The 72,089-nt window shown below is 34.9% G+C and overlaps 1 protein-coding gene, 1 non-coding gene and 1 pseudogene across 2 annotated transcripts; 1 reads left to right on the forward strand and 2 right to left on the reverse strand.

Moving 5' to 3' along the window:
• Positions 1 to 19,251: 19,251 nt before the first annotated feature.
• On the reverse strand, positions 19,252 to 19,365 carry LOC139856269 (small nucleolar RNA R71; annotated as a pseudogene).
• A 12,809-nt stretch (positions 19,366 to 32,174) lies between these two features.
• LOC139854678 (uncharacterized) lies at positions 32,175 to 33,161 on the forward strand. The gene has a single exon (XM_071843969.1). The coding sequence runs from the start codon at positions 32,175 to 32,177 to the stop codon at positions 33,159 to 33,161; it is 987 nt and encodes a 328-aa protein (XP_071700070.1).
• Positions 33,162 to 58,512: 25,351 nt separating this feature from the next.
• Positions 58,513 to 58,619, reverse strand: LOC139856219 (small nucleolar RNA R71). Its single transcript, XR_011761716.1, has one exon. It is a non-coding gene; the product is annotated as a small nucleolar RNA R71 (small nucleolar RNA).
• Between the last annotated feature and the right edge of the window lie 13,470 nt (positions 58,620 to 72,089).

Here is a 72,089-nt window from a genome sequence, read left to right on the forward strand (position 1 = left end):
TGACGATAAATAAAATTGCGAGAATATAAATTGCGATAATTAAATTGCGATAAATAAAATGTAATCAGTTAGCTAAGAATAGTTAGCTAGGACAGTTAGCGTGGATTCTTAACAAAATTTCTCTCATAGTTAATTTGTTTGTTTCTAACAAATTTTATTTTGTCCAATGTTTTCTTCATTATGCCACTTGTTGAATTCTGATAGGTCAAAATCCAAATATGAAATCGAATGAAAATGGTTATTTTGTGATGAACGGATTCGTACTTCTGTGGTTGTAAGTAGGATAGTAAATGACTATTGAATCAGATTCGAAGAATGTACAGTGTAACTTATTAATGTGAAATCTAAATATTTCTAGGGTATTACCTACCCATTAAAATATTTTCACCATTAACAGTTTGTACAAAAGAATTTTTAATTACAATCTTTATGAAAATATACTTACATATATATTTTCCTCAGATGTAATCATGGATTTAATGAGTCAATATGATATTAGACTCATTTGATTTACCGTTAGAATAAGAATATATAATCTCTAAAACATTAGAGATTATATAATCGCCATGTCGAACGAAGATAAATAATGTAGAATGATTCGTAGAACGATGATTATACTCGAGGTACAGAATGAGATATTGGGGCATGTGATGTTGAAACTTGTGTTGTTGGTGGTACTGTTGATGCCGGTAATGTTGCTGAAGCTGGTACGTTTTGCATCATATTCTCCAAATTGATTACTCGAGCGCGAAGTTCGTTGACTTCTTGTATTACTCCGGGATGATTTTCGGTAATGAGCGGATGAATAAGGTTTAGAATTGTTGATAAAATATAATTGTGTCGAGTTACCCTAGAAATGAGGCTGAAAATGGTGTTTAGGATAGGTTCGCCGGTAAGTGCTTTAGGTTCATTGTCAAGAGGTGAATTAGGTTGGTGGAAAGGATCGCCTTCTTCTTGTCTCCAATGATTTAGTAGACTACGAACCCATCAGATGAATTGAAGATGACTAGTTTAGTTTATCCATTTCATTTACACTGCTTTCGGAGCTTAGGTGAATATCCATGTCGGAATAGCTATCGGAATCTGAGGGACTCGAACTGGTTGAGGGATTCATCTCGTATGATCAGATGAAGGATTTTTGATAAGAAATAGATTATAGGATGTAGATTAGTACCCTGCAATACATAATTTACATATGCATATATAATACTAAAATCCCATAAATTACGGAGGAATCTACGGAAGCTGTCAGGCAAAGGTAACAATAACAGATACGCTAAGATATGAATTTATCTATACAGTGTCTATGCAATAGAGGCAGTAAGATGTGTCTAGACTTTAAGGATGATAAGAAAATAATTTTCGACACTAAACGATAAGCAAAACTTTTAACATGCAGACACGGTCGAAGTCCAGACCCACTAATGCATCTAAATAACTATCAGTTAGACACACTAATGCAAGACCTGGTTCGCTAAGACCACCGCTCTGATACCACATGTAGAGACCCGTCCTAATCCATCTGGACAAATACATTACATTTGGTTACATCGCGAGGTACTTGACCTCTATATGATACATTTTACAAACAGTGCATTCGTTTCTAAAAGACAATCTTTCATTACATCGAAAGTTGACGGCATGCATACCATTTCATAATATATTCAACTATAATTGACTTAATAATATTCTTGATGAACTCAACGACTCGAATGCAACGTCTTTTGAAATATGTCATGAATGACTCCAAGTAATATCTCTAAAATGAGCAAATGCACCGCGAAAGATTTCTTTAATACCTGAGAATAAACATGCTTTAAAGTGTCAACCAAAAGGTTGGTGAGTTCATTAGTTTATCAGAATCGATAATTTTCATCATTTTAATAGACCACAAGATTTTCATTTCCATTTCTCATAAATATACGTCCCATGCATAGAGACAAAATCATTATTGAACACCTGGTAACCGACATTAACAAGATGCATATAAAATATCCCCATCATTCCGGGACACCCATCGGACATGATAAAATCGAAGTACTAAAGCATTCCAAATTCCAGAATGGGGGTTGTTAGTTCCCGTATATCTACCTTTAGGATTCGCGTCAATTAGGGGGTCTGTTCCCTAATTCTTAGGCTACCAAGCTAAAAGGGGCATATTCGGCTTCGATCCATTCAACCATATAAGGTAGTTTCGATTACTTGTGTCTATTTCGTAAAATATTTATAAAAACGCATGTATTCTCAGTCCCAAAAATATATATTGCAAAAGCATTTAAAAAGGGAGCAAATGAAACTCACAATACTGTATTTTGTAGTAAAAATACATATGACAACATTGAACAACTGAACCATGCAGGGTTGGCCTCAGATTTACGAACCTATATCATTTATATATATTAACACATATAATTGTAATCGAACAAATTTATATATTATTAATGATATAATTGTTATGTTAATAATTTATATGTTTCATTAGTAATTAATTTAAATATTTCCATTTTATGTACTTTAAATAATTTATAGATATATTATATGTATTAACTATAGTGTTATATAACTAAAAATTTATTTGATAAAATAATATTAATAATAATAAATAAAAAGTCGTATTATTTTACAATAATAATATTAGTAATTATACTTAATAATGATAATAATTATAATTATAATGCTAAAAATAATAATACTTATAATGATAATAATATTAAAAATTTCAAAAACAATAATAGGTGTTTGTCATAAACTTAATCATACTTTTTCTTAATAATCATAATCATATCATTAACTTATTTTAAATCATAAACTTAATCCTAAATTTTATATTTAAACCTAACCTTAACATATTAATAATAATAATAATAATAATAATAATAATAATAATAATAATAATAATAATAATAATAATAATAATAATAATAATAATAATAATAATAATAATAATGAGTGATAAGTAAACTACCTCAAAGAAGTAGTCCTTAAAAAAATGTCCAAGTCCAGGTTTGAACCCGCGACATCCCGCTAACCCAATAATTCTTTTAACCATTATTCCAATTCTGCTTTTCTGATTTATATCCCGGATTAATTATATTCAACTCGTATATTTAACTGATTTCATCACCTTCTTCTTTTTCTAAAAAAAAATGCCCGAGCCCAGGCTCGAACTCGCGACCTCTCGCTTAACTAGCACACAACCAACCATGGACCTGTATGTTACTTTCTCGAAATAACATGCAGTTTTAATCTTATAACATGTATGAGCCGATTTGTTCTTTCTTAAACTCAAAATCCAAATCATTCTCATATTGGCTCACAATCATCTCCTTCCATCATGTAACCATCATTATCACTATTTATTGTCTTGATCATAATTCATTAACATAATCATAATCCTAAACTTTATCATGATCATAACCATTATCACATCATAATCATGATCATATCTTAACTATATCATAATCATATCCTAACCGTGATCATATCTTAATCACATTATTATCATTATTTTTATCATATCATAACCATTATCACTATCACCCTAATCACGTTTATCATCAAAATCATGAAACTATCATCTAATCTAATCCTCATTCATCATCTTAACAGCATCATGAACTCTTTATCATCATCGTTTTATGTATTCCTTCGTTCATAAAAAAAATAAATATAAGACATTTGCTGCTGCAACACGGATGGGTAGTGATCTGGCCCAACTCATCGGCCCAAAAAAAAAACACAAGCCCAACAGTAGTAAATGAAATCATGGTTCATAATAGAAACTTGTAACCCAACATACAAAAGAAATAACGGCCCATAATAAAGAAGGTCAACGTCTGCAGTATTTCAAAATAAGGCTTGGCTTATTTGTAAGTGATTATTTTTTTTTTAGGATCCAAGGAAAAAAGAGAAAATAAGGTGTATATGTGGTTTGTGGGGTTTCCTATTTTCGTGAAAATAGGAAACAGAAACGATACTGCATATATCCTTTTCATCAATATCATTATCTGGACATCATCACAACATCATTGTCCTATATCACCCAAATAATTTCGATGCCCTGATTGATGATTATGTGGCCGAAAAAAACAAAAAGAGAGAAGAAAAAGCACGAATGATTTTGTATTGTTTCCCTTTTCTTTTCATCTTATTATAATAGAAGTCTATGGTATGTAGTAGCAATAATTCGTGAGGTTGTTTTGGTGTGTGCTCAGTTCGCATCAGTAAGAAAACAGAAGTGTAGCAACAGTCATGTGGGTGTGTTTGATCAGGAAAGAAACAGGAATAAGCGAACAAGTTGTAGCAGAAGTATGTAGCTGCAGTGTTGCAGCTGCAACCATCGAATAGAACAGAAAAACATGGTGGTGATGTAGGTTGTACCTCAAACAGCAACAGGATAGAAGGTGCAACAGATAGATGGCGGTCTTTAATGATCTAGATAGAAAAATTGAGCAGTTAGTGGCTTGGGTGATCGAAGGTTGTTGAATAAAAAAAATATAAATCAGTGGTGATCTAGTGGTAGAGGTTGCAGGTTGCTCGACATAAATGAGATGGTGGTGAACGAGCATAAATATGTTGTATGTCTATGTTTTCTCTAATGATTAATATAAATGGGTGGTGTTCATGGTTGATGAGTGATGAAGATGATCTTATGGTGATGGTGGGTTATATAAAGAGATGGTTGATCATGGGTGTTTGGTTGTTCACAAGAACGGAAAACGATTTTAAGGTTGTGGTGAACTGTGGCGACCGGTTGAATTGTGGATCGTTTGAATTCATTTGAAACAGAAAGAAACAAACGTTTTATTAGTTGTAAGTAGTGATGGTCGATGGGTGTTCGGTTGAGGATGGTGATGATCTTTATAGCTCGATGGTGGTTATGGGTTTTTAGAGTGGCAGGAGGGTTGTGATGATTGCCGGTTGTCAAGATAAATATGAGAAGAAGAAGTGTGTTAATATATGTGTGTGTCCATGCTATATATGTGTATAACATATGTATAGAACAAGTTTGTGAAGAACAAAAGTAATCACATTATTACTTTCAAATATCTTGGTTCACGGATATGTACTCATTATAACTATATAATATAATAATAAATATAATAATATTAATAATTATATCAAGAGTTAAGTGACAGATAATGAAAACAGAATGCACAGTAATTCCATTATAATATAATTTAGAATTTAAACGTGTTAAATTGTTAGCTGTCACCATTTACAAACTAATTTTTGTTCCCCGTTGTTATTTAGTGGTGAATAAAAGTCTTCGAAAAAATCTCAAGTTTTTAAATTAATTATCTTTATTTATTTTAGTCATTATGGTATAAAATTCGGTCATTAACTATTAAATAAAAATTACATTAATTATTCACTCCCAATCCCAAGTAAAATATAAAAAGTTTTTAAATTTTAACAATTAGTTCTTAAATACATTTTTAATAAGCCTATAATTTATAAAACTCATTTTCGAATCACCATTTATTTTTAAATCACATAAGTTCGAATTTAACTTGCTTAATATTGATCGAATGACAATTGAGTTTTCTTGTCGTTTTACGAAATAGATTCGAAATCACAAAATTTTTGAGACTCAATCTAACAGACTTTGCTTATCGTGTTGAAATCATATAAGATTAATTTTAAATTTGATTGGAAATTTCCGGGTCGTCACAGAAAAAGTTAATTATTTTAGCCCGATTTAGAGTTTAGGGTTTAGGGTTTTCGAATTTACTCCGTAAACCCTAAACCCTAAATCCAAAACTCTAAACCGTTTGTATTAAAAACTCGTTCTAAAACTCTAATTTCTAAACCATAAACCCTGATTTCTAAACCTTAATTACTAAACCCTAAACACTGTTTTTTTAATCTAAAGTCATTTTTTTTTGTTTTTTTATTAAGATGCATCTGATGCATGAAAAGCAGTTAATATGCATCAAACAACGGATAACATGCATCAGATGCATCTTAACGATCCAGTTAAAAAAATTATTTTTTTCTGAATCTACACAATGAAAATAGATACCAGCAACTTTTTTTTAAATCGGAGCAGTAGAACTAAAGATATAAAAATCACAAAATCACTTATCCCCTTATCCCACCAAGTACCACTTAGCGCTTGATCTTTGCCCCATATATATATATATATATATATATATATATATATATATATATATATATATATATATATATATATATATATATACATATATACATATATATATATATATATACATATATATATAAAAGGTTTTTGAACCCGTGCGTTGCACGGGTGAGTAAAAAACTGTGAAAAAGTGTAATTTTTTCAACAATTATTCATTTGAGTTTAAGAGCCCGTGGTATTGGTTTTAAAGCCCGTGCGTTGAACGGTGGTAAAATAATCGTGTAAGATTAATTGATTTTTTCGTACATTTATTTTTTGAGTTTAAGAGCCTTTATTGTTGACAAACTTTAAAAGAGATTTTGGAAGATGTTAATCACTTAACGGCTACAATTGTTTTATTTCTCACCATTATAGCTTTTTAATTATATATATATATAATATTTACAAAAAATATGAGTCCATTGATATTTTTTCATGGAACGTGTCACATATAAACATGTTAGTAAAGTCCAAGTTATATTATTTTATAATTATTATATATAATTATTTTTTGAATAAAATTGTAACCCGCGAGTTTAACTCTAAAAAGGTTGTTTGTTTTTTCAGTAAAATAAAGTATTCGGGGGAGTATTTATTTATTATTAATATTATAATAGTTATATTTGCATGTTTATAAATATTTTAAGGACTTAAATGTAAATTCAAATCACTTCCATATTTGTTGCTAAAAAGACATGCTCCTTTTGTAGAGCATCGAAGCTACGTATCAATTTACAATTTATTGCATTTGGTTCATAAATTTATTTCAAGTTGAATGGTGATAGCGGTGAAACCTAATTTGCGATTAACAGAAAAATAAATGCGTTCAAAATTTTTGGTGAATTTGAACTATGTATAAAATATATATTTTATATAAATGAAATTATATTTTATATCTCTGATAAATTTGTTAAAGATTGTTTTAACTTTTTTTTTAACCGATGTTGACTTTCTATATATAGAGGTATAATTTATATTTTCTAATTCATAAGGATTCTTCTACGTATATTTTATTTATTTTATTATTAATATATATATATATATATATATATATATATATATATATATATATATATATATATATATATATATATCCTTAAATAACTTTTAATCACAAGCTCCAAAAACTTTTTGATTTATATATATGTATAGATAGACTAGGTTTTTGAGCCCGTGTGTTGCACGTGGGGTAAAAAACCGTGCAAAAAAAGTTCAATTTTTTAACCAGTTATTATTCTCTTGAATTTAAGAGCCCGTGGTATTAGTTTTAGAGCTCGTGCATTGGACGATGGTAAAAATCGTGCAAAATTGATTGATTTTTTCAAACAATTATTATTTTAAATTTAAGAGTACTTGATGTTGACAGATTTTAAAAATACTTTTGAATGGTGTTAGTAATTTGATATCTACAATTTTTTATATTGTATTAAAATCATATTTATATTGTAACAGTTGTTCATATTGCTCGATTTGATATATTCCATACCATTACAATATATGTTATAAATAATAATAATAGTAAATATAAATTGTGGGTGTAATTGTGTAGCATTTTCGTAAGCTGGAAATGACATGGAGACACACGAAATTTAACTTAACTGCCACCCTTTATTTTCGTTCTATATCTCTATATATAACTTTTAATTAAAAGCAAGATTTAATCAGGAGGTGACACGTAAGCAAAATACTTTTTGATTTTTATATATATATATACTAGGTTTTGAGCCCGTGCGTTGCACGGCTGCTCACAAACTGTCCAAAAATAGGTATATATATATATATATATATATATATATATATATATATATATATATATATATATATATACATAATTTTTTTTCTATGATGAGATGAGCTTCATCATTTAACTAATAATGATTTACCAAGGAAACATTATATACATATCATCAATTTCGTCTCAGACATTTGAAACGATCATAGAAGATGATGTCTATATCTAAATAGAATTCAACAAATGCATTAAGATATCAACAAATCGCCAATTGATCAAGCAAAACCAACAAAGTACCGTAAGGTAACCAATCCGAAGAACTCTCTTCTATTCAACGAACTCTTATTATTTATAACCTTGTTATATAAATGTTCCATTACTATCGAATGCAAAAAAAAAAAAAAAAAAAAATACATATATACATTTATAAATAAACGTGTAATTACATTTTATTAACATACATATATTAACATATGATAAGATCAAAGCATATGATAATTCCTTGTGAGTTTTGGTCACGTCAATTTAGAGGTTGATTGAGGTTAGAAGATTTGTTAGTAATTTGGAAAAGATTGTTGTTGAGAAAAAGAGATGGGTAGATCTGAATTGTTTAAAAAAAAATGTTTTCAATGTATTTACTTTGATTGCAAAATTCTTGCAACAGTTTCATTTTTATTTCATTGTATCTTATTTATTTTTATTTTTATTAAAATCAGCATTTATAGGGATTTGACATCTGTAAATTCCACATGGCCTAATATTCTATAAATAAGGTGCTAATGACATGTATGCTAACTTAATCTCTTGTTTATATATATATATATATATATATATATATATATATATATATATATATATATATATATATATATATATATATATATATATATATATATATATATATATATATATAGAGAGAGATAAAAATTCTAATAAGAACCAATAAAAAATACAGAACTGTGAGAACCAAAATATATGAGGGTACAAAAGTAATTTACATATATAGTCAATTTTCGGTTTTCTATTATTCAAAATTTCAAATCATTCTATGAGCAGTTACATACTAAAATTTAGGAATGTAGTTATGTGAACATCAACATCGCCAAAATCATCACCCATACCAATTCATTAAATTTATCAAGAACATCTCACAAAAAACATAGGATTTGGTTAATTAAGTTCTAAAATGTCTAAACGAATTCCAGATGAGCGTGAATTGCATTTCAAAAATCAACAAAATTCCCCTAAACCAAACAAACGGTTCAGAGTTTATTAATTAACCGGATTCGGAAATAATTAACCTTTTTCTTGAACATTCGAGCCCTAATCGAATTGAAAACAATTATCAAGATATGATAGTCGCTGATTTTGTTTTTGTTTTTTTTTTTTGTTTTTTGTTATCATCTGATGTGTTATGCTTTAAAAATGTTTGTGTTGGATTATATGGCTGGAAAACTAAGTATAGAACATGTTAAAATATGATTACCAGCATATTAGTTTTATTAACTACTCATTAACTGTATCATTTAACATTCGGTGGTTCATGTTAACACAACTTAACATTATATTCGTTATATCAGTTTTTTTCACATAAACAGTATATAATTGTAGTAATGATGTGTAGTAAAAACACATTTATTTTTATAATCTTTTAAACGTGTATATAAGATATATAAGATAACTGTGTACACTTTGTAATTATGTTCTGTGATATTATATTGTTTTAACTAAAATATGTTAACATTTTATCTAATTTTACTATTAACCATTTACACTCTCATGTTTAACATACACATTATATATACAACTTGTTATATATAATGATTAGGTACAACATGGTGTTCGTTCCCTTTACTAGCATTGATCACCACAACAAGTGTGTAACGTTTGGTGGTGCTCTTCTTAAGTACGAGACTATTGAAAGTTATGTGTGGCTGCTGAATGCATTTCTGAAAGCGTATCCGAATAAACCCCAACTTGTTCTTATTGACTAGGAATGTAGCTTCAAATTCATCCTTATTGCTTGAATCACGTGCTTTCTTGATACTATTCGACTTACGTTCATATTGTTCTATTCTTACTTGTCGAACATCAAAATCATCATCTACACAGATAGCCGAACGTTTATTCTTACTTTGTTTATTACTGCCGTTCGATTTCGCACCTGCTATTGAATCAACCACACAATTTTGATTAATGTCTTAAATGATACGTGTAAATTTAATGTGCAATTGTTAATTACTGTCGTAAATGATACCTGTAAATTTTATGTTCAAGTGTTAACATATACTTAAATTTTACATAATTAACATGTTAACTTACTAACATCTAATATTAACATTTACTCCATATGAACATATATAGCCCAAATACACATATAAAACAACATTAATTGACTGGATTTCTTAAAATGTTCATTCTTAACAACTTATCTTATGAACATCTTCATTTTTTTAAATTACAAGAACAGTTGACTTAATTAACATTTTGTAGTTATTAGCATCCAAACATGTTAACCTACTGAATTGAACAAGTTAACCTTTGTTAAGTGTGTTGCCAATGCTAACATTTATGCCTTACTTAGTTTGTATCATTAACATGTTCACCTAATGAACAAATTAACAATTATAATGTTTACCATGCCAATGAACAATTTGTAGTTATTAACATCCAACCATGCTAACATGTTAACCCTTGTTAAATAAATCACAGTTGCCATTGCTAACATTTATGCCTTGCTTAGTTTGTTATCATTAACATGTTCACTTAATGAACATATTAACAACTACAAATGTTCACCTAAAGAACAAGCGACCTAATGAACACTTTGTAGTTATTAACATCCAAACATGTTAACCTATTGAACATGTTAACCTTTGTTAAGTAAATTACTGTGCCTTGCTTAGTTTGTTATCATTAACATGTTCACTTAATGAACAAATTAACAACTATAAATGCTCACCTAACGAACAAGTGACCTAATGAACATTTTGTAGCTATTAACATCCAAACATGTTAACCTACTTAAAGCACTGAAACAAAAAATTGGGTTCAATAATCAGTAATATCCATAAACCATTTTAATGTTAGTCGATTTTTATGAACATATAAAACAGTAAAAATACCTTGATTTTGCACGATTCAATAGAGATTTTATTTGATCTTGTACATGAAGATTGGCGGTGTAGATAAACAAAATAAAAAAAATAACTTGCAGTTATACACATCTCTTCGTTTATCCAAATCGATATTTTTGCTAAAAAGTAGGGATTGTATTTTGAATCCCTTAAGAATCGGAGATCGTATCATCGTTAATTTGTTCATCGAACCGCTGTTCCTGATTTCCCTCAACAGAATCATCGGTTATTTTTTTTTTTTTGGTAAAGGAACAGAATCATCGGTTATGTTTAACAACGGTAGTGTTCAGAACCGTATTAACATTTGGATTCCGTAAATACCCCTAACAGTGTTAACTTAATATTAATTAAATAATAATTATTAATAAATTGTATTAGCCATAGATGTACTTAATCCAACGGTTTATAAGGGTTCTTGCAGTTCTGTATCTTTTTGGGGTTCTTATTTGAACTCTCTTTTATATATATATATATATATATATATATATATATATATATATATATATATATATATATATATATATACATATATATATATATATATATATATATATATATATATATATATATATATATATATATATATATATATATATATATATATATATATATATATATATATATATGGGTTGGTTATGCAACATAAATGATAAAAATACAAAAAGGTACATAGACATATTGTCCGTTGGAATTCGAATGATCTGAAACTTGAATTATTATATATTCTTTTAGTAAGTAATTATCAATCAAGGGCACCATAGTCTTCTTAGAGGGTGTTTGGAGTTGCGTTTTGATAGTGATTTTTTGATTATCACATTTGTAAAGCGTAAATAATTTGTTTTTGGTGTTTGGCAAATACAAATTGAAAATTAATTAATTGCGTGTTAGTGGCTTGAAAACACGATTTTGAAAAAGTAGCATGGAAGGTACTGCAACAAAACGCAATTCTATTCCCTTGTTAAAATTACCGATTAATCCTAAGTATTTGATGAAACTTCGGTGAGATTTCACCAAAATCTATCAAATGCACCTCCATCTCACTATTTAATTTATTTATCGTTTTACGTATTGACAAAACTATAACTATAAATGCTAGTTTTAATTTACCTTTTTTTTTTTTTTTTTTTTTTGAAAGGCAAATATTATTAATAGGAAAAGAAGATACAACCTACATGTGAGGGTATGCAGGACCAAAGAAAACAAAACAAAATTACAAACAAATCTAAAGGAGATAATAGGCTATCTGCATCTATGCTATCTGCTACCTAAGAGCCCGAAAAATACAAAAATCAAAGGAAAAGACGAGAAGCAGAAGGGAGAACAATTCAGCCGTGTTCGTCATACTTCGAGGGGTTAGGTAACCAATCTAACCAATCAATCTTGAACTTGTGAGAACGTTTAGAGATCCATTCAAACGACTTGGATTGGATTTCTTGAAGGACAACAGGCCCTGTACACTTTTTCTTTTGGAATACAGTGAGGTTTCGGTTCCGCCAAATGATGTATGCGCATACCCATTCTATAGCTTGCCAAAGAGTAGATTTGTTGTTCGTATTACAATTAGGCTTGATCCCGAGGAACATGCTGTTGAAACTCGTGTAGGTACCGGTTGATATTTTCCACCATCTAAAAACCCGATGCCATAGATCTTGTGCGTAAGGACAATGGAGCAAGATATGATCAGTAGTTTCGATACTGTTTTCACAAACCGGACAAAGAATCGAATCCAAATCTATTCCTCTCATGCCGAGTTCTGATCTAACCGGTAGCCGTTGCATTCTTGATCTCCAAATGAATAATCCAACCTTTTGAGGAAGCATTGGATTTTTTAAAGTTTGCAAATGGTTTTCCGGTACATGAAGAATTTTTTCTTCAATGAGTTTCGAAAGAGCAGACGTGACGAAGAAACCATTACCACTTAATACCCATTTCCATGAATCTTCAAGCTGATCATCGTAATTAAAACCTGCAATAAACTGAAGCAAAGCCTCGAAATCGTCTCTGGTTCTTCCTGTAGGACTGCGTAGCCAATTCCAGTTTGCAGTCCAAGAATTACCCGATTTGATTAACCGATCCTTGAGCAGTGTGCTTTGGTCAGCATCTAATCTAAATATTCTATTGAACTTTTCTGCGAGAACCTTCGAGCGAGCGGATGACACGAGATGGAGCACGGAATAGGGAGAAGGCATATAATGGTAGACTACTAAGAACTGATTTGACGAGAGTAAGGCGTCCCCCGAACGATAAACTTTTCGCTTTCCAATCTGCAAGCCTGCTTCGAAACTTTTCTACTATCATGTCCTAATCCCGAGAACTTTTCATTTTTTGTCCGATTGGGAGGTCGAGATAAGTGAAAGGAAACACTCCTTCTTTACAACCGAAATTATTAGACATTGTTTCAACATTTGATTTTTCGACACCAATCCCGTATAAACAGCTTTTTGAGAAGTTGACTTTCAGTCCCGAATAGTATTCAAAACATTTAAGTAGTTTGAAGAGATTGCTTAGATTTTTCCGACTCCATTCACCAATAAACAATGTATCATCGGCGTATTGAAGATGTGAAATCACTATGTTGTCATTGCCGACTTCTACACCTTTGAACAAATTTACTTCAATAGCTTTTTTGGTCATACAATTCAGCCCCTCCGCTACCATTAAGAAAAGATAAGGAGATAACGGGTCTCCTTGGCGAACCCCTTTTCCTAAATTGAATTCAGAAGTTGGTGAGCCGTTTACAAGAATTGAGATTGAAGCCGAACTTAGACACGATCTTATCCAAGATATCCACTTGTCGCTGAAACCCATTCTTTCCATAATCTTGAAAAGGAAATCCCAATTAATACTATCGAATGCCTTCTCGAAATCGGCTTTAAGTGCAAGACATTTCTTTCGTTTGTTTTTTTTTTGCATCATTCAACAATTCGTTAGCAATGAGGACACCTTCGAGGATATACCGACCTTTCAAGAATGCGCTTTGCTCGACACCTATGATCTTATGGATAACACTTTGAAGCTAAAATGATAGAATCTTTGAGACCACCTTATAATAACTTCCTATTAGGCTTATGGGTCGGTAATCCCCAAGGCCTAAAGGGTCGTTTCTTTTTGGAATGAGGGTAAGGAACGAAGCATTACATTCATATGACATGAACCCGTCGGTCCAGAATTGGTCTAAAGCATGTTTTAAGTCATCCTTTATTAGCCAATAGAACTTCTTGTAAAAGCTCATGTTAAAACCGTCAGGGCCCGGGGCTTTTGAGGATTCACAATCCTTTATAGCATGCCAAATTTCCTCCTCATCAAAACTAACTTCAATACGTTGACTTTCTTCATCCGTGAGTCTGCTGAAAGGGACAGAATTGAGGGCCTCTAGATCAGGCGTACATGTGGAATTCTTTTCAAAAAGTTTACAAAAGAAACTTCGTACTTCATCTTTTATAGCCCCCGGATCTTCTTGCCAAATACCGTTTATATACAGACCTCTTAAGTTGGTTTTCCAGTTGTTTCTACTAATACAAGCATGAAAGAAAGACGTGTTATTGTCTCCTTCTTTTAGCCATTTCGCAGGGCTTTTTGCCTTAGCATTTCATTTTTTTCATCCATCTTTTTTAGCCATTTGGCTCTAGTTTGGATCCAATCTTCAGTTTCATCATCTACAAGAGTTCCAATGTCAGCCTTTTTCTCGAATTCTTTTGTCTCGATTCTTAAGGTCTCGATGTCTTGATCTAGGGTACCATACTGCATTTTACTCCAAGCACGCAGCGCATTTTTGACATTTTTCATTTTGTCTCTGAATATGCAGTCAGCCCTTTTACTCGCTACTTGTTTGTTCCACGCTTCAACAATGACCGGTTCAACTTCTTTTCTTTCTAACCAAATATCGAACATCTTAAAAGGCTTTGGACCAAAGTCTATATTTTTGTCTCTTAGAATTATTGGACAGTGGTCGGATTTTCCTCGATCTAAAGAGATGGCTGAGATGTCGCCCCACGAATTCAAAAAATCATCCGACACTAGAAAACGGTCTAGCTTATTCAAACTTTGTTCATCGCTAATTCTAGTAAATCTTTTACCAATGAGAGGCACTTCAATTAACTTTGCTTTATCTATGAAATTATTAAATAGTTTAGCTCTTCTCTCTTTATATTTGCAATTTTGTCTTTCGCCTCGGTTTCAAACCTCATTGAAATCGCCCCCTATAACCCAATCAACATTCGGGTGTCTCATTAAGCTTTCCAAACTATCCCACATTATCTTCTTCTCGTTATCTTTGTGAGGTCCATATACGTTCACTATAATCGATTCATTACCTTTCCCTTTCACTTTCCTTTTATGGCTAGGTAATGGTTTGTGCTGTTGCTTCACTAACCACAAACGAACCCCAATCCCAAATGGTAAGCATACCACCCGACTTTCCTACTTTCGGTTTTTGAACATATCTAAAAAATTTTGATCCCCAAATCTTTTCAATCCAATTATCTGTAACCTCATTACACTTGGATTCCTGGACCAGGACAATATCGAGACATTATGACATTCTAATCTTTCTAAACCAACCAATTTCATTCTCTCTTCTATTATCATTACAAAACCCATGAATATTAATGGACAAGATCTTCATAGAGAATTAAACTTACGAAAAAGGGGGGGGGGAGAGATGGATCTACTGTTTCGTTTCTTCCCAACGGAGCCCCAATTTTGCACCAAATAACTCAAGTCCCACACTACTGGAGGAGTTTTGTGATGTATTCTATGAACTATTCTTCTTTTTGCTTGTGAAAGAGGAGCTCTTCAGTTTACTATTCTTGAGGATTGATCTAGCCAGGTTTTTGAATTGAAGAATGCGTGATGATGTTTTCCAACCCCTTAGGCTATTCCACGCCTGATCACGGTTAGTCTTAGGTTTGTTACTTTCCGATTTCTGTGACTGGGGTTTCCTGCCTTTGGATGATTTCAGAACTTGGTTATATTGGAAAGATGATTTGGTATTAGCGATGGGTCTTTTAGAAGTGGTATTTTTCGAACGGGTTGTTTTCATAGGACATGAGGCTGCTTGTTTATTGGGAGAGGGGGGGGGGGAGGGGTGGGTTGGACAGGAGGGGAAATGAGCATGATCGTTTGGGATTTAGGGGGATACAGATTGGGGAGATTGCTGGTAGATCGTCGATATGATCCACATTATCGAAAAGGTTAATAACCCAGATAGGACTGGTAATTTGTTCAGGATGATTTGAAGGTGAATCTTTTGAAGATCCGGTAAGATTAGGGGTGGAAGTTGGACTTGGATACTTGGATGGTTTAAAAGCGGCTATTGGGCTGACAGATTTATTAAGCACTGGATGGTTTTTGTGTTTTTGCTTATTAGAATGAAGTGAGCTGCTGGAACGTGAAGGAGATGAGGAAGGATTAATTGTAGAGGTTGATGGTGTGGGAATTGGGACCGGTTTAGGACAGGAAGGAATTGTTGGGCTAGTTGGGCTGGACTGATGCTTAGGCTTTGGGTTGGAGGATAATTGTGACCGGTTAAGACATGGGGGTAAAGGGGAATTTGGGGTTGGAAATTTATTATTGTTGTGTAGTTTTGGGCCTGAATTAAGGTTAGGTGATTTCATAGGAATTGGGCCAGGAAAGGGATTAGGATGGGGTGGGCTATTGGGTTCAGGGGAAAGATCAATTATGACATTAGTTTTTTCAGGGTTTGCAGACGTGTTTGAAGTAAAAGCATGGGGCCCTTTTTTGTTCAAACTATTCGACTTCTCATGTTGGCTCTCATCTGGGTATTTGAAAGAACTTTTCTTGAGCGTGTCACCCTTCACGCCTACATTAGAATCATTAATGCAGTCATTAAAGGGTTCGGTGAAACTGTCACGTGTACCAACACATTTTGATGATTGATCTTCTGCCACATCATCATTTTCTTTCACCGGAAATTCTGTTTCTGATATCGACTCATCATCAGAGCTTTCAAAATCATTTGAACTGTCTAATTATCTATCATCATCTGAACAATTATCGTCGTCTTCTATATCAAGCTCTACAATATCATGGATTTCCTCAGAAGCACGGACATAAATTATGCTTGAATTAATTTCAGCTCTAATTATTTCTTGAATGGGATGTGTGCCTCTTAACTTAATCAAAACTTTTCCGGCAATAAGATTCTGATTTTTATCCGTTATGTTGCAATTTTTTGTGTCCAATACGGTACCCCACCATTGAGCTATCTTTTTGAAATTAGTTTCATTCCAACATGAGATCGGGACACTGATTCGGTCTTAAATGCCGATCATGATTGATGTTAAGAGGTGAATTTTATGTGTATATTTGAGGCTTAAAAAGCTATTTCATGAGGTTTTTATAACGAGTAACGATTTGGGACGAAAACGCGAAAACGGGGGTTAAAACAAGAAAAAAAATGTGAAAACTGGAACCCAGCCGCAAGGAGGCGGCTGGTGGGTGCATGTAGGCGCCTGCATGGGTCATAATTCTTCTCAGGTGGAAAATGGGCATAAGGAGGCGCCTGGATTTGGCGCCCAGGTGTAATTTGCGCCCGGTGAGCATAATTTGCGGCTGGAGCTATTTTTGGATAAAATTTGAGGCCGAATTTGAGGGATTTAATGCTTGGGGGTTACCCAACTTCACCCCTATATAATGAAAACCCTAGGCTACGAATTTATAACCTTTTCCATCAGTTTTGAGAGCATAAAACACACAAAAACACACCATCAATCATCATCAAACAATGATTCAAGCTAGGATTCAAGAAGTGTTCATCATGCAACTTCAAGAAACAACCATGATCATCATCACCAACATGTTTGGCTAGTCTCTTTTACTTTATTCCTTGCATGAACAATTGTTGTATGTTTAGTTCTTCATTTACTTATGTGATTCTTGATTTTGTAATCCTTATGTCTTTTGGTTTATAATTTCATTGAATCTTTTGAATTATCAATTAATGCAAGTTTGAAATTTATTGATTGTTGTAAGACAAGTGATTGATATTTAACATCTCGTGCTTAATCCAACCTAGTTATAATTTAGTATAGGGATAAAGACAACGTGTGTAAGTAGCATTGCTTGTGCCCAAGATAATCATAAATTAGAAAACTGAAGAAGTCTTGTCTATGAGATTTAGTTGATAATTTGATAGCATAAGGATTTGTTGAACTAATGCATGCATAATTGGAATTGTAAAGGAATAAAGGCTTTTATCCAATTGATTACAACCTTTTCATTTATCTCATTGTTTATGTTCTTAAATACTCAAAGTTTACATTTGCTTAGTAATTGTTAATCTAGTCTTTACATTAGTTAATTTTAGTTAATCATAAATAAACCAATCTTGAAATTGCTTGCTAGTTAACCATAACTTCCCGTGGAGCGAATCCTGCTTACCCTATCTAAAGTAGAGTAATTAGGCTATTTTTGACCGGCCCTTCGACACCGATCTAATTTTGGCACCGCTACCGGGGAAGTGTGCGCTTAATTGCAAGCTCTTATTTTATTGCTTTCGTGTTAAATTAGAAAAACCATAAAAATTATAAAACCAATAAAAATCCAAAAATAGTGTTTTGTTTATTTTGTTTTTGTCAGTTTTACGCTCGGTGTTCTTGTTTTTGTTGAAGTGCAGGTTAGTGTATGCAAACTCGGAGTTTGGGAGATCAAAATCTTAAGCCTTTAGACCCGGAAATCGAGAAATCCGCAAAAGCTAATCGAAAAGCTACAAGAATTTTAAAGGGCTCGACAGTGGCTTCAGCATCCACTCAACCACAGTTAGAGTCACATCCGATTGTTCCACCAAACTCTCCTAAATGAGATTCCGATACTGAAGAGGAAGTTTTTGATCAACGAGACGAGATGGCCGAACGATAGAGAGGGGTAGATACTTACTACCAACCGGGTGATTTTGAGGATCACTCACCCATTGTTTATCCTGCACCAGCAGGAGGAAACAATCGACGATTTAAGGTCAGACCTCAACTCATTTCGATCTTGCCAACCTACCGAGGTATGGCTAACGATGAACCATATGAACACATCAGTGAGTTTAATGAGATATGTGCTACTAATCAGGTAAACAGTTTCACTGATGATGAGGTACGTCTGCGATTATTTCCTTATTCATTTAAAGATAAGGTAAAATGATGGTTTCTCTCTTTACCCGCCCAGAGTATTAATACTTGGGCGGTGATGAAAAAACAGTTTTTAGAGGAGTTTTATCCCATAAGTAAAACTTCAGACATGCGTACGTAAATAAAATCTTTCAAACAATTACCGTGTGAATTATTTCATGAAGCGTATGAGCGTCTGAAGGAGTTACTTAGAGCATGCCCACACCATGAGATACCCAAGTGGGAATTGGTTAAAATTTTCTATGATAGTTTGGATTCCTAAAATAGGCAATTCCTTTTAGCGGCTAGTGGTGGGGCGTTTTTAACTCGATCTAGTGATGACGAGTGGACCTTCTTTGAGCAATTAAGCAAAGGTTCAAAAACCCAAACTTCGGTTAATCGTAAACAACCTAGTACCTCCCGGGTGAATCATGTTTCCGACTCGGGTGGTTCATCTAGGAACTTAGAGCAAGAATTAGATGATTTGAAAATGCTTATATTTAACAACCCAAACCAGGGTCTTGCTTGTAATGTTTTGCAGGTTCAGGAAGTTTGTGAGATTTGTGGAGATTCTTCTTGTAACGACCCTGGTTTTTCCAACGTTATTTATTAATAATTATTATTATTAATACGCTTGATTAAACGAATGTATGTTATTACATTTACATGTTGCTTTGATTGCCCGTACTTGAACTTTAAATGCCCGAAACGTCTTTGTGACACCCGGAACTTGCACGAATAATATTTTAAGATATTATTTACATTCATGATTAATTTTATTAATCATTTTAATTAACTAAGGTGATAGATTAATTACTTGGGCTTTATTTGGTTTAACTAGAGATTTATTGAACTTGGGCTTTAATTAATGAAATGGACTCATGACTTGGGCTTCCAAGCCCACCCTACTATTATTAGTGGACCTTTAGCCCACTCTTACAAGTGTAAGTATGATACTTGAACTTAAACTAGTTGGTTACATAGAATTGGAATCTAGTTGCATGTAATCCCCATGTAATCACCCACTTTAACCACCTTTTGTAAGCCTTACCATGCATGGACCAACAAACAACTCCCTTCCCCCTCTTACCCCCCTAAACCGTCGGCTAGTATGCCCATATGGGGTGTTTTGGTTTCCATTTTTCATTCACATCTTACTTGCATTTCCCTCTCAAATTCACACACACAAAACTTGCTTCATTCTCTCTCAAATTCTCTCTTGTTCTTGTAAGTTAACTTGAAGTTTTTCTTCTTCTTTTTCCTTGTGAAAACCGAACCCAAATGATACATAGATCATCATCATCTTTTGTTGTTACTTGATTGTTTGTTGTAATTGTTACTTGTCATTGTTAAAGATCAAACTTAGTAGTTTGTATCTCATGTAATCTTGCTACTTCCATTATGTTTAAGGAAGTCAAGAACAAAGGATCTAAGTTCTTTCATAACTTATGGTTCTACTCTACTTGTTTTCAAGATTTAAAGTTTATAATCCTTATAATTGTTACTTGTGTTCTTGTTTGTTGTATGTTACTAGAATACCACCTTCATGGTTGGTTTAGGCTTATCATTCATTTTCTTTATTTCTTATTGTTAGTTGCTTACTACACATTTGAACAAGGACATGAAACCAACAAGAGCTTACACTTTGGTGCAAGTATCATGGATCCAACACTTGGTTGTGATCTTTCTTAGTGTTCATGAACTTGTTCATAAACTTACATGTAACCTTGGTCATGATTACTAGTTAATCTTGATCTTATATTTCTTGGATCTAACTTGTTAGTTCAAGAACAACACTTTAAACTCTCTAACTTGTGTTGATTTGACTTAAGAACTATAAATTTAGACTTTGAGTCTTGAATCTTCAAGACCTAACTAAGAACTATGTTCTACAAGCTAAGATCTTGCTTACTTAAGTTCAATTCAAGTTTGTAACTTATTATTGTTTTAAAAGTTCATGTGTGTGCTAGATCTAAGACTTTGACGAAACCTTGGTTCATCAAACATTATACAACCCTTAAGTGAGCTGATCTACATGTCTTAGACTCACACTTGTGTTGCTAGTGTCAAAACTTAGTTAGAATTACTTTCATTGTTCATGTGTGTGTAAATCTAGGACTTGATGTAACTTTGGTTCATCAAATTCATGTCTTAGACTTGCACTAAGGTTATGATGGACAAATCTTGGTTAAGATGATGTATACACATCCATGAGTTGTGCACTTGAAGCTAGACGCATCAAGGATGAGAACCATGATGAGCATCCAACACCAAGATCACCGGAACCCTTGAAAACCCACTGCATTCTGTCCAAAAGTTTCTGACCTACTGCTTCTGGAACAGACCAGTAGACCTGGGCTGTTCTAACCTTGATTTTTAGATAGAACTTTTTGAGTAGATAACTTTTCATATAGGACTCGTCTTAATCCGAGTTACGGTTTAGGATTTATGGCCCTCCGATCGTTACCATGTCCTTTAATGTTGTGCAGAAATTTCTGACCTACTCGCACTTAGACCGTCGCCACGGTCAAACCAAGACGAGTTTGCTTCTGTAAATTTTACCACACTTAAGGGACTCATAGACGGAGCCATGACCACTGGTCTCACCTTAATTCAGTAAGGGTAGAGGCTGTGGTGACTGACCGAAGTCAGCCTTTGTTTTAAACGACTTTCATAAACGAGTCTTACTTGTTACCTTTTGTTTAATGATGATTGATGATGACCCTTATGACCTTAATTACGTACTTGTAAACCTTTTAAGACGATTTACTGACCTAGTACTATTTGACTTAGGTTGAGGACTTCGGACCATTCACTTGCACACCTTTACCGGACCGACTTTACGACTACATTATCATTGTGAGTTATAGCATTCCCTTTTTTACTTTAACTTATTTTGGGAACTGAGAATACATGCGGATTTATGTTTTACATACTAGGCACGAGTACTTAAACTTATATATGTGTGGGTTATACAACGGCATAAACATTCCCTTTAGCTCGGTAACGTTTAATCATTGGTTTTTGAACCATGAACGCGAATCTTAGATATGGATCCATAGGGTTTGACATCCCCACTCGGGCTAGTAGCGCTAGCATTTAACGAGTGTTTAATACTTCGAGGTTATACGCACTTGCCAAGTGCACTTTAAGGGGGTACATTAAACGTTAAGTTAGTTACCGGGTGCCCACGGTTAAGCATATACTTTTACATACTTTTGAAACGCTCGTTGTAGCACTGAAATCTCGTGGCCTACTTACATTACTGTTATACTTATACTATAGCTCACCAACCTTTGTGTTGACCTTTTTAAGCATGTATTTTCTCAGGTGCTTGAAGTCGCTTCCGCTATCATACTTGTGGTGCTGTAGAACCCGCTGCCTAGAGTTGTATTCGCATGACTACTTATCTTGCATTCAAACTTTTTACTTATGAACTTATGTTATGTAACGACCATTATGGTCACGTACACTTATTTAATGCTTCTACTTAGTGAAGCATACTTTGATTTGTAAAACAATTGACGTATGTTATGACGTCACTTTTATTAATGAATGCAAACTCTGTTTTTAAAGCGCATATAGTACTTAACCTTGTAATGATCCTGTTGATGATGGTCCGTACATGATGATTTAGTACGGGGCGTCACATTTGGTATCAGAGCATTGGTTGTAGGGAATTAGGATGCATTAGTGAGTCTAAGACCGTCCCGAGTAGGATTCACTAATAGGGCTAATCTACAACTTGTTAGTTTACTTGTTTCCGCTGAACTTACTGCATGCTGCTGCTTACTGTTACTGCTATATGCCGTATGCTACTACGTGATTTCACTACTGCATGCTATTACTTGCTTTCGATTGCATGCTAGTTTCGTACGATTACTGATATTGCCATGCTACTTATTGTTATACATGATTTAAACTGTTGGCCTATTATTTGCTTGCTTTATGACATACTGACATGGAAAATTTATTTTTCCTTGTTCAGATGTCGGACGTTCCACCTACTGACATCCCGAGCGGCTCAGGCCCCGTTGTTCCACCCACTGCTGCACCTGTTGCTGCTGCTGCTGCTGCCGACATTCCGGCCCGACACCCACTGGCGACCCCGGCGCCTCTAGTTCTGGAGCTAGCTCTAGTGTGCCTATCCCGGCGTCTTCTTCCAGACCCCCGAGGCAACTGGCTCGCATTGGTGGCATGGAGATCCCCGCGGAGTTCGGGGAAGGTCCCTTCCGTAATCACTGGCGCACACCTTGCCGACGCACTGCTGACGGCCGCTTAGCCGTGATTACGCCAGGCCGACACCGACAGATGTTGGCCGCTTTCGGATATGTTGAGCCACCCGCGCCACCACCGCATGATTCAGACGACGGTTCTTCCACCGATGCTTCTTCAGACGACACCTCATCTGACGACTCCAGTGATGAGGAGGATCCCGCTGACCGACCGATTCAGGCACCTTCTACCCCGCCGAAGAAGCGGTATCGCTTCGCTGGCATAATTCCTGGTCGTACTATCACTGACGCTTATGGTCGGCGTCGTAGGATCACTGCTCGTAAACGGCTGGTGCCGTACCCCGCCGACCCACAGATATTACCGTCTCCACCCAGAGCCGGACCATCCACTTCAGCACCACCGGCTCCACCTGCACCGCCAGCACCACCTGCCCCACCATCTTCCTCGAATGAGGAAATGAGGCGGGAGATTGAGATTCTCCAGACTCGAGTTACTGAGCTCGAGGAGCAGTTGGCTCATGTTTTGGACATCTTGTACCCACCATCGCCGTAGGACTTTGTACTAGATTCTGTATTGTAATCTCTTTTGTAATTTCATATTTCACTTATGTAATGTACGAACTTATTGTAATGTATGAACTTATTATCATTAATGAATGGAATTTGTGTTGCTTACTTCTTGCGCAAGTGTTCTATTTACGTTATCATCTCATGGTTTTGTGGTACTTATATCTGCTTGCGTTATTTAATCAACATGTGTTGTGCTGTTTTCATGTTGGTTGTTATATAATGTACTATTATTATTTGCATAATGGATTTTGACTTAAGTCAAAATGTTTGTATAGAACATCATGGCCAACGGGAGGTCTACCCCTACCGCGGCACAAATTGAGGAAATGATTAACGAGCGAGTCGCTGCTGCACTAGCTGAAAGACAACCCCAAGCTCCACCACCACCGCCTGTCAATCCACCTGTCGTCCGAGATAGGTGTACTTACAAGGAATTTCAAAACTGCAAGCCACACTACTTCAATGGCACTGAGGGACCCGTCGGTCTCACCAGATGGTTCGAAAAGTTGGAATCGGTATTCAGGGTTAGCAATTGTTCTGAGGCTAACAAAACGAAATTTGCATCTTGCACGCTGTCTGATGGCGCGCTCACATGGTGGAATACCATGGCCCAAGCGAAAGGAATTGATGAGGCGTATGCTACGCCTTGGGAAGAATTTAAATGTGCTATGATCGAGGAATACTGTCCGAGAACCGAGATTCAAAAGATGGAAATCGAATTTATGCAATTGAAAACCGTAGGGAACGACCTTAACAGCTACAACCGTAGGTTTTTGGAATTGGCTCTTATGTGTCCAACCATGGTCACCCCCGAATTTAAGCGTTTGGAGAAATACTTCTCGGGACTTCCTAAGTCCATCAAGGGTAATGTTACCTCATCCAAGCCACCAAGTGTTCCCGAAGCAATGCGCATGGCGCATACTCTCTTGAATCAAATCATCCTTGACGAGCCGGAGAAGGCTAAGTTCGAAACTGTTAGTGGTGAAAAGAGGAAATGGGACAACAACCACAACAACAACAGGGGTAGGAACTATGATCAAAACCCGGCAAAACGACATGAAGGGTTCAGGCAAAACAGCAACATACACAACAACAACACCAACCCCAACAACAACAACCGCACCAATCCGAACTACAAAGGAACCTTACCACAATGCAATAGGTGCTACAAGCACCACACTGGGTATTGCAATGTTATCTGTGAGAAGTGCCAACGATCTGGACATGTTGGCAAGGATTGCAAGGTTACCACTTTGAATGTGAAGCCAAACCACAACAACAATGGGCCTAAGAAGTGTTATGAATGTGGAAAGACGGGCCATTTCAGAAACGAGTGTCCTAACAAGCGTAAGGATGGCGGACCACCACGTGCTAGAGCCTTCAATGTTAATGCAAGGGACGCTCGCGACAACCCCGACTTGGTGACAGGTATATTCAAGATCAACAATCTTTTAGCTTCTGTCCTATTTGATACTGGTGCCGATAGGAGCTATGTGTGTAGACATTTTTGTGATAAGTTAGATTGGTCGTTAGTTCCTTTGAAGGAAAGTATGCTTGTCGAGGTCGCCAATGGAAAACTTGAAAAGGTCGACCATATTAGTCGTGGAGCTATTATCAACATAGCTGGGGCAGATTTCGAAATTGATTTGATACCTATCAAACTGGGAAGTTTTGACGTGATCGTCGGTATGGATTGGTTGAGCAAGATAAAGGCCGATGTTATCTGTGGAGATAAAGCACTTCGCATACCACAAGGAGATGGCGAACCACTGGTTATCTATGGAGAGAGATGTACCTCGAAGTTGAACCTCATTAGTTGCGTGAAAGCACAAAAGATTATGAAGAAGGGACGCTTTGCTGTCCTAGCACATGTGAAAGCGGTAGAAACTGAGGTGAAGAACGTGAACGACGTTCGAATTGTGAACGAATTTTCTGATGTCTTCCCAGAGGAATTGCCTGGATTACCGCCGCAGAGAGCAGTAGAGTTTCAGATTGACTTAGTGCCGGGAGCTGCACCTGTAGCTCGCGCACCTTATAGACTCGCACCTTCCGAGATGCAAGAATTACAGAGTCAACTACAAGAGCTATTAGATCGAGGGTTTATCCAACCAAGCTTCTCGCCTTGGGGCGCACCTGTGTTGTTTGTAAAGAAGAAGGATGGATCCTTCCGTATGTGTATCGACTACCGTGAACTCAACAAATTGACTATCAAGAATCGGTATCCTCTTCCACGGATTGACGATCTTTTTGACCAACTGCAAGGATCGAGCGTTTATTCAAAGATCGATTTGCGATCCGGATATCACCAGCTGAGGGTGAAGGAAAGTGACGTGATGAAAACTGCATTCAGGACCCGTTATGGTCATTATGAGTTCCTTGTGATGCCATTCGGTTTGACAAATGCACCTGCCGTGTTCATGGATCTCATGAATCGTGTCTGCAAGCCTTACTTGGATAAGTTTGTTATCGTCTTCATAGATGATATCCTCATCTACTCTAAGAGTGAAGAAGAACATGAGCAACACCTTCGGCTAGTGCTTGAACTCTTAAGACAAGAGCAACTTTACGCCAAATTCTCCAAGTGCGAATTTTGGTTGAAGGAAGTACAGTTTTTGGGTCATGTTGTGAGCGACCAGGGTATCAAAGTTGATCCCGCCAAGATTGAAGCCATCAGCAAGTGGGAGACCCCCACTACTCCAACGCATATTCGCCAATTTCTAGGTCTCGCCGGTTATTATCGAAGGTTTATCGAAGGATTTTCTCTGATTGCGCGTCCTTTGACCGCACTGACTCACAAGGGCAAGAAGTTCATTTGGGAACCCACACACGAATCAGCATTCCAAACTTTGAAGAAGAAGTTAACCTCCGCACCTATCCTATCACTTCCTGAAGGCAGTGACGACTTTGTTGTTTATTGCGATGCATCGAAGAGTGGTTTTGGTTGTGTATTGATGCAACGATCAAAGGTTATTGCCTATGCCTCCCGCCAATTGAAGATTCACGAACGGAACTACACTACACATGATCTTGAACTTGGAGCCGTTGTCTTTGCACTCAAATTGTGGAGACATTATTTGTATGGAACTAAGAGCACTATCTTCACCGATCACAAGAGTCTCCAGCACATCTTCGATCAGAAGCAATTGAATATGAGACAGCGTCGATGGATCGAGACGCTCAACGACTACGATTGTGAACTCCGTTATCACCCTGGCAAGGCCAATGTTGTAGCTAACGCTTTAAGCCGAAAGGAGAGGACGGCACCTCTCCGTGTTAGGGCTCTGAACATCACCATCCATTCGAACCTCAACAACCAGATCAGAGTAGCCCAAGTTGAGGCTCTCAAGGAGGAGAACATATCTCACGAGCATTTGAACATACTTGTCTCTCGATTCGAGGTTAGAGAGTCTGGACTCCGATGTTATGCCGGAAGAATTTGGGTACCTTACTATGGAGATCTACGAAGCCTGATACTTGATGAAGCACACAAATCGAGATATTCGATTCACCCCGGTGCAGGTAAGATGTACCACGACCTTAAAGAACAGTATTGGTGGCCGAATCTTAAGAAGGACGTTGCGACTTATGTTGGTAAGTGTTTGACTTGCTCGAAGGTTAAAGCCGAGCATCAGAGACCTTCTGGGTTACTTCAACAGCCGGAAATCCCACAATGGAAGTGGGAAGGGATCACAATGGATTTCATTACTAAGCTGCCGAAGACGGTGGGCGGATGCGATACTATTTGGGTTATTGTTGACCGCCTCACCAAATCTGCACACTTCCTAGCGATGAAGGAAACCGATACAATGGAAAGACTTGCTCAGCTGTACATCAAAGAGGTTGTATCTCGTCATGGTGTACCTTTATCAATCATCTCCGATCGCGATCCCCGTTTTGCTTCCAGATTTTGGCGTTCTTTGCAAGAAGCCATGGGAACTCGTCTTGACATGAGTACTGCTTATCATCCTCAGACTGACGGGCAAAGTGAACGAACGATTCAGACCTTGGAGGACATGCTGCGTGCATGTGTCATTGATTTTGGAAAGGCCTGGGAAAGGCATTTGCCACTCGCCGAATTCTCGTACAACAACAGTTATCACTCAAGCATTAATGCTGCACCTTTTGAAGCATTGTATGGTCGTAAGTGCCGATCTCCTCTTTGTTGGGCCGAGCTAGGTGAAGTGCAACTCACCGGGCCCGAGATAGTCCATGAAACCTCGGAAAAGATTGCTCAGATTCAAAACAGACTCAAGGTAGCCCGTGATCGCCAAAAGAGTTATGCTGATCTTAAACGTAAAGACTTTGAATTTAATGTTGGTGATCGTGTAATGTTGAAGGTTGCACCTTGGAAGGGTGTGATCCGTTTTGGAAAACGTGGAAAGTTGAACCCACGATACATTGGTCCTTTCGAGATCTTGGAACGTGTTGGACCAGTTGCATACCGTTTGGATCTACCAGCACAATTGAGCTCAGTTCATCCTACCTTCCATGTGTCAAACTTGAAGAAGTGTCTTGCTGCACCCGAACTCATCATACCATTGGAAGAACTTACTATCGATGACAAACTCCACTTTGTGGAGGAACCTGTTGAGATTATGGATCGTGAGATCAAAACTTTGAAACGCAACAAGATTCCGATTGTACGAGTACGATGGAATGCCAAACGAGGACCTGAGTTTACTTGGGAACGAGAGGATCAAATGATGCGGAAATATCCTCATCTTTTCCCGACTCCTCCATCTACTTCAGCTTAAATTTCGGGACGAAATTTTCTTTAACAGGTGGGTAATGTAACGACCCTGGTTTTTCCAACGTTATTTATTAATAATTATTATTATTAATACGCTTGATTAAACGAATGTATGTTATTACATTTACATGTTGCTTTGATTGCCCGTACTTGAACTTTAAATGCCCGAAACGTCTTTGTGACACCCGGAACTTGCACGAATAATATTTTAAGATATTATTTACATTCATGATTAATTTTATTAATCATTTTAATTAACTAAGGTGATAGATTAATTACTTGGGCTTTATTTGGTTTAACTAGAGATTTATTGAACTTGGGCTTTAATTAATGAAATGGACTCATGACTTGGGCTTCCAAGCCCACCCTACTATTATTAGTGGACCTTTAGCCCACTGTTACAAGTGTAAGTATGATACTTGAACTTAAACTAGTTGGTTACATAGAATTGGAATCTAGTTGCATGTAATCCCCATGTAATCACCCACTTTAACCACCTTTTGTAAGCCTTACCATGCATGGACCAACAAACAACTCCCTTCCCCCTCTTACCCCCCTAAACCGTCGGCTAGTATGCCCATATGGGGTGTTTTGGTTTCCATTTTTCATTCACATCTTACTTGCATTTCCCTCTCAAATTCACACACACAAAACTTGCTTCATTCTCTCTCAAATTCTCTCTTGTTCTTGTAAGTTAACTTGAAGTTTTTCTTCTTCTTTTTCCTTGTGAAAACCGAACCCAAATGATACATAGATCATCATCATCTTTTGTTGTTACTTGATTGTTTGTTGTAATTGTTACTTGTCATTGTTAAAGATCAAACTTAGTAGTTTGTATCTCATGTAATCTTGCTACTTCCATTATGTTTAAGGAAGTCAAGAACAAAGGATCTAAGTTCTTTCATAACTTATGGTTCTACTCTACTTGTTTTCAAGATTTAAAGTTTATAATCCTTATAATTGTTACTTGTGTTCTTGTTTGTTGTATGTTACTAGAATACCACCTTCATGGTTGGTTTAGGCTTATCATTCATTTTCTTTATTTCTTATTGTTAGTTGCTTACTACACATTTGAACAAGGACATGAAACCAACAAGAGCTTACACTTTGGTGCAAGTATCATGGATCCAACACTTGGTTGTGATCTTTCTTAGTGTTCATGAACTTGTTCATAAACTTACATGTAACCTTGGTCATGATTACTAGTTAATCTTGATCTTATATTTCTTGGATCTAACTTGTTAGTTCAAGAACAACACTTTAAACTCTCTAACTTGTGTTGATTTGACTTAAGAACTATAAATCTAGACTTTGAGTCTTGAATCTTCAAGACCTAACTAAGAACTATGTTCTACAAGCTAAGATCTTGCTTACTTAAGTTCAATTCAAGTTTGTAACTTATTATTGTTTTAAAAGTTCATGTGTGTGCTAGATCTAAGACTTTGACGAAACCTTGGTTCATCAAACATTATACAACCCTTAAGTGAGCTGATCTACATGTCTTAGACTCACACTTGTGTTGCTAGTGTCAAAACTTAGTTAGAATTACTTTCATTGTTCATGTGTGTGTAAATCTAGGACTTGATGTAACTTTGGTTCATCAAATTCATGTCTTAGACTTGCACTAAGGTTATGATGGACAAATCTTGGTTAAGATGATGTATACACATCCATGAGTTGTGCACTTGAAGCTAGACGCATCAAGGATGAGAACCATGATGAGCATCCAACACCAAGATCACCGGAACCCTTGAAAACCCACTGCATTCTGTCCAAAAGTTTCTGACCTACTGCTTCTGGAACAGACCAGTAGACCTGGGCTGTTCTAACATTGATTGTTAGATAGAACTTTTCGAGTAGATAACTTTTCATATAGGACTCGTCTTAATCCGAGTTACGGTTTAGGATTTATGGCCCTCCGATCGTTACCATGTCCTTTAACGTTGTGCAGAAATTTCTGACCTACTCGCACTTAGACCGTCGCCACGGTCAAACCAAGACGAGTTTGCTTCTGTAAATTTTACCACACTTAAGGGACTCATAGACGGAGCCATGACCACTGGTCTCACCTTAATTCAGTAAGGGTAGAGGCTGTGGTGACTGACCGAAGTCAGCCTTTGTTTTAAACGACTTTCATAAACGAGTCTTACTTGTTACCTTTTGTTTAATGATGATTGATGATGACCCTTATGACCTTAATTACGTACTTGTAAACCTTTTAAGACGATTTACTGACCTAGTACTATTTGACTTAGGTTGAGGACTTCGGACCATTCACTTGCACACCTTTACCGGACCGACTTTACGACTACATTATCATTGTGAGTTATAGCATTCCCTTTTTTACTTTAACTTATTTTGGGAACTGAGAATACATGCGGATTTTATGTTTTACATACTAGGCACGAGTACTTAAACTTATATATGTGTGGGTTATACAACGGCATAAACATTCCCTTTAGCTCGGTAACGTTTAATCATTGGTTTTTGAACCATGAACGCGAATCTTAGATATGGATCCATAGGGTTTGACATCCCCACTCGGGCTAGTAGCGCTAGCATTTAACGAGTGTTTAATACTTCGAGGTTATACGCACTTGCCAAGTGCACTTTAAGGGGGTACATTAAACGTTAAGTTAGTTACCGGGTGCCCACGGTTAAGCATATACTTTTACATACTTTTGAAACGCTCGTTGTAGCACTGAAATCTTGTGGCCTACTTACATTACTGTTATACTTATACTATAGCTCACCAACCTTTGTGTTGACCTTTTTAAGCATGTATTTTCTCAGGTGCTTGAAGTCGCTTCCGCTATCATACTTGTGGTGCTGTAGAACCCGCTGCCTAGAGTTGTATTCGCATGACTACTTATCTTGCATTCAAACTTTTTACTTATGAACTTATGTTATGTAACGACCATTATGGTCACGTACACTTATTTAATGCTTCTACTTAGTGAAGCATACTTTGATTTGTAAAACAATTGACGTATGTTATGACGTCACTTTTATTAATGAATGCAAACTCTGTTTTTAAAGCGCATATAGTACTTAACCTTGTAATGATCCTGTTGATGATGGTCCGTACATGATGATTTAGTACGGGGCGTCACACTTCTCACTTTGCATACGGATGTAGAAATGGGATTCCACCGGTAAATCAACAAATAGTGGAGGAACAAGTTAATGAGGTCCAGGGACGAATATTTGATCCATACTCCAACACGTATAATCCGGGTTGGAGAAACCATCCTAATTTCAGTTGGAGCAATAACAATGCTCTAAATGCTAACCAAGGGAACCAACAAAGACCGCAAAACAACTTTCAAAACCAGGGTAACTTTCAGAACCAAGGCAACTATCAAAGAAACTATCAAAATCCTTATCCCAACAATCAAAACCAAAACCAAAACAATTACCAAAATCAAAGCCAAAATCAAAATCAAAACAGTACTCCACCCAGTCAACCATCTAGCTCGGATGCCAAGATGGATGCGTTTATCTCCGAAATGCGAAAAATAGTGGAAGTGCAAAACAAGTCAATTGGTGCATTGGCTAAGGAGATTGGCAATGTAGCGGAAAGTAAGGGAAATAGGGAGCCGGGTACAATTCTAAGCTACATAGTTCTAAATCCGAATCATAAGGATCAGGGAAAAGGGCATAGTGTTAACATGGTAGGCACCTTGAGAAGTGGAAAGAAGTATGACAATAAAGTTGGTGAAAAAGAAGTAGTGCAACAAGAGTCAAGTAAGTCTCCTATTGTTCTTGAGGAGGAAGAGGTAAGTGAAAATGATAACCATGGGAAGGGGGTGAAAAACAAGGAACCAATCTTTAATGAGATCGAGAAATTGGAGACGGAATCAAAAACCGTCCCATTTTCCAAGGCCTTAGAGTCCCCAAATCAATTCTCTTTTGGGAAAAAGGGACCACAACCAGAGGACATGTGGGAAACATTTAAAAAGGTTAAGATAAACTTACCCCTTCTCAATACTATTAGGCAAGTCCCGTCTTATGCTAAATTTTTAAAGGACCTTTGCACTCAAAAGAGGAAGCAAAGGGCTGCTTCACCCAAAAAGGTGGAGCTAACTGAGCACCTAAGTGCGGTTGTTTCGGGAACACTCCCACCTAAATTTAAGGACCCGGGCACCCCATTGATAGCGGTTACTGTAGGAAACGTGAATGTGAAAAAGGCATTATTGGACCTAGGAGCTAGCATCAATATTTTACCCTTTTGTCTAGTTGACCGATTTGAATTGGGTTTAATGAAAAGAACCAACATAATTATTCAACTAGCAGACCAATCAATCAAAACGCCTAGAGGGATATTAGAAGATGCGATAGTAAAAGTGGAGGATTTCTATTACCCTGTTGACTTTGTTGTGATGGATATTGAATTTAGGAATAGAGATGCCCAGCCCACTATAATCTTGGGGCGCCCGTTCTTGGCCACCATAAATGCCCACATTAATTGTTGAACGGGTGCCATGGACATATCATTCGGAAATCGCAAGATGGGGATTAATATCTTTAATTCTCTTCACACCCCAAATGTCCATGAATGCTATCAGGTAGATGTGATTGATGAACTAGTGGAAAAACATACTTCTCACCTAATAACTAATGACCCAGTAGAAATATTTTGCTTAGGTGATGAAGAGGATGTTGAATGTGAAGAGGTTAAGGCCATAGAGTTGGAAGTACCAAGTACGATGGATGCTAGGTTGCCACCAAGGACTCATAAATATGAGCCACTACCTAAGTCCATTGATACTAATACGAGACCTTCATTAGAATCACCACCGACCCTTAAGCTGAAACCATTACCCTCTCATTTAAAGTATGCATTCTTGGGTACTAACGACACTTTGCCAGTTATTATTACTTTAGATTTGACAGGTGTGCAGGAAAAATCTTTAATGGAGGTGCTTCATAAATAAAAGGCTGCGGTGGGATGGACTATAGCAGATTTGAAAGGGATAAGTCCCTCAGTGTGCATGCATTGTATAGTTATAGATCCGGAGGTTAAACCTGCCCGTGACACGCAACGCAGGTTGAACCCGAACATGCAGGAAGTTGTAAAGAAAGAGATTCTTAAGTGGTTAGATGCGGGGATTATTTTCCCTATTTCGGATAGTCAGTGGGTAAGACCCACTCAAACAGTGCCAAAGAAAGCTGGGATCACGGTCATGGAAACTGAGGATGGTGAAAAGATCACAACCCGTCCCGTGACGGGTTGGCAGGTATGTATTGATTACAGGAAGTTAAATGCTGCAACTTCAAAGGATCATTTTTCCTTGCCTTTTATTGATCAAATCATCGAAAAGTTTTCAGGTCAGAAATTTTATTGTTTCTTAGATGGGTATTCGGGATACAACCAAATACCTATCCACCCAAATGACCAAGAAAAAAATGACTTTTACTTGTCCTTATGGGACTTATGCTTTTAGACGAATGCCTTTTGGTCTATGTAATGCACCTGCTACTTTTCAAAGGTGTATGATGAGTATTTTTTCAGAATTAATAGGCGACTCTTTAGAAATTTTCATGGATGATTTCTCAATATTTGGCAAGTCTTTTGAATCGTGTTTAAATATGTTGGAAAAGGTTTTAAAACGGTGTACCGAGACTAACTTCATCCTTAGTTGGGAAAAGAGCCATTTTATGGTAAGGGAAGGGGTGGTTTTGGGACACATTGTGTCCGAAAGGGGATTTGAGGTAGATTGGGCAAAAGTGCAACTTATTTTCACATTACCTCCACCGACCAATGTTAAGGGGGTAAGATCGTTTTTGGGACATGCGGGTTTTTATCGTAGGTTTATCAAAGATTTTAGCGTTATTTCTAAACCATTGTGTAATTTGTTATTAAAAGACGCACCTTTTGACTTTGATGACCAATGTAAGGAGGCCTTTAATACCCTTAAGCGTAAGTTAACCGAAGCACCCATTTTGCAATCACCCGATTGGACCAAACCATTTGAGATTATGTGTGATGCTAGCGATTATGCAGCTGGGGCTGTTTTGGGTCAAAGGGTTGATAGGAAACCGGTAGTTATATACTATGCTAGTAAGACTTTTTCGGAAGCTCAAGTGAACTATACCACAACCGAGAAGGAATTACTAGCGGTAGTGTTTGCCCTAGACAAATTTAGATCATATTTGTGGGGGTCTAAGGTAGTTGTTTTCTCGGACCACAGTGCCCTAAGACACTTACTAGAGAAAAAAGAGACCAAGCCTAGATTAATTAGGTGGATCCTGTTGTTGCAAGAGTTTGATTTGGAAATAAGGGATAAAAAGGGTATAGATAATGTGGTGGCGGACCATTTGTCTAGGATACCCCCACCGCCATTTGACCCTGCTAAACCGATCCAGGAAAATTTCCCGGACGAGTGTTTGTTTAGTGTTGTGCAGGTACCTTGGTTCACGCATATTGTTAACTATTTGGTGACTAACAAAATACCAGATCATTGGAACAAGCACAAGGGGGATTACTTTTTATCGCAGGTTAAGCATTACATTTGGGAGGACCCGGTTCTTTACCGAATTGGACCCAACCAAATCATAAGAAGATGTGTGGTGGAAGATGAGCATAAGGACATTTTAGCTCATTGTCATACTTTCGCATGTGGAGGACACTACGGAATAAAGAAAACCGGGTACAAAGTACTCAACTCAGATTTCTTTTGGCCTACTATTTTCAAAGATTCATGTGAGTATGTTAAAAATTGTGCTAGGTGTCAACGGATGGGGGGAATTTATAAACGTAATGAAATGCCCATGAACCCAATTTTGATTTGTGAAATTTTTGATGTTTGGGGCATAGACTTTATGGGACCTTTTCCACCGTCCGTCGGGTTTAAGTACATATTAGTAGCCGTTGATTATGTCTCCAAATGGGTGGAGGCTGAGGCTACTCATACCAATGACCACAAAGTTGTCCTAAAGTTCGTTAAGAAAAATATTTTATGTCGTCATGGTGTACCTAAGGCCATAATTAGTGATGGGGGTTCACACTTTAAGAACTCCCATTTTGCTAAACTTTTAAGAGATTATGGGGTAAATCACCGAATTGCTACGCCTTACCATCTCCAAACAAGTGGGCAAGTGGAAGTATCTAATAGGGAATTAAAAAGGATTTTAGAAAAAACCGTAAATCCTAATCACAAAGATTGGTCTTTAAGACTAGACGATGCGCTTTGGGCTTATCGGACAGCTTATAAAACCCCTATTGGTACTTTACCTTACCGACTTGTATATGGGAAGGCATGTCACTTACCTATTGAAATTGAGCATCGTGTAGAGTGGGCCATAAAACAGGTGAACATGAACATAAATGAGGCAGGAAACGCAAGGAAGTTAGAATTGACGGCATTAGAAGATTTGAGACGTGATGCTTATGAAAGTTCGAAAATCTACAAAGAGAAAACAAAAGCATTCCATGATAAGCAAATCATAAGACGGACATTTGAGGTAGGGCAAAGTGTGTGGTTGTTTAATTCAAGTTTAAAGTTATTTGCGGGAAAGTTGAGAAGTAAGTGGAACGGGCCATATGTTGTGACTAAGGTTACTCCGCATGGGGCAATCGAAATAAAAGATCCAAAAGGCGAAGAACCGTTTTTAGTTAATGGGCAACGATTGAAAATCGCTCCGAGTTTGTCACTTGAAGATTCTAAGGTAATTGAAACGGTTCACTTTGAACCCATGCAAGGCCATCAAATGAGGACAATTAGGGTGAATGAACCGAAGGCATGAATTACTAAAGGGAGTGTTGATTCATGGCTTGATCAAAATGTTACTATTAGTCATATGCCCGCTTACATTTCTTGGGATGATGATGGGCGATTTGATGATGCGCCCGAAGATGCGGTATCCGAAGTTATTTCGGATGAGTGTTTTGAAGAGTTTCATGAGTTGCCATTGGATGAGGGTTCTATAGGAAGGCCGGTGATTCTTTATCAAGAGGAAGATCCTGGTGAGATATTATTCGAATTAAGTCTCATTGGGGTATTACCTCACTTTGTTAGCAATCACCAAGAATTCAAGGTGATTGCCGATTCGGGATCATCCATCAATATCATGTTATATGATATGTACAAATGATTATTTCATGGTGAGTGTACTTTATGTGAATTGAGAAAATCGGATGCGGAAATCACACTTGGCAACAATACCAAGTGTAGGGCATTTTCCATGCATTCCTTATGCCCATTTTCCACCTGAGAAGAATTATGACCCATGCCAGGCGCCTATATGCGCCCACCAGCCGCCTCCTTGCGGCTGGGTTCCAGTTTTTGCATTTTTTTCTTGTTTTAACCCCCGTTTTCGCGTTTTCGTCCCAAATCCTTACTTGTTATAAAAACCTCATGAAATAGCTTTTTAAGCCTCAAATATACACATAAAATTCACCTCTTAACATCAATCATGATCGGCGTTTAAGACCCGATCAACTTCCCCACACTTATCATTATTTGTCCTCAAACAATCTTAAACTCAAATCTTCGACTCGAACCTTTAATTAAGCTTTCAACAGCTGATGAATCTTTAAAGGACTGTATAAAACCGCAACGTCTTGAACTAAATGTGAAACATAAATTCTTCCGACATGGCTCTCACTTAACCAACTTTAACTTCCCGATTATATGAACATCTCATCTCAAGTACATACTTCAAAAATGTAACAAAACTTCAAACTTGGTTATCTTCAAATAAAACATAAGTCAAGTGAGAGCCATTCGCCATATGAACTAGATAAGAGAACCATGGTACAAGTTACATACTACGCTCTAGTTGTTAGACCATAAGCGTTACCGTTAATTCCATCTTTGTTTTAAAGTTTGGTGTGCCAGAGTGTCCGAAGACACCCTTTTTGGTTCTCCCGGTGTTTTAGGATCACGGCACTCATCTCATGCCCCAACAACTCCTCCGGTGCCTCTCGGAGCAGGGTGAACAATCAACGAAGGGTCGTGGAATTTAAGTCCCACGTGACTTATAATGAGAAATAGTTTTTGTGGATTTAGCCCCATCTAGCTCTATTTTTAGCGGTATTATACGCCTGATGTCAAAGCTAAGGGGTATAAAATACTATTGAAGTTTACAACAAAACACTATTAAATACGATACAATTTTACACAAGATATTTATTTATTTAGAGAACGGATATACTTAAACCTTGCTACAACACTTATAGGCAGTGTACCTAATCGTACAGTAGTGTAGTTTTAGTAAGTCCGGTTCGTTCCACAGGGAATCTTTTTTAAACAAAGCTCAACGCTATATTAATTTACTTTTATAAAAATACAAACATATATATAAGTAATATTATTATTATAAAGGGGGGTTTTTACCGTTTAATGACCGGTTTGTCGATTTTAAAACTTTAGTCGCAGTTAAAACCTAATGTAAAATATTAAATAAATAAAAGACTTAATTTAAAGGGTAAAATAAATAACGATAATGAAATTGCAATAAAAGTGCGATAAAATAAAATTGCGATAATTAAAAAGTACGATAATTAAAAGTGCAATTAAATAACAATAAATAAAAGTGCGATAATTAGAAGTGCAATTAAATATAAAATAAAGGAAATTAAATATGAAATAAAAGAATTATGCTTATTTAAACTTCCGTAATCATGATGTTTGACGTGTTGATTTTAGTTTTATGCCCATGGGTTAATTGTCCTTTGTCCTGGATTATTTAATATGTCCGTCTGGTTTTTGTCCATAACAGTCCATCAGTCATAAATATAAAATACGAGTGTCCTCGTCAAATTATCCTTATACCCGAAGTTAAATATTCCAACTAATTGGGGATTTAAACTGTAACAAGATTTTAATACTTTGTTTAATAATTACACCAGGATGTCGACTGAGTGTAACCCAAGGTTTTAATATTTTGTTATCAATTATACCAAGTGTCCTTTGTACATAATTTCACCCCTGTTTTAATTATTCTAGTGGCTATTAATCCATTCCCATGTCCGGTAAAATGAACGATTATGCGTACATATAAATATCCCGCCCATCGTGTCCGATTGAGTGTATATGGTAAATTATAGAGACGCCCAATTGTAAATCTTTATATTAACATTAACAAACTATCATTTAGTTAAACAAATATAAAGCCCATTAATAGCCCATAGTCTAATTTCCACAAGTGTCGTTCTTTTGTCCAAACCCCAATTATGGTACAAAGCCCAATTACCCAATTTTAGTAATTAGCCCAACATCATGATTACTTCGTTTTAAATAAGCATAATAATAACTTAGCTACGAGACATTAATATAAAAAGGTTGAACATAACTTACAATGATTAAAAATAGCGTAGCGTTACACGGACAGAATTTCGACTTACACCCTTACAACATTCGCTAACATACCCTTATTATTAGAATTATAATTAAAATTAAAATATAAATTATAAATATATATATATATAATTTACATATGAGGAGAAGAAGAAAAAGATGATGAAAATGATCAGAATTCGGTTTGCTTTATAGGGAGTTTCAAAACTGGGGGCTCCGCGACTCGCGGCCATTTTAGCCTTCAAACTCCGCGAGTCGCGGAGAATGAAATTACAGGTCAGTCCCTTGGAGTCTTTCTCTGCCGACGGTTTTTATTTATAAATATAATATATATATAATTAATATAATTAATTATATATTATATTATATTTATATACATAGTTAACTTGTAATTTTTAGTCCGTTGCGTCGAGCGTTAAGAGTTGACTCTGGTCCCGGTTCCGGATTTTCGAACGTCCTTGCGTACAATTTAATATCTTGTACTTTGCGTTTTGAATCTTGTACTCTTGTAATTTCGAGACGTTTCTTATCAATAATTGGAACCTTTTTGATTGTCTTTTGTACTTTTGAGCTTTTTGGTCGTTTGCGTCTTCAATTCGTTGAATCTGTCTTTTGTCTTCACCTTTTATTATTTAAACGAATATCACTTGTAAATAGAACAATTGCAACTAAAAGCTTGTCTTTCTTGAGGAATAATGCTATGAAATATATGTTCGTTTTTAGCATTATCAAATATTCCCACACTTGAGCGTTGCTTGTCCTCAAGCAATATCATCTTGAAATACTATAATCACTTCTTTATTCTTCACACTTTGTATATCAGTGATTTCTATACGGCGGTATAAACAATGGTAGTAACGATATGGTTTACAGTCCCACATGACTATAAAAATTTAGATCCATTAAGGAAATTGGATCTTTATGAAAACATTTGATCTTTTGAAAATTAAATCTAGTTTTTACCCTAGATAAGTTTTCCGGAATAACCCTTTACCGGTGTTTGCAAAATATTTTTGTGGGTTTGGTGGGTTTCAGATTTGAAAATTTTAGCTCAAAACTTATGGTTTTGTGTCACCCACTTGCTAACCTTGTATTTGGAAAGCAACACGTCCAGTTTACTTGTCCCGTATATTACCTTTCGGTAAACTACCGTCCGGTTGTAAAGGAAAGCGTTGAACAAGCAACTGTTAAGGCAATCTCCCCTGACATGCTTTTAATTATGGTCTATAACGTGTCGGACGCAATTACTATCCTTGGTAGGAGCAATAGTAAAGCTCACCCTTATAATTTTTCGGTATGGCACAAGGTCCTGTCTTTGACCACTATGCAACCACCGTTCTTACGGTTGACACTCGATTTAGTACAGGTGACCTAATGAATTCCAGGTGAATTCCTAGGATTTTACGTTCAATGGTAATGAACGCATTGAAAATAGGGTTTTCAGAAAACAAATCGGTTTGTAATTTTTATCAAAATATTTTCTCGTTCAAGCTCGAGTTTAGATATCATTGAATTCCATGAGTTTGAATTCTCAATCTTTAAGGTCAATCTCTAGGATTGAGTAATATCAGTCTTAAAAGCTGATTTTTAATCTTTAAGGAGATTATCCTTTCTGGGGATCTGATTCATTAGTCTTATCCAACTAATTTGCATGGTGCCCCCCCCATTGTACAAGATAAATCCTTCTCATGGTTAGGATAAATCTGACCACTTGGCGACCCTGTTTAATGCTGAGGTCCGTGGATTTCCTGCTGATTTTAGTGATGACTTTTCTAGATTTTTCGTCAACCTACAGCTGGTCTGGACGACAACTTCATGACCTAAATCAAGAAGCGCGTGTCTTTTTCGGAAGACTTTACTTCCTTTTAATGATGGAATTGATTCATCGTGTTGATCCATCTTTTCTTTTCTTTCAGCAGTTAAAACAATTTAGTTTAGTCCAAAGCAAAAGTATTTTCAGTTATTTGTTACAGATATATGTGACATATGTTTAAGATAACTTGGTAAATTTTCCCACACTTGGCTTTTATTTTCCTTTTTATCGTCCTCTATTCCATTTTAAATGAATTTTAACATTTTAGTTTGTTTCTCAATTTATGTCCTTTCCGAGGTAACAATAATTTCGGTGTTAAAACCTAGTTTTATCGTTCATAAATATGTATAAACATGATTTTTAGTTCATTTAATTGAAAATTTTGAAAATTTTTACTAGAATTGGGTAGTCAGTATATAAGACCAGGGCTGTTCTTTATTATCAGAGAGCACTAGATTCTAATACAACTACTGCTTTACTAGTATTTTTAATAGTAACCAAGTGTATAAAGTAAAAATTTTTAAAATCCGAAAGAATTTAACCCCTTCCCACACTTAAGATCTTGCAATGCCCTCATTTGCAAGAAATCAGTAACAATTTAAATTATTGAGGGTGATTTGTGTGAAAATGATTAAATTTTACCAAAGTTTCCAAATATATTGGCGTTTGTTTTCTGAATGATAAATGGTGCACATCATTTGTTCATTCCGTCTTGTTGTTATTTCACATATATTTTGCATCTTGTCGTCAAAATTAGTTGCTTTTGCTGAACTTAATGCCAGTCTTTGAAAATGCGTTGTTTTACCCTGTTGTGTACATAAGATAAACTGCAAACATATATACATATTTTTGAAGTTTGGTATATTACCCCACATTCAAAAATTATTAAAATCTAAGAATAAAAGTTAGATAATTATAAAAATGATTACAATATTAACAAAAGTATTAAACGTATCAATAATTACAAATTACAAAATAAATAAAACTAAGTATACTAGGGATGATACTGGTACCAATAGGGGTTCCAGGCATAACCATAGGTGCTATAGAATGCTTCGGCAGGGTTATACGTAGGATATGGTGGCTGCATCTCTATAGACCAGGGAGGGAAGATGGGTTTCGGTGTAGGAATATAGTTTCTACCTATATGTTGGCAATGAGCTATGATTTGGTTCTGATGAACTTGCCAATCTTCAAATGCTCTCTGTCTAGCATTTTCGTATTCCTGAGAAGCTATAAACCTTTGCATTTCTTGCATCTCATTCCCCCCTCCTACATTACCTTGCTGTTGGTTTCTCTCCACCTGTGGATGTCTACCATGGTATTGTACTGCGGCGTTATTTCGCCTCTTCAAAACTTTCGCACCATGGTATACATTTAAACCTATAGTATCGCGGGGTTCCGGTTCTTCTACTAATAATCCCCCCCGACTTATATCCACACCGAGATATTCACCAATCAAAGTAATAAAAATACCACCTCCTATTATGCTATGCGGTCGCATCCCCCGAACCATAGCTGATAAATAATAACCCACACAATATGGTATACTTACAGCGCTTTGTGGGTCTCGAATACACATATGGTAAAACAAATCCTGTTCATTTACTTTTTCCTTGTTCTTACCCCTTTGTGTAATCGAATTAGCTAAAACCTATGAATCACTCTTAATTCGGCTCTATCTATATCCAAATAAGAGTAATTTCCCCCTTTGAAACGGTGATGGCTTGTCATTTGACTCCACACACCGTGTGTATCAAAATTTTCATCTATCTTTCTACCGTTTAGTATCAACCCTCTACAATCGGCAGATGCTAACTCCTCAGGCGTATATATATGTAAAGCCTGAGCCATGTCCAGTAAAGACATGTGGCGCATCGAACTGCCTAACAAAAATCTAATAAAAGAACGATCGATTAAACTAGCTACCCGATCATTCAACTCTATACTACATAACAATTCTTCACACCATACTTTATATACAGGTCTACGCATGGTGAATAAATGTACCCAGTCATTAAAAGAAGAATTACCATACCTCTGTACAAGTAATTCCCTAATTGGCCCGGCCAATTCTACAGCTTCTAAGGGTCCCCATTCTATGACCCTCGGTACCTCAACAACCTTGGAATGAAGAGTATGCAAACCCCTTTGATATTTTGGATAATCTATCCAAAGTCTGTCAAATCTCAGGTTCGGGTGCAACTCTTCCAAGTGCATATCTGAAAAGGTCATGACTGGATGAGGTATATCCTGCTTGTAGTAGTTATCCACCTCCTGTTGTTCCATATTTTCAGCAGGAGCATTACGGGCTTGGGATGAAGATTCACCCCTTTCAGTCTGCAAAACACATCAAACACAATTTTTGTGCATCCAAATATGCATTAGTGTCAGCAAAATCATCAATCAAAATAATTACAATGACATGATCAATTTATATCAAACTTAAGCTCATTTTCACATTTTTATCAAATCTACACTTTTGCAAATAAGCATATACGAAAATGTTCGCCAAGTTCATAAGCATTCAACTCAAATAACATGTCAAAATAATCATTACTAGCAATTAAACAAGTCTCAAATGGCATTATCTTTCAAAAATCAAGTTCATGAATTTTAGACTTGAAAAAGTCCACTTTAATTCTCAAAATCATATTTAGGCTCAAAGTTTGGATCATTTAACTACCTAAACATGTTACACTACTTATTTTAGCAACAATTCATGACAAAAATCGGCCATAACCTGTTTATATCAAAAAGCCCCAAATTTGCTCAAGAACACAAACCCTAGATTATTCAAAATTTGAAGTTTAAGGCTTCTAATCATGTTAAACAGCATCAATCTAGGTTATACAAGCATAATACATAAACAATTTAAGCCTAATTACACTAAAAAGCATCAAAATCAAATTGGGAAAAAATTGACTCAAGAACACCAAATTTCGGATTAAATGGTGTTTAGGTGTAGAAATTTACCATTTTTCTTGATTAATTCTTAGATAGCATCCTTCTCAACATGATTTTAGCAAAAGATTTGGTGATTAACGGTTAAAAATTGTGATTTTGGGAGTTTTTTCTCGGGTATTTTCGTGGGTTTTCGCAGTTTATTTTCTGTTGTGGGGAGTGAAACTGAGCTGTTGTAGCTCTTTATTTTTTTTCTGTAATCCGACTCCTCCGCGAGTCGCGGCGAATTGCACTTCAAACTCCGCGAGTCGCGGAGTTTGCTATTTTTTTTTTTTTTATTTTTTATAATCATTAACTTATGAAACAATTAAGTACTTAATTTTAAAATTTTGTTTCCTTTGTTATTTAGGACGAGGTCGTTTCGGATCGATGTCCTAGTCCGTCCCTTGACAAAATTTTAAAATTTGTCTTTTTGTAGCGATTGTTTTAAAAGCTAAGATTTTTGGATTTTTTAATGTTTTTGGCATACTTTAATTCAATAAGATTAAAAATAATGATAATAAAAGTTCTCGTCCCTCCCTCGGGTAAAGCATTTTCGGTTCAAAGACCTAGTCTTCAACTTACGACGAATTTTAAAAATCATATTTTTAACTTAATGAGATAAAGTAAATTTTTGTTTTTTAAATTCACACAACTTAAATATAAAAAAAAATTCACACCAAACTTAATTTAAAAATTTATAAATTCATACCAAACTTATATTAATTTTTCAAATATTTACAATTTTAAATATATTGTTTTTACAAAGTTTACAATATTAATTTAAGATTTAAATATTAATTTTAAAAACATGGTAAGAATAAAATTAAAAATCTTTTTGTCTTTTTATCCCACTTTAATCAATCAAATGTTATCAAAAATATGCGCCCCTCTTTTCGGTAAAGTAATTTCGGTTCCAAGACCTAATTTAACTCATGACGAATTTTTGAAATATTTTGTGTTGATTGATTAAAGATATTTATACCTTAAGAATAAACGTTAAATTTCGCAGTGATGTAATAAATTTTTGAATGATATCAATAATTTCGGTCGCCAAACCTAATTTTATTCAATACCAATTTAATACTTTTTAGCGAACAAATTAGCGTTTATTATCAAAAGGTTAAAAATAAAAATAAAAACTGTACAGACATACCTGTGAAATAGATTTCTTAGTTATATGATCTATCCCATTCATAAGATAGTCGGTTTAATTGGTTTTCCATGGCTACATAGGCGTAACCTCACGCATTCAGTGTCTTTTCTTCTAAACATATGAACGGTCCGTCTCTGCATAAAGTAACAAATTCGGTATTTGAATAGGTTTGATTATTTGAACATTTACCTCCATGTGACCATTTTCCGCATTTGTGACATCGTTCTAGGTGTCGTGCTCTTCTTTTCGCTGCGAATTTTGATTTTCCTTTACCAAATTGTAACTTATTATCTTCGCATCTGGATTCTTTTCTAACTCCGTCCATTCTTTCTCTGATTACTGATACTATTTCACTTGGTAGTATGTCATTATTTCTTTTAGTGATCAAAGCGTGTAGCATTAGACCATGGTTTAGCTCACAGGCAGTCTTCATTTTGTAAAAACCTAAAATAATAAAAATTCAGAATGGGGGGAGAAGACTAGTTCTTTAGGGTCTGCTAGGGAAAGACCATTCGGGTTCCATTTTCGAGATTTACACGAAAACAAACAATCTAACTCTAACAGAAATACATATTATCCTTTAAAGACTTGATTCTCCCCACACTTAGTTAGCTGTGGTGTCGAAATTATGATTAACTTCGTGTCGACTTCCATCGGACCATGTATGTAATGTTTAACTCTGTGACCATTAACTTTAAATTCCATCCCATTTGAATTTATTAATTCTATCGTTTCGTATGGGAAAACTCTTTTGACTATGAATGGTCCAGACCATCTTGATTTCAATTTTCCAGGAAATAGCTTGAATCGTGAATTGAAAAGAAGAACTCTGTCTCCTTCTTTAAATTCTTTTGAACTTCTGATTCTTTTATCATGCCATTTATTCGTTCTTTCTTTATAGATTAACGAATTTTCGTATGCTTCATGTCTTAATTCTTCTAATTCGTTTAGTTGACTTAATCGTAGACGTCCAGCTTCATGTAAATCAAGATTACATGTCTTCAAAGCCCAAAATGCTTTGTGTTCAATTTCTACTGGAAGATGACATGCTTTTCCATAAACAAGTCTAAAAGGTGTGGTTCCAATTGGAGTTTTGTAGGCTGTTCTAAAAGCCCAGAGTGCATCCTCCAATTTAATGGACCATTCCTTCGGATTTGATCCTACGGTTTTCTCTAAAATACGTTTTAAAGCTCGGTTGGTATTTTCAACTTGTCCACTTGTTTGTGGATGATATGCGGTGGAGATTTTATGAGTTACTCCATATCTTTTAAGAACTTTCTCAAGTTGATTATTACAGAAATGAGTACCCCGATCACTTATTAAAGCTTTTGGTGTTCCAAACCTTGCAAAAAGACGTTTTAAAAAGTTGACTACAACTCGTGCATCGTTAGTTGGGAGAGCTTGTGCTTCCGCCCATTTAGATACATAATCAATGGCTACGAGTATATATAGATTATTATGAGATTTTGGAAATGGACCCATAAAGTCAATACCCCAAATGTCAAATACTTCACATACTTGGATGACATTTTGTGGCATTTCATCACGTTGACTTATTTTTCCGGCCCTTTGACATGCATCACAGGATTTGCAAAGAAGGTGTGCGTCTTTGTAAATTGTAGGCCAATAGAATCCAGCTTCATAAACTTTTCTTGCTGTTAGTTGAGGCCCATAATGCCCTCCTGTTGGTCCTGTGTGACAATGGTTTAAAATTTTACTAGCTTCATCTCCAAATACACATCGGCGTATTATTCCATCGGGACAACTTTTAAACAAATGTGGATCTTCCCAGAAATAGTGTTTTATATCACTGAAGAATTTCTTTCGTCTTTGGTACGATAATCCTTTTTCAAGGAATCCACAAACTAAGTAGTTTGCATAGTCTGCAAACCATGGGATTTCATTATAATCTATCTTCAATAGATATTCATCAGGAAAGTTGTCTTGTATGGCTGATTCATTTAGAACTTCTAATTCGGGATTTTCAAGACGAGAAAGATGATCAGCGGCGAGATTTTCTGCTCCTCTTTTATCTCGGATTTCAATATCAAACTCTTGTAAGAGTAAGATCCAACGGATTAATCTTGGTTTAGCATCTTGTTTTGAAAATAAGTATCTAAGAGCAGAATGGTCGGTATAGACCACCGTTTTTGCTAGAACGAGATATGATCGAAATTTTTCAAAAGCAAAGACAATAGCAAGGAGTTCTTTTTCAGTAGTTGTATAGTTCGTTTGTGCTCCTTGTAACGTCTTACTAGCATAATATATAGGTTGAAATCGTTTTTCAATCCTTTGTCCTAAAACGGCTCCCATTGCAAAATCACTTGCATCGCACATTAGTTCAAATGGTAGATTCCAATTTGGTGTTATCATGATCGGCGCATTAGTGAGTTTCTCTTTAAGAATATTAAAAGATTTGATACACTCATCTGAAAAGATGAATGGAGCATCCTTTTCTAGGAGTTTATTCATAGGAGTGGCAATTTTAGAAAAATCTTTTATGAAACGTCGGTAAAAACCGGCATGCCCTAGAAAACTCCTAACTCCTCTAACATTGGTGGGATGTGGAAGTTTAGCAATTACATCTACTTTAGCTCTATCCACTTCAATTCCTTCTTTTGAAATTTTATGTCCAAGAACGATGCCTTCTTTAACCATGAAATGGCATTTCTCCTAATTAAGTACTAGATTTGATTTTTCGCATCTAATTAGCATTCGTTCCAGATTAACTAGACTTGATTTAAATGTATCACCGAAGACTGAAAAGTCATCCATGAATACTTCCATGCATTCTTCTATCATGTCGTGAAAAATCGCCATCATACACCTTTGAAAGGTTGCAGGGGCGTTGCAAAGTCCAAATGGCATGCGTTTGTAAGCAAAAGTACCATAAGGGCACGTGAATGTGGTTTTCTCTTGGTCCTCGGGTGCTATTGGAATTTGAAAATATCCGGAAAATCCATCTAGAAAACAATAGTAACTATTTCCGGCTAATCTTTCCAACATTTGATCTATGAAAGGTAAGGGAAAGTGATCTTTTCTGGTGGCGTCATTTAATTTTCTATAATCAATACATACACGCCATCCTGTTACAGTCCTAGTAGGAATAAGCTCATTTTTCTCATTTGTAATGACAGTCATGCCACCCTTCTTAGGTACACATTGAACTGGGCTTACCCATGGACTATCGGAAATTGGATAAATTAAACCTGCATCTAGCAGTTTAATAATCTCTTTCTTAACTACATCTTGCATATTAGGATTTAGTCTTCGTTGGCGTTGCACATACGTTTTATGACCTTCTTCCATAAGGATTTTATGTGTGCAATACGAAGGACTTATTCCTTTAATATCATGAATCTTCCATTCAATAGCTGGTTTATGAGCTTTCAACACAGAAATGAGTTGTGATTTCTCATTTTCAGTAAGAGAAGACGATATTATTACAGGTAATTCAGATTCACCATGTAAATAAGCGTATTCCAAATGGTTTGGAAGTGGCTTTAACTCTAATTTCGGAGGTTCTTCTATCGATGATTTGTATCGATATCTGTCTTCTTCTTTTAGCATTTGAATTTCTCCTGTTGTTGGTTCATATCCATTAGCTATAAGTGTAGCTAACATTTCAGCTTCATCAATTGGTTCATTACCTTCTCCTAAAGAACATTCTCCTGTTCCTTGTAATTCTGGAAATTCTTCTAATAATTCTGCATGTGCATCTATAGTTTGAATATAATAACATGTATCATCTGCAGATTGTGGTTTTTGCATTGCTCTATCAACTGAAAAGGTAACACTCTCATCCTCTATACTTAGGGTCAGTTTCTTACCGAACACGTCTATCATTGCTTTAGCCGTGTTTAAGAATGGTCTTCCTAATATGAGAGGAACTTGAGAATCTTCTTCCATGTCCAAAACAACAAAATCTACTGGAAATACTAAAGTACCAACTTTAACTAGCATGTTCTCCATTATCCCTCTAGGATATTTTATTGATCTATCGGCTAGTTGTATGCTTATTCTTGTTGGTTTCAATTCTCCAAGGTCTAGTTTAGCGTATAGTGAATACGGCATTAGATTTATACTAGCACCTAAGTCTGCCAATGCTTCTATTGAACTAAGACTACCCAGAAAACATGGAATTGTGAAACTTCCTGGATCAGATAGTTTTTCTGGTATCTTATTCAACAGCACTGCTGAACAATTAGCATTCATAGTAACAGCCGAGAGTTCTTCCATTTTCTTTCTATTTGAGATTAGATCTTTCAAGAATTTAGCATATCTAGGTATTCCTGAAATCACATCAATGAAAGGAAGATTTACATTTATCTGTTTAAACATATCCAAGAATTTGGATTGCTCGGCTTCAAGTTTCTCTTTCTTCATTTTACTCGGGTAAGGAAGTGGTGGTTGGTATGGTTTAACATAAGGTTTATCCTTAACTGTGTTATCTTCATTAACCTTTTCAACTACCGATTCTTTTTCCTTATCTTGATCAGGTTGTGGTTCTTGTGGAGTAGGAATGGCTTCATCAGAAGTTACAGGTATTTCAGGTAGTTTAAGTGTTGTACCACTTCTTGTGGTAATGGCTTTAGCTGTTTCACTCCGGGGGTTAGCATTTGTATCACTAGGTAGACTTCCCGGTTTTCTTTAACCTATTAACCTTGCTAGGTTACTTACTTCTTGTTCCAGATTTTGAATAGAAGCTTGTTGATTTCTAAATGCTTGAGCATTTTGTTCATTGGTTTGTTTCTGAGATGTGAAAAACTGCGTTTGAGTTTCAACTAGCTTCGTCATCATATCTTCTAAATTTGGCTTTTTATCATCGGTTTGTTGTGGTGGTTTGTTTTGAAAATTAGGTCTTTGCTGATTATAAGTATTATTGGATACTTGTTGATTGCTAGGACCTTGTTGGTTGTTGTATGGAATACTTCTGTTATAATTCTGGTTTTGATTGTAAATCGGTCTTGGCGGTTGATAATTATTCTGATAATTATTTCCAGGCCTTTGGTTTATGTATGAAATATTCTCTCTTTGTTCCATTGTTAATTCAATACTGAGACAATCTTTTGTCAAATGTGGTCCTCCACACTGCTCACAACTAATTCGTATTGAGTGAATATCTTTAGTCATCTTTTCCATTCGTCTCTCCACAGCATCTATCTTTGCGAAAATGGAATCTAAGTCATGGCTAGAATCGGCTCTAGCTGCTTTAGATGATCTAATGATATATTTTTCTTGGTATCACTCATGTGAGTGGGAAGCAGTATTATCAATAATTTTGTAAGCATCAGTTTCGGTTTTCTTCATAATAGAACCACCAGCTGCTATATCTATGTCTTTTCTTGTAGTGATGTCGCATCCTTGGTAGAATATTTGTACTATTTGACAGGTGTCTAAACCATGTTGCGGACATCCTCTTAACAACTTTCCATATCTAGTCCACGCCTCATATAGAGTTTCATTTGGCTTCTGTGTGAACGTAACAATTTCTGCTTGAAGTCTTACGGCTTTAGATGCAGGAAAGAATTGTTTAAGAAATTTGTCAACTAAAACATCCCATGTATCGATCGCCCCTTCAGGTAACGATTCTAACCAATCTTTGGCTTCTCCCTTTAAAGTCCAGGGAAATAACATGAGATATATCTGTTCATCCTCCACTTCTCGTATTTTAAATAGTGTGCAGATCCTATTAAAGGTACGTAGATGTTCATTTGGATCTTCCTTCGGCGCACCACTAAATTGGCATTGATTAGTCACCATGTGTAGAATTTGTCCTTTGATTTCATAATCTGGCGCATTAATGTCTGGATGAGTAATTGCGTGACCTTGGCCAGTGCGTTTAGCTCTCATTCGGTCTTCCATACTTAAAGGTTCCAGATTTTCCATAATTGAATTTGTTGAATCGGTATCACTAGATGATTCTGATTTAATGGTTCGTTCCTCAACAATCTCTGTTTGAATGATTGGTGGTTCTGGAGGAAAGTTTAATGGTTCAGGATCTACGAACCGTTCCTGAATATTTTCCGGATTCTCAATTGTGAGGTCGGGTTCAAAAAATGGATTATCGGAAATTTGAACTGAAGTACTTGGTCGACTGGATGACGATTCTAAAGAAAAATCAACGGCGGTTATATTTGCTAAATGTCTTGATCTAGTTACAGGTGGTGAACGTACAAAAGGTGGTGAACGTACAAACGGTGGTGAACGTCTTGCTCGGTGCATTCACTGAATATCCTATTAGTTTTAAAAAGGAAAGAAAAATTATAATAAGTTATCCAATTAATAGACTTTTCTGATTTTGCCCACGTTTCGAATAGCCAAAAGATGCAGCAGAGGGGCAGGATTCGTTTGGTCTCAATATAATTGAGGACTGTTTGGCTCCAATAACCCGGTCCACGTACAAATCCAACTATTACTACGAACCAGAAAATTTTGATGTCTATTAATTTAACCACTTAAAATAAATTTTCGTAATTTTAAGAAATTTAGATAAGAAGTAGAATAAAAATTCTAAGTCCTAAAAACTAGAATAGCGAGAAATAAGAAAGAAAAAGAGTTCGTCGAAAAAGGTCGAAAAAGAAAAATGGTTGAAAAAATAAAAGGTGACGGAAAAATAAAAGAAACTTATAAAAACTTAAAAATACCTGACTAACCTAACCTTATTACTACAACTAACTTAAAATTATAATCGCAAATTGAAATTACTAATTGGAATGATAATTGATACATAGTAAAAAGTCGTATAAAAATATTAAAGCTTACAAGAAAAACTAAATCTCAAATGGAAATAACTTAAAAAGAAACTAAAACTAAAAAAAAAAAAGCGTCGCAAAATTCTAAAGTACCTAAATCTTAGTCTAAAGAAAAAGCACTTAAGGAATTCTACTGCAGAGACTAAAAATCTAGGAGTAAAAATGACTATGGCAAAAACTAAGTTTAAAATTAAATATGAGCGAAAAAAATACAAATATTACGCTACAACGATTAAAAAGGGACAAAATATAAAAATATACAAAAAGTTGTAAAAAGTACAATTTTTATAAAAATATTATTTTTATATTATTTATTTAATAAAACTATTAATTTTACAATTTAAATAAATAAATTAAACTAAAAATACAAATTAATTAAAAAGTAAAAGTTAAAATAAAACTAATAATAATAATAATAATAATTATTAGGGTTAAATAATAATAATAATTAATAATTATCCGTAATTAATGCTGAATTAGGGTTTTGTCGCCTGTCAGAAAATCTCCGCGAGTCGCGGTAATCAATGCAGCAAACCCCGTGAGTCGCGGGGTTCAGAATTTCAACTGACAGGTTTAATTTCAACGCGTTTTTCTTTATTTATTTATTTTTTTTTTCTGTTTTTTTTATATAAATAAAAGATATTTAAATAAAACTTATATTTTTATAAACTAAAATAAAAATAAAGAAACTTATAAAACTTAAATATTTAACAAAATCTTAAAAATACTTATATTTTTGTTTTTCTTTTTATATTTTCGAATATTTAAAACGTATTTTTACAAAAGCGACTTTTAATAGAAGTAAACTAAAAATCTCTCTTTTTTTTTATTAGCGTTGCGCTTCCGGCGTTTAAGAGAGTTCCCCGGCAGCGGCGCCAAAAATACTTGATGTCAAAGCTAAGGGGTATAAAATACTATTGAAGTTTACAACGAAACACTATTAAATACGATACAATTTTACACAAGATATTTATTTATTTAGAGAACGGATATACTTAAACCTTGCTACAACACTTATAGGCAGTGTACCTAATCGTACAGTAGTGTAGTTTTTAGTAAGTCCGGTTCGTTCCACAGGGAATCTTTTTTAAACAAAGCTCAACGCTATATTAATTTACTTTTATAAAAATACAAACATATATATAAGTAATATTATTATTATAAAGGGGGGTTTTTACCGTTTAATGACCGGTTTGTCGATTTTAAAACTTTAGTCGCAGTTAAAACCTAATGTAAAATATTAAATAAATAAAAGACTTAATTTAAAGCGTAAAATAAATAACGATAATGAAATTGCAATAAAAGTGCGATAAAATAAAATTGCGATAATTAAAAAGTACGATAATTAAAAGTGCAATTAAATAACAATAAATAAAAGTGCGATAATTAGAAGTGCAATTAAATATAAAATAAAGGAAATTAAATATGAAATAAAAGAATTATGCTTATTTAAACTTCCGTAATCATGATGTTTGACGTGTTGATTTTAGTTTTATGCCCATGGGTTAATTGTCCTTTGTCCTGGATTATTTAATATGTCCGTCTGGTTTTTGTCCATAACAGTCCATCAGTCATAAATATAAAATGCGAGTGTCCTCGTCAAATTATCCTTATACCAGAAGTTTAATATTCCAACTAATTGGGGATTTAAACTGTAACAAGATTTTAATACTTTGTTTAATAATTACACCAGGATGTCGACTGAGTGTAACCCAAGGTTTTAATATTTTGTTATCAATTATACCAAGTGTCCTTTGTACATAATTTCACCCATGTTTTAATTATTCTAGTGGCTATTAATCCATTCCCATGTCCGGTAAAATGAACGATTATGCGTACATATAAATATCCCGCCCATCGTGTCCGATTGAGTGTATATGGTAAATTATAGGGACGCCCAATTGTAAATCTTTATATTAACATTAACAAACTATCATTTAGTTAAACAAATATAAAGCCCATTAATAGCCCATAGTCTAATTTCCACAAGTGTCGTTCTTTTGTCCAAACCCCAATTATGGTACAAAGCCCAATTACCCAATTTTAGTAATTAGCCCAACATCATGATTACTTCGTTTTAAATAAGCATAATAATAACTTAGCTACGAGACATTAATATAAAAAGGTTGAACATAACTTACAATGATTAAAAATAGCGTAGCGTTACACGGACAGAATTTCGACTTACACCCTTACAACATTCGCTAACATACCCTTATTATTAGAATTATAATTAAAATTAAAATATAAATTATAGATATATATATATAATTTACGTATGAGGAGAAGAAGAAAAAGATGATGAAAATGATCAGAATTCGGTTTGCTTTATAGGGAGTTTCAAAACTGGGGGCTCCGCGACTCGCGGCCATTTTGGCCTTCAAACTCCGCGAGTCGCGGAGAATGAAATTACAGCTCAGTCCCTTGGAGTCTTTCTCTGCCGACGGTTTTTATTTATAAATATAATATATATATAATTAATATAATTAATTATATATTATATTATATTTATATACATAGTTAACTTGTAATTTTTAGTCCGTTGCATCGAGCGTTAAGAGTTGACTCTGGTCCCGGTTCCGGATTTTCGAACGTCCTTGCGTACAATTTAATATCTTGTACTTTGCGTTTTGAATCTTGTACTCTTGTAATTTCGAGACGTTTCTTATCAATAATTGGAACCTTTTTGATTGTCTTTTGTACTTTTGAGCTTTTTGGTCATTTGCGTCTTCAATTCGTTGAATCTGTCTTTTGTCTTCACCTTTTATTATTTAAACGAATATCACTTGTAAATAGAACAATTGCAACTAAAAGCTTGTCTTTCTTGAGGAATAATGCTATGAAATATATGTTCGTTTTTAGCATTATCAACGCCCCAACAGGCTCGCGTGTAGGAATATTTATCCAACCGATAATGCTAAAAACGAACATATATTTCATAGCATTATCCCTCAAGAAAGAAAAGCTTTTAGTTGCAATTGTTCTATTTACAAGTGATATTCGTTTAAATAATAAAAGGTGAAAACAAAAGACAGATTCGACGAATTGAAGACACAAATGACCAAAAAGCTAAAAAAGTACAAAGTACAATCAAAGTGGTTCCAATTGTTGATAAGAAACGTCTAGAAATTACAAGAGTACGAGCCGCAAAACGCAAAGTATAAGATATTAAATAGTACGAAAAGTCGTTCGAAAATCCGAAATCGGGACCAGAGTTAACTCTCAACGCGCGACACAACGGACTAAAAATTAAAAGTCAACTATGCACATGAATATAATATAATATATAATTAATTCTTAAAATTATATATATATATATATATATTATATTATATATTAAAACCGTCGGCAAACAAGAAAACAAAAGCAATTGGGCTGGATCTAGCTGGCCATGTGATCACATGGCCTGGAAGAACAAAACCCATGCGATCGCATGGCCCCAAAAGTTGGGTCAGGTCCTATAAATTTCGCGTGTTTTGGCCGAATTTCTTACATCTTTTTCTATCCTCTCTCTCTCTCACGATATATAATTATATTTATATTATAATTTTAATTTTAATTTAAGATTAATAATAATAAAGGTATGTTAGCGAATGTTATAAGTGTGTAAGTCGAAATTCTGTCTGTGTAACGCTACGCTATTATTAATCATTGTAAGTTGTGTTTAACCTTTTTAAATTAATGTCTCGTAGCTAAGTTATTATTATGCTTATTTAAGCCGAAGTAATCATGATGTTGAGCTAAATATTAAGATTGGGTAATTGGGCTTTGTACCATAATTGGGGGTTGGACAAAAGAACGACACTTGTGGAAATTTGACTATGGGCTATTAATGGGCTTTATATTTATTTAATTGAATGATAGTTCGTTAATTTAATATAAAGATTTACAATTGGACATACCTATAAATAACCATATACACTCGATCGGACACGATGGGCGGGATATTTATAAGTACTAATAATCGTTCATTTGACCGGACACGGGAATGGATTAATAGTCAATGGACTCATTAAAACAGGGGTGGATTATATGCAAGGACACTTGGTGTAATTAATAATAAAGTACTAAACCTTATTACAGTTTAAGTCCCTAATTAGTTGGAATATTTGACTTCGGATATAAGGATAAATTGACGAGGACACTCGCACTTTATATTTATGACTGATGGACTGTTATGGACAAAAACCAGATGGACATATTGAATAATCCAGGACAAATGACAATTAACCCATGGTACTAAAATAAAATCAACACGTCAAACATCATGATTACGGAAGTTTAAATAAGCATAATTCCTTTATTTCATATTTTATCGCACTTTTATTTACTGTCATTTTATTTATCGCATTTTTAATTATCGTACTTTTTAATTATTGCAACTTTTATTTACTGTCATTTCATGTATCGCATTTAATTATCGCAATTTTATTATCATCATTTACTTTACGCTTTAAATTAAGTTTTTATTTTTAATATTTTACATTAGGTTTTAACTGCGACTAAAGTTTTAAAATCAACAAACCGGTCATTAAACGGTAAAAACCCCCTTTTATAATAATAATACTACTTATATATATTTATATATATTTATACAAATATAGTTTTAAAAATATAGCGTTAAACTTGGCTAGTTCCCTGTGGACGAATCGGACTTACTAAAAAATACACTACTGTACGATTAGGTACACTGCCTATAAGTGTTGTAGCAAAGTTTAGGTATATCCACTCTATAAATAAATAAATAACTTGTGTAAAATTGCATCGTATTTAATAGTATTTCGCAATAAAAATATAACTATTTCGTATACACCTCTACGCACATCAAGTATTTTTGGCGCCGCTGCCGGGGAAAACTTAAACGCCGAAAGCGAAATGCTATAAAAAAAAGATTTTATTAAGTTTTAATTTCTTTTTGTAAAAATACGTTTTAAATATTAAAAATACAAAAATATAAAAAGAAAAACAAAATATATATATATATTTTTTAAGAGTTGTTCAAAATATATAAAATTATAAAGTATTTTTATTTCTATTTTAGTTTTTAAATATAAGTTCTATTTAATTTATATAAATATTTTATATAAATATAAAAACAGAAAAAAATATAAAAGTAAAAAAATAATCGGACCCAACTGTAGCGGCCCATCAGCTGGCCTGGATCCACAACTCATGCGACCGCATGAACCCGTAGGCTAAAACTCATGCGACCGCATGAGACAGCCTGACACGCTGGACCGAACCTGGTACTGCATTAATTACGGAGTATAATTTAATTATTATTATTATAAACCCTAATTAGGGTTAATTATTAAATTAATTAATTTTAGCTTTAATTAATTTGTAATATTTAGTTTTAATTAGTTTTATTAATTATAAATTAATAATTATATAAAATAAATATTATAAAAATAATATTTTTATAAAAAAATTATATTTTTATAACATTAAGCGTATTTTTATATTTTGTATATTTTTAATCGTTAAAGCGTAATTTTTCGTTCGTAATTATTTCGTAACTTAGTATTTTACCGTAGTTGTTTTTATTTCTAGATTTTTAAGATTTTCCGTAAAATCCCTTAAGTGCTTTTTTTTTTTTAGATTAAGATTTAGGTGCTTTAGAATTTTACGACGTCGCTTATCGCTTTAGTATTTAATATATTTTAGTGCCTTTTTAAGTTATTGCCGTTTTGGATATAGAATTCATTTTAAGCTTTAATACCTTTAGACGTAAGTTTTAATATTTAGTTTTTAGAATTCTAAGTTTCAACGCTTTATTTTCTTATTTTTATTTTTCGACTGTTTGTTTTTCGACATTTGTATTTCGACGCTTTTTTTTCGACCTTTTCCGACGCAATCTTTTTCTTTCTTATTTCTCGCCGCTCTAGTTTCTAGGACATAGAATTTTCTTTATTTTCTTTTAAAATTTCAACAAAAAATTATTTTAAGCAGTTAAATTGATAGACATCCATTCTGCTTCGTAGTAATAGTTGGATTTGTTAGTGGCTGAGTTGTAAGCTTCCGATTTAAAGGGTTCTGGCTCCCTGCTACATCTTTTGGCTATTCGAAACGTGGGCAAAAGCAGAAAAGTCTATTAATTGGATAACTTATATAATTTTTTTTATCTTTTATAACTAATAGGATATTCAGTGAATGCACCGAGCAAAACGTTCACCACCTTTCATACGTTCACCACCTGTAACTCGATCAAGACATCTAGCCAACATTGTCGCCGTTGATTTTTCTTTAGAATCGTCATCTAGTCGACCAAGTACTCAAATTCAAATTTCCGATAATCCATTTTTTGAACCCGACCTCACAATCGAGAATCCGGAGGATATTCAGGGACAATTCAGAGATCCTGAACCACTAATCAATCCTCCTGAACCACAAATCACTCATCTAGAGATTGTCGAGGAAGAAACCATTAAGTCAGAATCCTCTAGTGATTCAAATTCAACAAATTCAGTCATGAAAAATCTGGAACCTCTAAGTATGGAAGACCGAATGAGGGCTAAACGCACTGGCCAAGGTCACGCAATTACTCAACCAGACATTAATGCGCTAGATTATGAAATCAAAGGACAAATCCTACACATGGTAACTAATCAATGCCAATTTAGTGGTGCGCCAAAGGAAGATCCAAACGAACATCTTCAAACCTTTAATAGGATCTGTACTTTATTCAAAATAAGAGAAGTGGAGGATGAACAGATATATCTCATGTTATTTCCCTGGACTTTAAAGGGAGAAGCCAAAGATTGGTTAGAATCGTTACCTGAAGGGGCGATTGATACATGGGATGTTTTAGTTGAAAAATTTCTTAAACAATTTTTTCCGGCATCTAAAGCCGTGAGACTTCAAGGAGAAATTGTTAGGTTCACGCAAAAGCCAAATGAAACACTATATGAGGCATGGACAAGATTTGGAAAGTTATTGAGAGGATGTCCGCAACATGGTTTAGATACTTATCAAATAGTACAAATATTCTATCAAGGATGCGACATCACTACAAGAAAAGACATCAATATAGCAGCTGGTGGTTCCATTATGAAAAAAACCGCAACTGAAGCTTACAAAATTATTGATAACACTGCTTCCCACTCACATGAGTGGCATCAAGAAAAAGATATCGTTAGATCATCTAAAGCGGCTAGAGCCGATTCTAGCCATGACTTAGATTCCATTTCTGCAAAGATAGATGCTGTCGAGAGACGAATGTAAAAGATGTCTAAAGATATTCACTCAATACGAATTAGTTGTGAGAAGTGTGGAGGAGCACATTTAACAAAAGATTGTCTCAGTATTGAACAAACAATGGAACAAAGAGAGAATGTGTCATACATAAACCAAAGGCCTGGAAATAATTATCAGAATAATTATCAACCGCCAAGACCAATCTACAATCAAAACCAGAATTATAACTGAAATGTTCCATACAACAACCAACAAGGTCCTAGCAATTAACAAGTATCTAATAATACTTACAATCAGCAAAGACTAATTTTTCAAAACAAACCACCACAAACAGATGATAAAAAGCCAAATTTAGAAGATATGATGTCAAAGCTAGTTGAATCTCAAACTCAATTTTTCACATCTCAGAAACAAACCAATGAATAAAATGCCCAAGCATTTACAAATCAACAAGCTTCTATTCAAAATCTGGAACAAGAAGTAAGCAACCTAGCAAGGTTAATAGGTGAAAGAAAACCGGGAAGTCTACCTAGCGATACAAATGCTAACCCCCGGAATGAAACAGCTAAAGCCATTACCACAAGAAGCAGTATTACACTTAAACCACCTGAAAAACCTGTAATTTCTGATGATTCTATTCCTACTCCACAAGAATCACAGCCTGAGCAAGAGAATGAAACAGAACCGGTAGTTAAAAAGGTTAATGAAGATAACACAGTTAAGGCTAAACCTTATGTTAAACCATACCAACCACCACTTCCTTACCCGAGTAAAATGAGAAAAGAAAGACTTGAAGCCGAGCAATCCAAATTCTTGGATATGTTTAAACAAATAAATGTAAATCTTCCTTTCATTGATGTGATTTCAGGAATGCCTAGATATGCTAAATTCTTGAAAGATCTAATCACAAATAGAAAGAAAATGGAAGAACTCTCGGCTGTTACTATGAATGCTAATTGTTCTGCAGTGCTGTTGAATAAGATACCAGAAAAATTATCAGATCCAGGAAGTTTCACAATTCCATGTTTTCTGGGTAGTCTTAGTTTAATAGAAGCATTGGCAGACTTAGGTGCTAGTATAAATTTAATGTCGTATTCACTATACGCTAAACTAGACCTTGGAGAATTGAAACCAACAAGAATAAGCATACAAATAGCCGATCGATTAGTAAAATATCCTAGAGGGATAATGGAAAACATGCTAGTTAAAGTTGGTACTTTAGTATTTCTAGTAGATTTTGTTATTCTGGACATGGAAGAAGATTCTTGAGTTCCTCTCATATTAGGAAGACCATTCTTAAACACGGCTAAAGCAATAATAGACGTGTTTGGTAAGAAACTGACCATAAGTATAGAGGACGAGAGTGTTACCTTTTCTGTGGATAGAGCCATGCAACAACCGTAATCTGCAGATGATACATGTTATTACATTCAAACTATAGATTCACATGCAGAGTTGTTAGAAGAATTTCCAGAATTACATGGAACAAGAGAATGTTCTTTAGGAGAAGGAACTGAACCAATTGATGAAGCTAAAAGAGGAAGACAGATATCGATACAAATCATCGATAGAAGAACCACCGACATTAGAGTTAAAGCCACTTCCAAACCATTTGGAATATGCTTATTTACATGGTAAAGCCACTTCCAAACCATTTGGAATATGCTTATTTACATGGTGAATCTGAATCACCTGTAATAATATCGTCTTCTCTTACTGAAAATGAAAAATCTCAACTCATTTCTGTGCTAAAAGCTCATAGACCAGCTATTGCATGGAAGATTCATGATATTAAAGGCATAAGTCCTTCGTATTGCACACATAAAATCCTTATGGAAGAAGGTCATAAAACGTATGTGCAATGCCAACGAAGACTAAATCCTAATATGCAAGATGTTGTTAAGAAAAAAAGTATTAAACTGCTTGATGCAGGTTTAATTTTTCCAATCTCTGATAGTCTATGGGTAAGCCCAGTTCAATGTGTACCTAAGAAGGGTGGCATGAATGTCATCACAAATTAAAAAAATGAGCTTATTCCTACTAGGACTGTAACAGGATGGCGAGTTTGTATTGATTATAGAAAATTAAATGACGCCACCAGAAAAGATCACTTTCCCTTACCTTTCATTGATCAAATGTTGAAAAGATTAGCCGGAAATAGTTACTATTGTTTTGTTGACGGTTTTTCCAGATACTTTCAAATTCCAATCGCACCCGAGGACCAAGAGAAAACCATATTTACATGCCCTTATGTTACTTTTGCTTACAAACGCATGTCATTTGGACTTTGCAATGCCCCTGCAACCTTTCAAAGGTGCATGATGGCGATTTTTCACGACATGATAGAAGAATGCATGGAAGTTTTCATGGATGACTTTTCAGTCTTCGGTGATACTTTTTAATCATGTCTAGTTAATCTTGAACGAATGCTTATTAGATGCGCGCAATCAAATCTAGTACTTAATTGGGAGAAATGCCATTTCATGGTTAAAGAAGGCATCGTTGTTGGTCATAAAATTTCAAAGGAAGGAATTGAAGTGGATAGAGCTAAAGTAAATGTAATTGCTAAACTTCCACATCCCACCAATGTTAGAGGAGTTAGGAGTTTTCTAGGGCATGCCGGTTTTTACCGATGTTTCATAAAAGATTTTTCTAAAATTGCCACTCCTATGAATAAACTCCTTGAAAAGGATGCTCCATTCATCTTTTCAGATGAATGCATCAAATCTTTTAATATTCTTAAAGAAAAACTCACTAATGCACCGATCATGATAACTCCAAATTGGAATCTACCGTTTGAACTCATGTGCGATGCAAGTGATTTTGCAATGGGAGCCGTTTTAGGACAAAGGATTGAAAAATGATTTCAACCTATTTATTACGCTAGTAAGACATTACAAGGAGCACAAACGAATTACACAACTACTGAAAAAAAACTCCTTGCTATTGTCTTTGCTTTTGATAAATTTCGTTCATATCTCGTTCTAGCTAAAACGGTGGTCTATACTGACCATTCTGCTCTTAGATACCTATTTTCAAAACAAGATGCCAAACCACGATTAATCTGTTGGATCTTACTCCTACAAGAGTTCGATATTGAAATTCGAAATAAAAAGGGAGCAGAAAATCTAGCCGCTGATCATCTTTCACGTCTTGAAAATCCTGAAATAGAAGTTCTAAATAAATCGGCCATACAAGATAACTTTCCTGATGAATATCTATTGAAGATAGATTATAATGAAATTCCATGGTTTGCAGACTATGCAAACTACTTAGTATGTGGATTCCTTGAAAAAGGATTGTCGTACCAAAAACGAAAGAAATTCTTTAGTGATATAAAACACTATTTTTGGGAAGATTCAAATTTGTTTAAAAGTTGTCCCGATGGAATAATACGCCGATGCGTATTCGGAGATGAAGCCAGTCAAATCTTAAACCATTGTCACACAGGACCAACAGGAGGGCATTATGGGCCTCAACTCACAGCAAGAAAAGTTTATGATGCTGGATTCTATTGGCCTACAATTTTCAAAGACGCACACCTTCTTTGTAAATCCTACGATGCTTGTCAAAGGGCCGGAAAAATAAGTCAACGTGATGAAATGCCACAAAATGTCATTCAAGTATGTGAAGTATTTGACATTTGAGGTATTGACTTTATGGGTCCATTTCTAAAATCTCATAATAATCTCTACATTCTCGTTGCTATTGATTATGTATCTAAATGGGCGGAAGCACAAGCTGTAACATCCCGCATTTTTCTGTTAAATTATTTTAACGCCCGTCTTTTTATTTTAATGATAGCCTCAGTATCTTGATTCGTATCCTCCATTAGCTAACATTTTTTTTTTAAATATTTTCGTTATTGGATTATAACATCTCTCGTACTCTCGTGTAATTCAAAATAATTCGTTTGGTTGATTCACGCATCCGCACCTGAACTAGAGGGACTAAACTTGCAAAGAGGCCAAAGATTTGACTAGGTCAACTAGTCAAACCTTCAACCTCCTCCTCTCATTTTCTCTCTTTCTCTCTTTTCATACTTCTATTTTCCTCTCAAGAACTCAAACAAGATTCATCATCTAATTTCGGATTTGGAGGCTAACATCAAAACAAATTACATATTTAGAATCCCCTCTTCATCCTCTTCGACTTGATACCAATTTCAACTCATTTGGGTAACTTTTTAAAATCACTAGATTTTGTGTTCTTGATGTTTTTGAATTATAAAAGTGTTAATTAGTGTCAATGGCTCGTGTATAACATGATTATATGTTTTGTTTGTTCGATTTGTTGTTTGGAGTAACTAGTTTGAACATTTGAAATGGGTTTGCTTAATCTTGCATTTTGAAAGACTAAATGATGTTAAATTGTTAAAGTTCATGTTTTAATTGTGTTACTAGTATCACTAGTTTCATTTTGATGTATAGGTTAATTTGTAAAACTTCAAAAACATGATTAATGATTTTGTGATTCTTGATTAGGGTTTGATAGTTCTTGGGATGGACTTTTTGATGCTTGAATGCCATGAAATGTTAATTGTAAGTGTTTGGTTGTAATGTATGATTCATTACCTTCAATACGGCATATCATATGTGCGAATTGGATTCCGAAACTTAAAATGCATTTTGTAAACTTGAAACTTTGGGGATGGACTATTAATGATCAAATGACGAGAAATCGGTTATTGCAAATGATGTTTTTGTTTGATGAAACATATTTGGTTGTGTTCCTTGTCAAAAGAGCTTTCCAACGATATAAGATACGCATTTTAAGTGTTTACGGTTTGTGTTTTGCATTTGTTTGAATTTTGGCTAAGTCTTGAACAAGTGAAACAGACCAAGTACCAGGCTACGCCTGTTGGCGCGGCGCGATAACCTGGGCCGCGGCGCGGCATTTGCCTGGTCCAGGTTCTGTCCCAGTTTTTCATTTCACGTGAAATGTTTGGCATGCTAATGACCTCCAATTCACATGCAACTTGTTCTAACATGCTTATATATGAATAATTAGCATAGAAAAATAGTTCGGGACCCGACCCGAACGTGTTGACTTTTTCGTTGACTTTGACCCGACCCAAGTTTGACTTTTTGTCAAACTTAACCAAATGATTATGCAATCTTTCTAACATGATTCTTTACTTGTATCTTGCATGAAACTTGACAATGTGATTCACATGCTATATAATCGAGTCGTAACGAGCCGTAGGACTAATTGAACATCTTTGACCGTTTGTGTTTACCTTTATTGATACAACCTATATGTTTTGGTCAAGACTAGCTTTGTCTTTGCACGCGTTTACTTGTTGAAGTACTTTATTAAGTCTTGCACTCAAGGTGAGATCATAGTCCCACTTTTACTATTTTGAACTTACATTTGGGATGAGAAAACATAAACGTTTCTTTTTAACTAAGTGAACACAAGTAGAGGAAAACAAACATTCTACATACGAGTTTAGAACAAAATCCTCAATTCGATTATCATTAGTTACACTTGCAGGGTGTAAGTGTAGGCGTGAACTTATGTTGTATGGCCATATGGGTTTGACAAACCCTCATTCGGACGGTTCGCTACCGTTATTTGGATGAAATATATTTTCGAGAAACAGTGTATGTTCTAGCACTATTGTGATGGGGTACTATAGAAGGAAACGTTAAGCTTTGATAATTGGGTGCTCGTGAATATTAACTTTTAGAATGTATTACTATTTTATCAATGTTGCAAATCTTGTGGTTCGACTTACTTTTACTCACTTACTTACTTAAACCTATGATTTCACCAACGTTTTCATTGACAGATTTCTATGTTTTTCTCAGGTCTTTGAACGCTATGTGAAACATGCTTCCGCTCATTATTTGATATTTGCATTGGATGTCGAGTATACATGCATTTCATGGAGCGTCTTTTGACTTTCTTTAAAACTGTGTCACATAGGTTTCACATGTAACTATAACCATGTAACGTAACTTTTGGATGAACAATTCTTGTAAACTTTGAAACAATCTTTATTTTTGAAAGGAATGCAACATATCTTTGGTCAAACGTCACGTTAAAGACCTATGACCACGCAACGAGACCTAAGTAGTTGACGCCGTCAATTGATGATTTGTCGGGATCGCTACACAAGCTCTCCCAACTAACGATGCACGAGTTGTAGTCAACTTCTTAAAACGTCTTTTTGCAAGGTTCGGAACACCGAAAGCTTTAATAAGTGATCGGGGTACTCATTTTTGTAATAATCAACTTGAGAAAGTTCTCAAAAGATATGGAGTAACTCATAAAATCTCCACTGCTTATCATCCACAAACAATTGGACAAGTTGAAAATACCAACCGAGCTTTAAAACGTATTCTAGAGAAAACCGTAGGATCAAATCCGAAGGAATGGTCCATGAAATTGGAGGATGCACTCTGGGCTTTTAGAACAGCCTACCAAACTCCAATTGGAACCACACCTTTTAAACTCATTTACGGAAAAGCATGTCACCTTCCAGTAGAAATTGAGCATAAAGCATTTTGGGCTTTGAAGACATGTAATCTTGATTTGCATGAAGCTGGACGTCTACGGTTAAGTCAATTAAATGAATTAGAAGAATTAAGACATGAAGCATATGAAAATTCATTAATCTATAAGGAAAGAACGAAGAAATGGCATGATAAAAGAAACAGAAGTTCAAAAGAATTTAAGGAAGGAGACAGAGTCCTTCTTTTCAATTCACGATTTAAGCTATTTCCTGGAAAATTGAAATCAAGATGGTCTGGACCATTCATAGTCAAAAGAGTTTTCCCATATCGAACAATAGAGTTAATAAATTCAAATGGGATTGAATTTAAAGTTAATGGTCACAGAGTTAAACATTACATACATGATCCAATGGAAGTTAACAACGAAGTTAATCACAATTTCGACACCACAGCTAACTAAGTGTGGGGAGAATCAAGTCTTTTAAGGATAATATTTATTTCTGTTAGAGTTAGATATTCTGTTTTCGTGTAGTTTCCGAAAATGGAATCCGAATGGTCTTTCCCTGACCCTAAAGAACTAGTCTTCTCCCTCCATTCTGAATTTTTGTTTTTTTAGGTTTTACGAGATGAAGAATTCCTTTGATTTAAACCATGGTCTAATGCTACATGCTATGATTACTAAACATAATAATGACACCCTTCCGAGTGAATTGGTATCATTCATAAGAGGCAAAATGGACGGAGTAAGAAAAGAACTCAGGAAAGATCATCATAAGATACATTTTGGTAAAGGCAAATCAAAGTCCGCAACAAAAAGAAGAGCACGACACCTTGAAAGATGTCATAAATGCGAAAAATGGTCACACGAAGGTAAATGTTCAAATAATCAAACATATTCAAATACCGAATTTGTTACTCTATGCAGAGAAGGACCGTTTATATGTTTAGAAGAAAAGATATTGAAGAATCGAGGTTACGCTTATGTAGCTATGGAGAACCAAATCACACGACTCTCCTATGAGTCGGCTAAAGCAGGTCTATGAGAATTCTATCTCACAGGTAAGTATGTACAGTTTTTATTTATTTTTATTTATTGCTTTTAACCTTTTGATAATAAACGCTGAATCGTTCGCTATAAAGTATTAAATTGGTATTCAATAAAATTAGGTATGCATAACCGAAATTATTGATATCATACAAAAATTTATTACATCACTGCGAAATTTACCGTTTATTCTTAAGGTATAAATATCTTTAATCAATCAACCCAAAATATTTCAAAAATTCATCAGGAGTAAAACTAGGTTATGGAACCGAAATTACTTTACCGAAAAGAGGGGCGTATATTTTTGATAATATTTGATTGATTAAAGTGGGATAAAAGACCAAAAAGATTTTTAATTTTAATTTTTACCTTGTTTTTAAAATTAATATATAAATATTAAATTAATATTGCAAATCTTTTTAAATCAAAATATTTAAGTTTTTAAATATTTTTTAAAAAAAATTAATATTTTCAATATAAGTTTGTAAAATTAATGTATAAAAATATTAATAATATTTATATGAATTTTTAATTTTATGCATTTTAAATTTAAGTTTGGTGTGAATTTAAAAACAAAAATTTACTTTATTTCATTGAGTTAAAAATATGATTTCTAAAATTCGTCGTGACTTGAAGACTAGGTCGTTGAACCGAAATTACTTTAACCGAGGGCGGGGCGAGAACTTTTATTATCATTATTTTTAATCTTATTAAATTAAAGTATTCCAAAAACATTAAAAAAAACCAAAAAAATCTTTGCTTTTAAAACGACGCTTAAAAAGTAACAAATTTTAAAGCTTTGTTGAGAGACGGACTAGGACAACGATCCGAAACGCCCTCATTCTTAAAAGAAACAAATTTTTAAAATTTATTAATTCATGTTTTATTAGTTAAAGGTTTTTAAATTTTAAAAAAAAAAACTCCATGCGATCGCATGGGGTTTGGCCTTCATAACCATGCGGTCGCATGGGGACCGAAAACTGGTCAGATTAAAAAACCCATCGAGCTGCTGCTACTCCTCATAACACACACAAACATACACGAATACATCTATAAACACACTCAAAAATTCGCAATTTTTAACCAAAATCAACCATATTTCTTGCTGTAATCCGCTCTAATCATGAAATTGTTCAGAAGTTTTTTAAAGAAGGTAAAGATTTCACCCCTAAAACTCTTTAAAATTGAATTTTAGTGTTCTTGAGCTAATTATTACCTAATTTAATTTTGTTAATTTCTAGTGTAATTAGAGTTAAATTGTTAGTATATTATGCATGTATAACATAGATTGATGCTATTTAACATGATTTGAAGCTAAAAACTTCAAAATTTTTAGAAATCTAGGGTTTGTGTTCTTGAGCAATTTGGGGCTTTTTGATATAAACAGGTTATGGCCGATTTTTGTCATGAATTATTGCTAAATTAAGTAGTGTAACATGTTTAGGGAGCTAAATGATCCAAACTTTGATCATAAACATGATTTTTGAGAATTAAAGTAGACTTTTTAGGTCTAAAATTCATGAACTTGATTAATTTGATGTAAATGCCATTTGAAACTTGTTTAATTGCTAGTAATAGTTATTTTAACATGTTATTTGAGTTGAATGCTTATGAACTTTGTAAACATTTTCATATATGCTTATTTGAAAAAATGTAGAATTGTTAAAATTGTGAAAATGTGTAGAAGTTTAATTTTGATTGAAAATGTTATTGTAATTGTTTCAAGTTATTATTTTGCTAATACTAATGCATATTTGGATGCACAAATTTTGTGTTTAATGTGTTTTGCAGAGATATACCGACACTGATGGTGCATCATCATCATCTAGGCAACCTGCTCCGGAACCTGAACCAGAAATGCAATATGAACCAGAACCTGAACATGAACAACAACAACAACAACCTGATCAAGACGTACCGTATTATGATCCGCAACATGAATATGTTAATGCCTACGTACAATTTCCAATTCATCCAATAATAGAACACCCAACGATTCATGAAGAACAGTTGCATCCTAATTTGAGATTTGATCGAAGCTGGAGAGATTACCCGACGTACCAAAGTAACAAATTTAAACTGGTAACGAAAAATGTAGAAGTGCCGAGGGTAATCGATTGGGAGCCTTTGGAAAGGGTCCAACTAGTTAACTCAGCTAGGCAGCATCTGATCCAAAGGTATGGCAGCTTTTCTTTTCCCGATTGGGAACGTTTATTCACCATTCGTAGGCCTGTATATAAAGAATGGTGCGTTGAGCTTATGAGTACTATATCAATTAATGTGGATGTAGTTAGGTTAGATGATAGGAATTTTCTTAGATTTTTACTTGGCCGTAGGATGTATAGGATGTCCATGCTGGATATGGCTAGGGCTTTACATATTTACACTCCTGGTGAATTACTACTACCTGATTGTACAAATTTAATTTATCATGGTGAAAGGGTAGATAGGAATTTTGACGCGAACGCCGTCTGGAGGCGTATGTCAAATTATAATGTTTTTACGCTGGGAGGAAGACACTCCTATTTAGATATTAACAAAGCAGAGCTACGTATTATACATAGATTTTTAGCTAATTCGATTACACAAAGAGGTAAAAACAAGGAGAAGATGACCTTACACGATTTATTTTACCTTAAGTGTATTCGAAACCCTAGAAGCTTTGTTAATATCCCCTACTGTGTATATAATAATATGAGGAGGTATTTTTGTTACTCTCACTGGAGAGTATTTGAGTGTAGATAGGGATCAAGGGGTTCCACTGATGGTGTGTAGGGAACAGGTTGATACTTTAGGATTGAAGGTCTATAGGGTGCAAAGGTATTAAAGAGCAGACGCAATCAGGCAGTACCATATGATGGCCGTCATCCACAGGTAGAGAGAGGCTCAGATGAGGAAATGGAGGAAGCGGATGACATTAGGGATGTCATTAGGAGGCTGTTACTGACGTTTATCAGCGTATAGATGAGGTAGAAATGACAAACGAGGCTAGATTTAGTCAGTTCGAGCAGTGGCACACCGAGAATGTGTACGAGCATTCCAGGCAATGACAGCATGATAGATGGCACTATCATTAGCATCAGATCATGAGCCAGCTATCACCTCAGGTACCAAATAACTACGTACCGACCTGACCTGCTTACTATCCTCCACACCAGCCCGATATGCGACCACCATTTACTCTCTACGACCCTATCCAGGCCTATCAGTACACCTATAACCAACCATGGAACCCGCCCGACGGCATGAACTGGAACCCATATCCAGATTGATACAGTTCCCGTTGGTGATTTTTATCTTTTATTATTTTTATTTACTTATGTTTAAAACATATAATATTGTGATACTTTTAATGTAATGTTTAATATTTTTATTATGTTGTACTAATATTTCATTTGTAATTTGAAAGTGGGATGTTAAGTCCCATTTCAAATTACCATGCATGTTATTATTTGTATGTATGTATTTTGTCAATTGTACACAATAGGGTAAAACATCGCATTTTCAAAGACTGGCATTAAGTTCAGCAAAAGCTACTAATTTTGACGACAAAATGAAAAACAAATGTGATGTAACAACAGACGGAATGAACCAATGAAGTGCACCATTTATCATTCAACAAACAAACGCCAATATGTTTGGAAACTTTGGTAAAATTTAATCATTTTTCTACGCTAATCACCCTCAATAATTTAAATTGTTACTGATTTCTTACAAATGATGGCATTGCAAGATCTTAAGTGTGAGAAAGGGTTAAATTCTTTCGGATTTTAAAATTTTTAACTTAAACACTTGGTTACCATTAAAAATACTAGTAACGCAGTAGTTGTATTAGAATCTAGTGCTCTCTGATAATAAAGAACAGCCCTAGTCTTATATACTGACTACCCAATTCTAGTAAAATTTTTCAAAATTTTCAACTAAATGAACTCAAAATCATGTTTATACATATTTATGAACGATAAAACTAGGTGTTAACACCGAAATTTTTGTTACCTCGGAAAGGACATAAATTGAGAAACAACCTAAAATGTTAGAATTCATTTAAAATGGAATAGAGGAAAATAAAAAGGCAAAGAAAGGAAAATAAAAACCAAGTGTGGGAAAAATTTACCAAGTTATTTAGAACATATGTCACATATTTTTGTACAAATAATTGAAGATACTTTTGTTTTGGACAAAATTAACTGTTTTACCCGGTAAATTGTAATATATTTGAAAGAAAGATGGATCTACACGATGAATCAATTCCATCATTAAAAGGAAGTAAAGTCTTCCGAAAAAGACACGCGCTTCTTGATTTAGGTCAGGAAGTTGTCGTCCAGACCAGTTGTAGAGTCTACGAAAAACCTTGAAAAGTTTTCTCGAAAATCAGCTGAAAATCCACGGACCTCAGCATCAAACAGGGTCGCCAAGTGGTCAGACTTATCCTAACCATGAGAGGATCTGTCTCATACAATGGGGGGGCACCATGCAAATTAGCTTATAAGACTAATGAATCAGATCCCCATAAAGGATAATCTCCTTAAAGATTAAAAATCAGCTTTTAAGACTGATATTACTCAATCCTTGAGATTGACCTTAAAGATTGAGAATTCAAACTCATGGAATTCAATGATATCTAAACTCAAGCTTGAACGAGAAACTATTTTGATCAAAATTACAAAACGATTTGTATTCTGAAAACCCATTTTAATGCGTTCATTACCATTGAACGTAAAATCCTAGGAATCCACCTGGAATTCATTAGGTCACCTGAACCAAATCGGGTGTCAACGGTAAGAACGGTGGTTGCATAGCATGGTCGAAGATAGGACTTTGTACCAGACCGAAAAACTATAGGGTGATCTTTACTATTGCTCATACAAAGGATAGTAATTGCATTCAACACGATATAGACCATAATCAAAAGCATGTCACGGGACATTGCCTCAACAGTTACTTGTTCAACGCTTTCCTTTACAACCGGATGGTTGTTTACCGAAAGGTAATATACGGAGCAAGTATACTGGACATGTTGCTTTCCCAATACAAGGTTTGCAAGTGGGTGACACAAAACCGCAAGTTTTGAGCTAAAATTTTCAAATCTAAAACCCACCAAACCCACAAAAACAATTTGCAAACACCGGTGAAGGGTAATTACGGAAAACTTATCTAGGGTAAAAGCTAGATTTAATTTTCAAAAGATCAAATGTTTTCATAAAGATCCAATTTCCTTAAGGATCTAAATTTTCATAGTCATGTGGGACTGTAAACCACAACGTTACTATCATTGTTCATACCGCCAAATCGAAATCACTGAGGTACAAAGTGTGAAGAATAAAGAAGTGATTCTAGTATTTTTTTTCAAGACTATATTGCATGAGGACAAGCAACGCTCAAGTGTGGGAATATTTGATAATGCTAAAAACGAACATATATTTCATAGCATTATCCCTCAAGAAAGACAAGCTTTTAGTTGCAATTGTTCTATTTACAAGTGATATTCGTTTAAATAAAAAAAGGTAAAGACAAAAGACAGATTCAACGAATTGAAGACGTAAATGACCAAAAAGCTAAAAAGTACAATCAAAGTGGTTCCATTGTTGATAAGAAACGTCTAGAAATTACAAGAGTACGAGCCGCGAAACGCAAATTACAAGATATTAAATAGTACGAAAAGACTTTCGAAAATCCAAAACCAGAACCAGAGTCAACTCTCAACGCGCGACGCAACGGAATAAAAATTA

The sequence above is a fragment of the Rutidosis leptorrhynchoides genome, chromosome 6, assembly GCF_046630445.1.
Source record: "Rutidosis leptorrhynchoides isolate AG116_Rl617_1_P2 chromosome 6, CSIRO_AGI_Rlap_v1, whole genome shotgun sequence".
In the NCBI taxonomy this organism is placed as follows: domain Eukaryota; kingdom Viridiplantae; phylum Streptophyta; class Magnoliopsida; order Asterales; family Asteraceae; genus Rutidosis; species Rutidosis leptorrhynchoides.

Excerpts from the sequence above, each read along its gene's own strand:
- LOC139854678 (XM_071843969.1), top strand. The coding sequence starts at position 32,175 with ATGGATGCGTTTATCTCCGAAATGCGAAAAATAGTGGAAGTGCAAAAC.